The sequence below is a fragment of the Zootoca vivipara genome, chromosome 8 (genome assembly GCF_965207765.1).
Source record: "Zootoca vivipara chromosome 8, rZooViv2.hap1.1, whole genome shotgun sequence".
Classification (NCBI taxonomy): domain Eukaryota; kingdom Metazoa; phylum Chordata; class Lepidosauria; order Squamata; family Lacertidae; genus Zootoca; species Zootoca vivipara.
Window position 1 is genome coordinate 43378102 of NC_142591.1, and position 72089 is coordinate 43450190.

At 40.2% G+C, this 72089-nt stretch overlaps 1 protein-coding gene and 2 long non-coding RNA genes across 12 annotated transcripts; 1 reads left to right on the forward strand and 2 right to left on the reverse strand.

The window, feature by feature from the left end:
* Positions 1-10226: 10226 nt before the first annotated feature.
* LOC118090169 (uncharacterized) lies at positions 10227-17991 on the reverse strand. The gene is made up of 4 exons (XR_015951667.1): positions 17851-17991; positions 13993-14077; positions 12655-12714; positions 10227-10360 (listed from the first exon to the last, which is right to left on the reverse strand). It is a non-coding gene; the product is annotated as an uncharacterized LOC118090169 (long non-coding RNA).
* On the forward strand, positions 15563-57532 carry RBBP8 (RB binding protein 8, endonuclease). Of its 10 annotated transcripts, none has more exons than XM_035125556.3 (20): positions 15563-15729; positions 23456-23679; positions 27775-27817; positions 31728-31823; positions 32529-32641; positions 34324-34399; positions 35524-35675; positions 36159-36260; positions 37435-37523; positions 38324-38403; positions 40480-40625; positions 41133-41314; positions 41577-41703; positions 42155-42246; positions 43024-43138; positions 45089-45265; positions 46239-46308; positions 48165-48261; positions 51477-51618; positions 56993-57532. In XM_035125556.3, the coding sequence occupies exons 2-20, from the start codon at positions 23568-23570 to the stop codon at positions 57088-57090; spliced, it is 2109 nt and encodes a 702-aa protein (XP_034981447.2). In that variant the 5' UTR covers positions 15563-15729; positions 23456-23567; the 3' UTR covers positions 57091-57532. The 10 variants fall into 10 exon arrangements, with proteins under 10 accessions (XP_034981447.2, XP_034981442.2, XP_088532403.1 ...); XM_088676280.1 differs by adding an exon at positions 31442-31570 and having other exon boundaries at positions 15592-15729; positions 40480-41314; positions 56993-57524; XM_088676278.1 differs by lacking the exon at positions 15563-15729 and adding an exon at positions 21234-21388.
* LOC148684830 (uncharacterized) lies at positions 25626-26796 on the reverse strand. The gene is made up of 2 exons (XR_015951668.1): positions 26683-26796; positions 25626-25838 (listed from the first exon to the last, which is right to left on the reverse strand). It is a non-coding gene; the product is annotated as an uncharacterized LOC148684830 (long non-coding RNA).
* Positions 57533-72089: the final 14557 nt, after the last annotated feature.

The following is a 72089-nucleotide window of genomic DNA, read 5'->3' on the forward strand; positions in this document are numbered from 1 at the left end:
CGCAACCCCAGAGTCGGTCACGATTGGACCTAATGGTCAGGGGTCCCTTTACCTTTACCTATGCCCACCTATGTTCTGGGGGGGTGACACCTTTCTGACAAGCATGCCGCAAAGCAGGGGTGTGCCGGAGGTAGATCTCTGGATGGTTTGCAGTAGATCAGCAAGGATCCTGACTCCCAGTAACAGCAACAAAATGATCCCTGCCCCACATTCTAAATTACACTGCTCAAATGAAGAAAACGTAGGGTGTCAAGGAGCTGATTTTTGTGTGGAAGAAGTGTGTGTTTAGTTCAAAGTACATAATCCTGTTGCTCTAATATTAAATGGGTGACTTTTGCACTAGGTTGTGTACTAAAAACAACAACCCAGGACAGATTATCCCACTAGCTATCAGAAACACCTGCCAGGGTGCACCTGGTCTTCTTTTAGAGGGGAGAGGACCAAAGCTGTCCAGGTGTACTGGTGGAGACAACCTGGCACTTCCACATAGGCCCACATCGGTCCAATCTCTCCACACCTCCACACCTCCCTGCTGATGCGCAGCAGTGACGCTGTTGCCAGGATACCTGCTGAGCAGTGGCACCTCTCCCTCCCTGACAGTGGCTCCTGTTGTCCACCTCATCCTAAGGTGTCTTCTGCTAACACCAAGAATGGCAAACAAAGACAATTGTGTAAAACAAAAAACCCTCACAGGCAGGCATTGTTTTGATCCCCTACTCATCTCACACTTGAAATATGCCGCCAACCGAGAGCATTCTCTTTACGTTTCTCACACAGGATAGGCTACCATTATGACAAAACCATCAAAACCGAGAATGTACCCATTGTTCTCCTATCATGTGAAAGACACTAGCCAGCATATCCTGAACTCCAGAACACTTTAAAGGAGCTCAGAGACATGAGTAGGAAAAATTCTCCCATACAAATTACAGAGGAGGTCCCAGTTAATTGCATTACAAGAAGAACTTAGCTGGGGCCCCACGGTGCAGCATACTTAGTGTGCTAGGTAATCCAGCATCTCTGATACAACATCGGAACTATTTATGCATTTCAAAACCTCGCAGTCACAGTTGCAAAACAATGAACAAAGGACCATGAGAAAGAGCAAAGAACTCTGAGCCAAGCTCTTTCAGGTCACACACCAGATGGGATGACAATAGTACTGAGTATTCGCTTGTCCAAGTCAAACCTTCCTCGCGTCTGCCCACACATTTCCTTTTTCCAGTGCTGATGCCACAGCAAGCCCTTTTCTCTTTCAGCTAACAATGGACCACCTGAACTGGTGTATGTGTTTCATTTGGGCTAATTGGCTGCCTATTGGATTCTCTAACCTCACAGAGAGTACACTGTTTGCCAGGTTGTGATTATCTACAATATCATGTGTCCAAGACTCAGACACTGCCGAGTATGAGAAAAAGAATAAGATATTAACTACTGAGCACTGTGACTGATATCACTGGAGCTCAGTGGGCCATGGATAAAATTTGATTCACAAGTTTGACTGAAATGGTATTAAATCAGCTAATTCAATGATTTTTCTCTGCAACGAGGCAAACTGTAATTGCTTTTTTTAACAAAAGAAAACAACGCTTATCAGTTTTTCAGATTTATAATTTGTCTGGATGATGTTTGCACTAGGAGATGATTAACAAGAAATTAGACATTGTTTTTCTGCTGCTGTTATTTTTATTTTAAAATTGTGGATGCTGTTTTTAAAATGTTTTTAATGCTGCTCCTAAGCTGCCTTAAAGGAAAAGTTGGTTTTCGAAAGTAACATATAAATCATTTTAAAAACGCACACACAGGAAGAGTTGATTATTTAAAGTGTTATGGGAATGTTTTATCCAAAGGTGGGGAAAACATTATACTAAACTCTCAAAACCTAACTCAGGAGTAGACAACTTGCTCAGCTGTACCACAGTGAAAGGGAGGGAGATATATAGTTTAAAAGTCGTTAAAATAATAGCTTTATCAGAACCAACTGACTGGAGCTTGACAGTTGGATTTTATTTACATTTGCCATGAGTTTAAATGTCATTCTGTCATTGAGTCACACCCAAAACATATCTCTGCATGTGTTTGGACTTCTTCACCCCAGTGTGCAGCATCTGTTTTGTTTCTTACTATAACTACAAGGTCCACTAACTAGATAGTGGTTCAGGAAAGAGGAGTTGTAATTAAAAGAACACGGGGTTCTGTGAGTTCATGCTTAGCTGATGAATCAGGTTTCGGTACCAGAGTCAAACTCACAGTCCTTAAAAAGAATTCTTGGTCCCTCCTCCAAAACCTTCTTTCAGTAGCCTAACTGAAGGGGGGAGCCTTTTAAGGTGTTGCTGTTGTTAAACAGTCACCAGCCTAGTCTACTAGCTGCAGCTGCGCAGCAGCAAACTAGATGTGGTGATGCTAAAGAGTTCTCCAGGTAACCTATCCTTCAATAGGAAGAAGATTTTCTCAGAGCAAGGCACTGTGGGGAAAGTGTCATTGGAGAGTGCCTGTTTTCACTATGAATTGATTCTAGGATTCCTCAGAGCAAGATATGGACAAGATGGCCTCAGAGTACTTGCACTGTGAACAAAAAAACATAAGCAGGTGGAGAAGTTCACTGCATTAAGAGAAAGCAGTTAGTTGGTTGGCCTCACCTCAGATGGTACAATGTCTTATACCAGCCCTCTTCAAAACTGCCCATAAATCTGCTAATGAATCCTGATCTAACTTCTGCCTGCCATGTTGAATAGTCCTCAGCAGGAGACCCCCATGTGGATTGCTGCCATAAACAGGCAAGAAGAAGACTTGCTTTAAAATCCTCCCCACCACTACTATGAGAAAAGATAACCACTCATATTTCATATAAATTACTGCCTAAATTATTTTCCTTATTTCTCACATAGTGGCCTCACAAATGCCTGCATACCAGTAGTAATGGCTGACCTGTCCCAAGTGACACTGTTGCTTTGTGAGTTGTCCTTGGAATTACTCCCTGGAAGTATCTAATGCTTTCTGAGAAATAGATGCTAATGGCTCTTAGGAAAACATAGAGCTGCTTTATTCCACTGGTCCAACTAGCGCACAATTATCTATACCTGGCAGGTATTATCTATACCTGGGGCTCTGAAACAGGAGTTTTAGAAACTAGGACCTTTTGCGTTCAAAACGTATGCTCCACTAGGTTCGCATTAGTCACTCATTTTATTCCTTTCATTTCTCAGTTGTTGTTCCTTTTTACTGGAAAACCCTCCAACATCCTGAATACCTGGAAATCCCCAGTGTAACTCAGACCCTGACATGTGGCACAAGACATTAACCGACTTTTAAAAATGTTCTGAATGGACTGCCTATTCAGAGCTTCATCAGATGGGACGTGTCATGATAATTTAGTGCAATCAGTATTACTCATGTACACTTCTCCATCTTTGTAATCTCAGTGAAGGAGATTGTTATGAGGGAAAAGTTTCAATGATTTCCACAGACCTTAGTGCATAGGATAACTATATTCTACAGCTTCATAATGCTGTAAGATAGGTCTCTCCGGTTCTTTTCTCCTACTAAGAAAAAGGCAACGAACACTCCTTGTTCATTTAAGTAAGTAAATGGATGATGAAGAACAAAAATCCCAAGTCAAGCCAATCTCTAGACTACATGGCAAATGAGTTAGCTGAACAGTCTTGTCCACGGCACACTGCTGGAATGAGAACTCATGCTCATCTGTCCACAGGTTGCTATATTTCTTCCTTCAAAACAGCAAATTATCCTGGGTGGGGTAACATCTCTTATGATTATATGACAGAATTAAAATATTACTAGGCTATGTTAACCTCCTCTTCTGCCCTGGGGGTTTTAAGTGCTTGATGCCTTCTCCAAGCAAGAGATTATTAACAGACACCTTTCTCTTACATTTCATTTCTGGTGTCTTAAATTGTGCGTTAGGAAGTTCCTCTGAAGGCTTCATTAATCAGCTACAGGGTGTTCTCCAAAGGTTTAGTCCATTAGGATACCTAACAGAGTTACAGAAATAAATTACAGGATGACCAAGCAGAGTCACAGTCCTTCATTTATGAAGTAATATTCTGCGCCATTCCCTTTCCCTGGGGAGACTATCACCGTGGAACAGGAAAGGAAAAGAAGGAAACAACAATGGCAGAGCATCAGCTGAGTACCTCAGTGGAAGGAAAACACATGCCTTCCATGCAGAAGGTCCCAGGTTCTAACTCTGACATCTTCACGGACAGCTGGGGGAAACCACTGCTGGTCACTGTAGAGAGGAGCCTCCTGTGTTCCTATGAGTGCAAGAATTTCACCTCCAGTGTGACCAAGAGATTGGCAGGGTTGCAGGTGGCATAGATATGGCAGGGGCTTTTCCTGACTTCACTCAGCTAGCAGTACAGTGGTACTTCGGGTTACAAACGCTTCAGGTTACAAACTCCGCTAACCCAGAAATAGTAATAAAAAAATTCCTTCCGTAGCACCTTAAAGACCAACTTTGGTCTTTAAGGTGCTACTGAAGGAATTTTTTTTTATTTTGTTTCAACTCAGACCAACACGGCTACCTACCTGTAACCAGAAATAGTACCTCAGGTTAAGAACTTTGCTTCAGGGTAAGAACAGAAATCGTGCTCCAGCGGCACGGCGGAAGCAGGAGGCCCCATTAGCTAAAGTGGTGCTTCACGTTAAGAACAGTTTTCAGGTTAAGAACGGATCTCCGGAACGAATTAAGTTCTTAACCCGAGGTACCACTGTAATTGTGGCAGAGCCTTGGATGAAAGGCAAACGGCAGGCAACTTGGACACAGGACTTTTTACCTCAGGAGTCCTTCATCCAAGCTGCTGCTGGAAGGCGAGCAATGGACAAGAACATAGGAAACACCCTTCTTCCTCCCTCAGATCACAACAATGGTGTCAGCATCTTGGATAACAACAGCTCAAATCCAAGTCACCAACACCAATATCACGAGAGTCAGAAAGGGGTGCAGACATCCCTTATGGTAACTAAACCAGTGTTTTGGTGCCTTTTATTTATTTGTTCTGCAAAATCATTTTTCAGACAGCTGTCCTGAATCATTACTAATCTCCTGTCATTTATCAAGGACTAGATTCTTAATCCAAGCATCTGACACTTAACACATTTGCATCTGGAGATATTTGGAGTCCACATCCAATATAAAATGCTTTGGAATTTGTTATTGTGCCTAATTGTTTTAAATGTGCCTTCATGCTTATGAGTCAGAGGTAATTATGTAGAATTCTTCAGTCATTAAATGTTCAAATCTACAGAGAGGAGAAAACATTGGCTTTTATTACCTACATCTGTAAAAGTGACTTAGAAGGCCTCATGGTTTTCATCATGACACAATCACTGACATGTTTTAGACTCTCACTGGCCCTTCTTTGGAAAAGACATGCTATCGAGACTTTAATATGAGTCAGCCCAGCTATGAAAACTGAAAAGTTTTTTTTTGCCAGTTAAGAAGAGTGATAGTTATCAAATTAGTTTTGCCTAAGGACAATAATTTTCTTCTTGTAAAGCAAAATTAATTGTTTTACTATTGGGTGGTCTGTTCTTTGTGTATGAAGGCCAACTATGGGTTTCAATATTTAAACAATTGTTCTTATTCCCAGACAGTTACATAAGAGTCAAACCGAGGTGCAGGTTTGAAATTGAAACTAAAGCATTTTGCTTCTGCTCAGAAGTGTTGCATACTTCATTTCTCTAATGCACCCTTTCCTGACCTGATGCCTCCCAGATATTATTGGACTGCAACCAGTGCTATTTTTCTAGAAAAAGAGGTGCCGGAACTCTCTCTTTCTCTTAGAATGGCAATGGCACCCATCTGAGAGGTGCTGGAACTGAGTTCCCCCTGAAAAAAAAAACTGACTGCAACTGCCATCAGCCTCAAACTACCATAGCCAGGGATGATGGGAGTTGTAGTCCAACAACATCTGAAGGACCCATGTTGGGGAATTCTGAGAATTGCATCTCTGTGAGGCAAATGGGTCTCCTAACAACTCTTAGCACTCTTAAGAAATTACAGTTTCCAAGTTTCTTGTGGGGAAGCCATCCCTGTTTAAAGCGATGTGATACTGCTTTAAATGTATAGTGCAAATGGGGCCTTTGTATGCCTGTTTTGCCCCTGCAAGTCTGTTTTTGCTCCTGGAAATAATATGGCTGGCCCAGTAATTCGAGCACCGTCACTCTGGAGGAAAAAAAAACCCCAAATGGTCGTTTGTAAGTTCATGAACTTATATTCAACAAAGCTAAACTGCTGATCCAACACTAAGTGTCAATCTTTTGCTTTTCATGAAAATCAGTGTTCCACATCCTGTGCACAGATTAGAAACACCCAGATGCACATTTTCTCTCTAGTTTTATTTAATTACACTGCAGGTAAGGGAATCTAATTTCCTATGAAGCTTTATTGCCATGTTTTCCAGCTCGATAGCATTGCAGGTGGTTAATTGGTATGTGAACTTGGCTATGGGAGAAAAATAATTGGAGAACACCAAGTGAAGATGAGAGCTAAGGCTCAGATTATGTTGTGGAACACAGAAAGGATAAAGAAGCTTTACTGTAGATCAGAGATGGAGAAACTGAGGCCCTCCAGATGTTGAACTACAGCTCCCACCATCACTGCCCATTGGTAATGCTGTCTGCGGCTGATGGGAGTCCAAAACATCTGGAAGGCCACAAGTTCTCCCTGTTAATCATTCATTCACCCCACATTTTTAATGTATTTCCTTGTCACTTTCCAAACTGCCCCCCACTTTAAAAAGTGGAATTATTGTGCCAGAGCAAGAGTGTTTTAATACCCTTTAATTGTGCAGATCTAAAGTTCTGGTGTGCACCTGAATCCCTCCCACAAAATAGTGGCAGTCTGGAGCAGGCATAGGCAAACTCAGCCCTCCAGATGTTTTGGGACTACAGTGGTACCTCGACTTACGAAGATGATCCATTCCGCGGCCGTCTTCGTAAGTAGAAGTCTTCAGTTGTTGAAGCAGCCATTCTGCACATGCGCAAAGCGCGATTTCGCACTTCTCCACATGCGCCGACCGCGCATGGGACGAAAAGACTTCCAGGGTTGTTGACCTCGGAAGTTGAAACCTTTGGAAGTTGAGTCGTTCGGATGTCAAGGTATGACTGTACAACTCCCATCATCCCTGACCACTGGTCCTGTTAGCTAGGGATGATAGGAGTTGTAGTCCCAAAACATCTGGAGGGCCAAGTTTGCCCATGCCTGGTCTGGAGGCACCCATTGTGATATAAAAAGTTAAAAAGGATTTTAGCAGGAAGTTACAGGACATGCACTGATAGGAAATGAAGCATTTTTGTCTGCTCTGAAACTTTTTCAGGCACAGAAAGTATTGAAAGCAGGATCGTGCATAACTGTCCCAATACCATCATAAGCACAAATCATAAGGAACGCACAAGAAAAAGGATGTCTAGATGGGCCTTTATCCTTTAATCCACATGCTCACCAATAGGATGCAAGGGCCATTATCTCTACCAGCCATAACCATCCGTGAAATTCTAATTCATCCTAATCCTGTCGGATTACAGTTTTGGTCAAACAACTCAAACCGAAACCGAGGGCTCATTCACACTTCCACATGTGATTTCTTCCATTTGTCCCATGACTTCTAGGCATGAGCCTGAGAGGTTTTTCTTTTGTCTGGCCTCTTTCGCCAGAAAAACCCACTGTTTACCGATGAATCCATCCGCAGAAAACCTGATTGATGTTTGCTCTGATTCAGCAAAAAACAGCGGGTTTTCCCAGGGGAAAGGGGTGGGGCAAAGGAAAACCTCCCAGACCTATGCCAAGAAATCATGGAACAAACAGAAGCATGTATGAGCCCCGAGTTAATATTGACGTCTTTGGTGTTTAGGTTAGAAGCAGAGTGGTAGAACTTAGGGTGGCACACCATTTTTGTTATTTAACAGGTTGGATAATAATTACAGTGCAACACTGAAATTTCAGGTATCAACCCTTTAAAGAACTATTGAAAGACACAAGAAACAAAACCAAAAAAAGGTGGTATTAGTTGGATGAAGTGATACAGTAGATTACATTTTCATCACAGGTGTATGGAAAATGTAGGTGGTTTTCTCAAACTACAAGAGCATCATAGTGTGTGGAATAGGTGAAAGACTCCTATGCGTTATATGGGATTTTTGCTTTCCTATGATGCTTCTCATTCATGGAACCAGAATATTTAGAGAAGGGTCTCATATGTAGTTCATGGAGAAAAAACACTCCCTGAGTTAGATGGGCCCTTCAAAACAGCAGCTTGAATTGTAGCCACAACCTAACAGGCAACTGTTGCTATTTATATTTATTTATTTATTATCTTTGCACTCCACTTTTACTGGCAATTTAATGGCTTATGGTGCGGAATTGCAGCCTGCCATGGCATGGTGAGAGGCAGCTTGTATTTGCACATCAACACAGCTGGAAAGAAAGAGGGGCGTTAAGCTGGATGCCTTATCCTACTACACACCTGAACCATAAGTATGGTGGGGGGGAGAGAGATAGAATTAGATCAATGGCCAGTTCCAAATTAGGGGCACCTTACCCTTTAACTAGGGATGTGGGTGCGTTGTGGTCTAAACCAGTGGTCCTCAACCCCCGGGCCACGGACCGGTAGCGATCCGTGGATCAATTGGTACCGGGCTGCCTAAGGATCATTAAATACAATTAAATTAAAATTATTAAATCAAAACAATCTAAATAAAATATAAACAATAAACGTCCCCCCCCCTTAGCGGGTCGCAGTAAAATTATCGAACGTTGACTGGTCCGCGGCGATAAAAAGGTTGGGGAGCACTGGTCTAAACCACAAAGCCTAGGGCTTGCCAATCAGAAGGTCAGTGGTTCGAATCCCTGCGATGGGGTGAGCTCCCATTGTTCGATCCCAGCTCCTGCCCACCTAGCAGTGTGAAAGCACGTAAAGTGCAAGTAGATAAACAGGTACCACTCCAGCGGGAAGGTAAACAGCGTTTCCGTGCACTGCTCTGGTTCGTCAGAAGCGGATTTGTCATGCTGGCCACATGACCCAAAAGCTGTCTGTGGACAAACAACGGCTCCTTTGGCCTATAGAGCAAGATGAGCACGCAACCCCAGAGTCATCCACAACTGGACCTAACGGTCAGGGGTACCTTTACCTTTTACCCTTTAACTACCAAACTATACTGCAGAGGAAATATATATTTGGTAGTGTTCCTAGGTTTGGATGCTATGCCTTTCAAATTCGTCATAAAAGTATCAGGCATTTTTTTGATGGCTACAGGGAAGTATGTCGTAAACGTTCCATAATGAGTCCTTGTAGATATGAATGTTTGTGCATACCTTTATTATGGGAACAAGTCTGCACCTGTACAATTAACTTATTTTTCCTTAAGAAAGATTGTGAAACTAAACCCTTTCACCTTAAAATAAGTTGCTGTGTTGTGATAACTTCAGAAGCACAGAACTGTATCCATGGATATAAAATGCAGAGAAAGAAATACCTTTACAACTAAGAAAACCTGTTTAAAATTATGCTGTCTGCATTTCTGAAAAGCAGAAATGAAGACTTTATTTTAAATGGATTTATTAGAACTTCCCCTTCCTAACTGCTATCGCTAAAATAACTTCAGAATGTTGCTTATATGAAGATACCACAATATTTGCATTAACAGATGGATTAATAAGATAGACAATGCAGTTATTTGAGTAAAATCTCAAGCAAATTAAATATCCCTGTTATTTTGATAGTATCACCATCTAGACTGAAATGAATGTATTTCATAATTATTTTTATAACATAGCCAGTCATCTGATGAATTTATTTCTTCCTCAGTGACATATTATATCTGTATAGTTGAAAATATCAGTACTCTGCATCTGCAGTGTAATTAATACAAATAAACTGAAACAGAGAACCTCTTAATTAAAATTCTTAGCCTATTATTATTAATAATAATATTATTCCCTGCCCATCTGACTGGTTTGCCCCAGCCATTCTGGGCGGCTTACAACATATATTAAAAAAAGCATAATAAAATAGTAAACATTAAAAAACTTTCCTATACAAGACTGCCATCAGATGTCTTCTAAAGGTTGTATAGTTGCTTATCTCCTTAACATGATGGGAGGGTGTTCCACAGGGCAGGTGCCACTACCAAGAAGGCCCTCTGCTGGTTCCCTGTAACTTCACTTCTCACGGTGAGGGAACTCCCAGAAGTCCCTCAGCGCTGGACCTCAGTGTCCAGGCAGAACAATCGGGGTGGGGACACTCCTTTGGGTATACTGGGACAAGGCCATTTAGGGCTTTCAAGGTCAGCACCAACACTTTGAATTGTGCTCAGAAATGTACTGGGAGCCAATGTAGGTCTTTCAGGACAAATGTTAAATACAGAAAAGCATTTTATTAAAAATAATAATAATATTTATCTCTTATCCCACATGTGCTCACTTGACTGCTTCAATCAGTAGAACTGGCACTATACAGGTTCAACAAAATACCCATTCCACATTTGTTTAGCACCTGCACTTTGGAATTCCCTGCCTATTAAGATCAATCAGGCTCCTTCACTGCACTATTTTTAGTGCCTGCTAGAAAGAGTCTTGTTTAGACAAACCAACCCAGATGCTTAGAAAGTTGAGGTAATTTCAATCTGCTTTGGTATTTTAAGTTTTGTATGTTTTAATGTAGGGTGGTGATTTTCCCTCTCTCAAAGTTCTTATTTTTTGAAAGAAAAAAACTTTGCAGTTTTTTATAATCGAGTGGTGTATAAATAAATATGTTTCATCTGTTCATATATGCAGTTCTCCTTTCATCCATGAACCACACATTTTGGGAGAGTTTAATTAGAAATGCTTTTAAATATGAGCTTAGATATAAATCTAAACATGATATGATAGACTCCTTAAACAAAAGAAATTGTATGTGTGCATTATATTTAATTTTGCTTAACAGTCTTTTTGGATTGAAAGTTCCAGCAAGAATGTTCTAGAAATGGTAGCTTTATTGTTTTTCCACACCAAATTTCCATTCCACCCCACCCCCACCCCCATTTCAAATTGTCCAGACACAGATCTGCAATAATAATCTGTCATCTAGAAACCAGAGGGATGACAGTAAGCAGAAAAGCAATGGGTGGGGAAAGAGTTAAACACATACATTTTCCTCTCCCTTGATATACATATGCTGTTTCCTTCTTCTAAATTGCCTCCTCCTCAAAACTGCTTTTTAATAAACTGAGCAGGATTTTAAATATATATATATATTTGCATGTTATGTCTATCTTAACTCTCTAAATCTTCTCTCTCATCAGAATTACAGCACCTCCGGCAATTAGTGTTCCTCCTTATGACATAAGGTGTGACATTAATCCTACTCATTCTAATCCACTACATCATCAGAACCATTTCATGCTGCACATTTAACTGAAAGTCTTCTATTCAGTTACACTGACCAAGCCCAACCCTGCTTAGCTGTAAGAAACAATAGCCTGAGGTGGTGTGGTTGCAGTGTAAATACTGCACATCTGTACTCCCATCTGAGCTTTATTAGTCTCTGTGGTTTCTTCAAAGTTTGCTCCTTTTTTGAAATCATTTTACAAAGCATAGTTTTGCATACTATTTTTATACATGCATTTGAATACCATTTAATAACCCTTTTCAAACTCTTATTTCTATTACACGTGGAGGGGAAATGTTGCTAGGGCCAATTAAAGTAGTAATGGCTAAATGATACAAGGTTAGCGAAGCATGTACATAATTTATCATGCTCCAACTGCTAATCATTTGGCAACTGTTATCGTCTATATGTACAGCTTGAGATATGAACTACCGGTAGTAGAAGAACTTAATTCACCTTTTTTTTTCTTCAAATGTTTATGGACCAAGGATTTGTAATCCTTAACGCCTGGCACTTAGCTACTTTTGAAGATCTTGCATATTGATTAAACAAACTAATTTAGGTCCGGAACTTGTATAAGAACTTGTATATTGATCACCTCTTGCTACTAGTGTGAGCTTTAGAATGTTACTAGCACTGCACTTGAAATAGTACCAGCACTGTAATATCCTGGCCATGTATAGTAAGTAGTCTCAAGCACATGGAAGATATAAACTCCAGTTCTAGAAATGGGGAATGGCATGTCATTCACAGAAAAAGGTTAACTCAGGTAAGATTTAGTTATGCCACTTTACAGCTGAGGGGGAGGCTGCAGAGAGGCTCCACGCAGCACACCCTGCCCTGGCTCACCCCACCCCCATGGGCGGCTCGCTCCACCCCCGGCTGCAGGACACATGCGGCGCACCAGGCACCCGAGTGGCTAGCTATGCCGCTGCCTTTGCTCTGAACAGGTGTAGCTAATACAGTCACCCTCCGGATGTTGTTGAATTCCAACTCCCATAATCCCTGACCATTGTCTATTTTGGCTGTAGCTCATGGGAGTTGGAATGTCATGTTCCCGGGGATGTCATTAAGGGCTGGAGTTGCTGGAAACCAGGGGTGTGTGGGAAGAATGCTCTTATGCTTGGGTCCTGCCTTTGAGTTTCCTATAGGCACCCAATTGGCCACTGTGAGAACAGGATCCTGGACTAGATGGACTATTGGTCAGATCTTCTAATGCTCAGGTCGCAGTTACAGAATATAGAACTTTCACCAAAATACTCACCAATGGAGCTGGGTTGGAGATGTAGCCCAGTCCCAACCAAGTAAGTCAAGCCAAGAGAGTCTAGGTATCAATGTGATCCAGAGACAAAGTCAGGTAATTGTCCAACATCAACATCACAAAGTTCAGGCAAGATAAAGCACAGCAAGGGTATAGTATATACCTGTGTTGCTTCCAACAAATGGAAGGCACAAGAGCCTTATAGACTCTTAACTTCCTAAACAACTTCCTAACCACAGCTGTTGGCCATGGGGTACCAACTTGAATAAAATATTGGGGTGGGGGGGCAGGTAAACACCATCCTGCATAATCAATTACATGATGTGGTACACACACACCCCATTTTAATGGCAATGCCTATCAACTTGGGGGGGGGCATCACCCTCAAATATTTTAGGGGGGGGGGCGAAAGGACCTTAGCCACTAGGAGCTGGCTCCTATGGCCATGAAGGAGTAGCAGGGATTGGTTACTTATGAGTAGACTGGTGGCTCAGGGTCCTTAGATGCATATTGTGTTGTTGCCCTTTGGTCTGGACCGGAAGCCTTTACCAGCTGCAACCTTCCAACAGTTTGACTTCACCCCCAAAGGTGCACTGCTCCATTGCCTCCCAAGACAGATGCCAACAACAACATGAGCTTTACCTAGCCCCCCCCCCTGTGTACTAAGTGCCTATTGTGGCATCAGTCCTTTAAATCATGCACTATGTTGAAGAAGTATCAACTACTTCATCTTAAGTGACAAACTGAAGCTTAACCTAGAGGCTACCCTTTCTACCTCCAGCCAATTTGGATGGCAGGGGAAAAAAATCTTCCCAGCCCTTTCAAACGTCTATCAGCATATCCCTGGGGTATCAGTTATTATTTTATTAATTTAATAATTATAATTAAATTTATATACTGCCCTTCATTGAAAGACCACGGGGCATAAAAATACAAAGTGAAAACACAAAATACATAAAGTAGCGCCCCCCCCCCAAAGCAAAACACAAATACCAGTAAACCTATTTTAAAAGCCTAGTTGAAGAGGAATGCCTGGTGCCTAGTGCCTAAAGCATGAAGTAACAGTTCATTCAAGCAAAATGGCTGCTCTGTGTGTGTGTGTTTGTTCCCTTCATCTTTCCTCTCATGGTCGTTTTTGTTTTTGTTCCCTCCAGTTCTTCAGTCATGCGTACCAGGTGTTTCTTTGCTTTTGCCTCCCATCTCTCCCTTCATGGGCGCTCCTTCTCCCTCCCTATCTTTCCCTTCATGGTTATTCTGGTTTTTTATTTTTATTTTTTGAAGGGGTGGACCCCTCCCAATCTTTATGGCTTCTCTGTTTTTTTGCTCCCCCTTCCTCCTTACCTTTCTTTCTTCCTCTTCCTTTCTTGGTGTCTGCTGGTGTCCAGTTAGAACACGGTAGGAGGGCCTCAGCGGAAAACATGGTCTGCTAGCAAGGAGAAAGTACAACTGCTTCCACATGCTCTGTCAGTCGAGCACAGTGAGGAATGGAGAGCCTGGCACATGCCTTGGTATAATTTTCTGAGCACCTCAGTACCCCCAAACACTGCACTGGGGATGCCAACCCTCAGGTAGCCTGCTACCCTCACTAAGATGGGGTTACCATCTTGTCCTTTACCTCAGGCAGCAAAATGTCTTGGGCCAGCTTTGGTATACTAGGAAAGATTTTGCCCATGCAAGCCAAAGGTCTGGTTTCTTCAGTGAAGACATCTGGATACTATTTAACAATCAACTACAGTGCATTACTGTAGTTGCTCAGTGAATTAATAGTCTGAAAAGGCCTTATGTAACAATAAAACGTTCTAGGAATCACTGGAAGTCGTGCTGCCACTGTGAAAAATGCTGATCAATAAGAACATAGATCAATATACAGATCAATAAGAACATAGGATTTGGTTAGAGTCCGGTTCTTTACTAACCATGAGTTAAAGGGGAACTCTACAAGGCCATAAACCATATAAAGTGTAACTGTATTATAATGCTATGCACATTCTAATTGTCACACACCTGTTTATTTTCATCTGAAATATTTTCATTATTTTCTTATTTGTTATTCATTTTTTATTTCAGAAAAGAATAAACAAAAATGTAAAAGTATAACTGCTTTTTAAAACCTTCAATAGACTGTAGCCGGATAGGAATTAGGAATATCTCACTGTCAGCAAATGATGTTTCAACAGATTTCGCTACTGCGTTTTACTTGTTTAAACACATATCTCTTCTGACCTGCCTCTCCTGTACACACCTTCCGTACCAAAGCAGATCATACGAAACACAACTCCAAAAAGTACCCTGGTGTTGTGCTACCTACACTTTAATCACATGTGCAACAGAATAACTCCTCTTCCACTACTTAATGGAGTATTCTCTACCCACAACTAAAAAAGAAATAGTTTTGTATTGGGTCCCAGATTTTGTTTTGACCATTTGTAATGTTTAAATCTCATTTAATTGGGGGGGGGCGGCGACAATTTTTATGGTTTGTTTCAAAGTGTATACTTGCCTATCTTCCCGTTCATAAATGAAACGCCAATCTATCAACTACTTCATCTAGATATGCAATAATGAAGACTTTGCAACAATAGGATATTGCTGTATTTGATACGGATACAGCACTCCCCAACCCTCTGGTAAATTGTTTTGCTGGAGGCTACAACATTCTAAGTTGGGAGTTGGTGGAGGCGTGAATAATTCACCACTTATGAAGCTTCAGAGTTAAGTTGAGCCGCAGCATGTTGAGCTGCCCTTTGATGCATACTGGCTGAACAGGTTCCTGTTCTACCAAGGAACTGGTTTGACAGGCCTGTTATGCCAACAAATTCTGGTATGATTCCATGTCCCAGAGAATGCAGAAACCTGCCCAGCCAGTTAAATGAAAGACATATTAGGTTATCCATTGCACATTGTATATATCTTAGGTGCAGCAGAACCTCTCTCAGCATTCTGCACTGTGGTCCACAGTGGCTCTCTCATCCTACATGTGCTTGATGCTTATAAGCTCAGGGAAAAGCTAACAATAAATAATCACCACTCCTGATCAAAAGCAAAGTCACATTAACCTTTCACAATCACCACCGAAAGGTAAGTTTTTAAAATCTCCCTTTATTATGCATTCTGTGTAGTCCTATCACATATTTTAAATTTTCTTATGCAGTGTAAATGCGTATTTTCTGTGTTGTTGTTTTTTAAAGTATTACTGTTTTGCTGTATCATATATGGCTACTGGTGACATAATTTTGCAGTTCCTTTTAGTGATGATTCTTCATTAAGTAGGCATAGTTAGAACTGTAGGTTAGTGAACAAAACAGAGGTGGGGGAAAGGCCTAATAATAGTGTTGCCACTGACCTGCTACATAAATTATGGCAAATCTCTTCTGTCTTAGCTTCTGTGTGCGGAATATGTGGTAAACACAATAATCTCACAATGGAAATATGATACGGTAAATGCTATGCATATGCTAAAATTGTATTTTACTTTCCACTGCCAACCCCCTAAATAATTTAATATTTTTAGCACATAAAATGATCTTTTCAAAGTTTGATATGGCATAGCCATAATTTATATGCTGCATATTAAAAGGTCAAGTCCTCATTTGCTTTAAATAACAAATAGAAGAGGCTATCCAAAATTAGAAGGATTACCAAAACTGTAGACCCACCTTTATGATCTGTTTAAAACCAAGGGATATAGATCTCAGTATATTCCCAGGTACAATGTCAAATAAGAATTAGACTTTGAAAACAAAGGCTATAGAATCTGGTAACTGATTAACTTACTGAACCTAAGTACTGTAGTGTACTGGCTGAGCTGAATAGAAAGGAATGAAGACAGGTTTTGTCATGCCTGTTGGGACAAAATAACTTTTGTTTAAAGTAAATGTGATTTTTTTTTCTATCCCCCTTTTAACTGGATTTTAAAAGGATAGAAATTCCTTTAGTTGTTTCTCTTCTCAAGAAAGCTTGGTTTAAATAGGATTTTTTTACAAAATAAATACCGGTAGGTATTTTTCTAATGACAAGGCAAGTAAAAAGTAAAATATTGGTACCTGGTGGGCTATGTTTTAAAGTACTTTAACAGCTCAGTGCATTATGTGAGATCTAGCATAATCTCACAGAGGAAGTATCAGCTTGGTGTGTGCATATCCAAGTTGATGAACAGTTATCTTTGTTATTTCTTGGAAGAATGCCAAGTGTCTACAACAACTGATATAAAACTGAATGGCAGACTTAACAGGCCTTTAAGTGTACAAAGCACAGCTAGATAGTATCATTGTAATGTTTGGGAAAATATGTTCTCATCAGTATAAAACTAATGAGTTGTATCCAACTTAAACTCAGAGTAGACCCCCTGAAATTTATTGACTTCAGTCCTTTCTTAGAATTTAAGTGAATGGTTTCAATGGGTCTTCATGAATAAGACTTTAATTGGCCATAACAAGTAATTTTTCTATTTGTCTTATTCATAATTAATTTTAGCTGGATTGGAGCCTAAGAACTGTAAAAGAAAACTTGCAGATTTGGGCAGTTTACTTGTTCCACACATACAAATTTTGAGATATTTCATTTTTTAAAAAAAAATCTCTTTACACTATGAGTTTTTAAAATTAATGTATATTTTGGAAAGTAGAACATTTGTATGTATTCCAAATGGTTGCGATCCAGTTCTTAGTGCCCAGGTTTCCTACTGCATAGGAAAAAATTCACAACAGAGGGAAGGATCCTGAGCCAAGATTACCCTGCTCTTATATTGGTCCACTGTGCTGGCTTCAGCATGTGGGGGTAAGACTCACAGTGCTCAAGGCTACATGCTTTGTTTGGCCCTGAATCTATTTAACATGCAATAAAGCCTTGTCTATTATCTACACTTAATAGTTCTTCATATAAAAGTACTATATGACAAAGTAATGGAACTTTGTAGGCAAAGCACATTTGGGGTACCACTAGTAAATGGCAGCAAATTACCAGTTACCTAATGTATTGTTTTATAGTTATGTTTTTAAAATGTGTGTGTTCTTATTTGCTATTTTGCAAAACTTTGATTTTTTTAAAAAAAGAAAACTGATTTTTTTGTATGTAAAGGCTATACACAAACAAATAGTTTGGATTTTCTGCCTCAAATCCAAGATTTCAGCTGAAAGTTGTTTTCAGCATTTCGGCTGTCATGCAAAAATCCATGCTATCAGCTTTGTGTAATTAACATACCTTTTATATAATGGGGACAGGAGCTGCTCCCCAGACTGAATGGCAGATCAGTTTTTCATTTCAGTAGATTATGGATTGTTGTTTCTATGGCATGAGGGAAAGGGCTGTTGTGCTGTTCAAAGAAGAAAGTTAGAAGTCCATCTGGGAACATAAACAATCATGGTTTCAGCTGAAGGATATTTTTCAATATTGACTTATAACTGTATCTTCCTCACAGAAACAAGTGAAATATTTTGGCATGCAGCTCTGCTGTAAAGCAGCAACATGTCCACATTTATTATAAAATATGCTTTCTGCATGAACTGATACAAAAATAATTTAAACCAAAAACTGAGAACCACCACATAAAGCTTTTTAAAAGCCTTCTGCTAAAATAATATTCACTTAGGGAAGAGTAAATGATGGTAACAAAACCAACAAATTAATGTTTATTTAATATCACTGATCATTATAAAATATATTGAGATAACTAACCCTTGATAATTATCCATAGGTATTCTCACACAGTAGTTTCATGTTATATTTGAGTAGTCATCCACGTATTCTCACCAGCCACCATTCTGTTTCCATGAATGCCTTCCACAATAATCTTGGGGATTACTTTTACTACTAAAGCAGTCCTTGGAAGTTTGTTAGGGTTCCTTAATGGGGTTACCTGTCATAGCAAAGTTTCCTGAAAAACAGCTTCTGTCTTACTACCCTGAAACATGCTTTTCACCCAGAGTGAATAACACACCGGGGGGGGGGGGGGTCGGGGTCATCATTGCCTTATGATATCAACAGTTCAAAATAAACCTGTTGCATCATTTGAAATGATTAACTGTGTGCTACATAAACTGTGGTCCACAGACCAGCCGTGGTCTGCAAACGTCATTCAGATAATCCAGTGTGTCTGCAAAAATGCTATTAAAAACCCTACAGTTGCTATAGCATGCACAAAAATCTATTAAGTGGCCTGCCCAGACCCTCAGCAATTTTCAAGGGGTTCATTGGTGGGGCACTTTAGGAACCACTGCACATGATGCCTTAGTATTCATGTTCACTTTCACTAGATGCATCTCCTACATTTTGCTCCAATGATAAATCAGAACATAGAAAGCTGTTTTACATCAGGTTCTATTATTTGTTCATCTGGCCCAGTATTGGCTATTTTGAATGGCAGTATCTTGCCAGGGTCTCTAGTAGAGGTATTCCTCAATGACCTAGTTTGCACATCATAGTAAAACATGGTGAATATGAAGATGCTTAGGAAGATTCTCATAAGAGCCCTATTGGATCATACCAAAGGCCTTTCCAGTGCATCTTTCTTTTCTCACAATGGCGAACCAGATGTCTGATAAGCAGGACTTGAGCACAATAAGTTGTGTCCTGCACATACATAAACCCCAGCCTTTGATTTCAAAGGCATACTGCCTCCGATACTAAAGGTAGTGTATGGCCATCATGACTAGTAGTTGTTAATGTGTTTATATATATATATATATATATTACATTTTATATGTTGTGCTATACTTTACAAAATATTATTTATAAATAATAATCTTTCTTGTGCCTTTCTGGTCTGCTGTGCACCTCCCTGAAGATGTGTGGAGGAGACAAAACATGATCCGTGACTTAACTATATGGGCAAAGCAGAATTAATGGTTTCACTCTGTCATAATTAGCAAGCCATGAACAAATCTTGGAAGATTATGGTATTTTGGATATGCTAAATCAGGGATCATGGTTTGTTTCCTCTGCACACTAATGGGGCTGGTACAAAACAAACAAAGTGTAATTAACTATGGTTTGTGATGCTGTGCAAATGATGCCACTACCTTCTCCTTTTTTACGGAAATGCCAGGGATTGAACCAGGAACTTCAGCATGCAAAGCATGAGCTGTGGCCTCTTCACTAATTGCTAGGGGCTAAATGCTAAAGACTTTGGAAGGATCTTAAACCTAACAAATCACACAAACAAAATTTTAAAAGAATGCCCTATATCCCTCAGTGGCAGTATCTTACAGTTCTTTACCTCGGACAAGTACCCAAAATTACTGTCCCTTTTAAATTGAAATTTACACAAACTTTCTTTGAAATATGACATTGCAGGAAAGAGTGGTATTTAAATAGTTCAGCACTGCCCTAAATTTCTTCTATTACTAGCCAATTTGGCTTCTGATTTTAGAAGTCTAAGCAGAAGATACCGTAGCTTAAGGAGCATTCCTAGGGAGTTCAGCTAGGTTCAAGTGACAATTGCATAATTTCACTTGTAGTTACAGAGAGCATGTTCTGTTAATATTGCAAGCAGATCAGGGTTAACCATTGTGCAGTGCAGAGTTCAGGGTTCATGAAAACAAGCAGAGCAGATTCCAGGAAAGTAGCAAGTTGCATAGTTCATAAGAATGATACTTTATTGAGGAGGGAGAAATGAAGTACTGTATCTAGAGCCCAACCAATATTTATATTATGACACAGCACCTTTGCTCTATGGAGCATCTGTCAATGTCTGTGTGTCTTTCTGCTTAGATAAAGTGCATATCTTTGCAGGAGAGTAGTCTTTTACTAGGAATCATCCGTATAATTGAGTTGTATGCATATCTCACAAAACTTAAATGAGTGCATTGAAAACATTCTTTTCAGTAGTTTTTATCACCTCCAAAGGCGAGCACTTTCCACACACTCAGTTCCACACACCCCTATTTATTGTTTATCCAATGAGGAAGAAGGAAGAAGACCCCCTCCTGGGCCTCTCCTTTTCCCTTCCCCCACTTTGTTGCCCCAAACTGAAGAGTTCAACATGAAAAGGATGAAGAACTTTAAACTAGTGTTTCTAATAAACAGTAATGAATAAATTATTCTATTTGAAGCACCCCGTTTGCAAAATACTGACAGTATTTTGATTTGGCAAAAATGTTCAATAAAAAGAAGTGCAGGTGCTTTAGGTTGCTTTGTGACTCCTAGTTGCTGGGTTCTCTCCTACCCACCCATTCCCCTGTCGTTGCTTCTCTACCAGGGCAAACACTACTCTAGACAAGCATGTTGAGGAAAAAGTGGACCTGCTGCCTTAAGTAGGGAAGGGCAGTAACTCTTGCGGCAAAGCATTCGCCGGGAGTGCAGAAGCCCCCAGCTTCAAACCCCGAGACATATCGCCTGCCTGAAACCCTGAGAGCCGCTGCTGCCAGTCAGTGCAGGCCACGCTGAGCTAGATGGACCTGCGCGGGGGGTAGGTTGGTCCAGAGCTTCCTCCGCTACTTCAGATGGTCTGCCAGCAAATAGCCCACCAGGAAGGAAGCGGGAAGAGGCAAGGAGGGAAGGCGGAGAGCAGGAGAGAGTCGCCAGCGCAGCCTCCGGCCACCAGGGGCAGCTCCGTCCCGCCAAAAGCACCTCGGCCAAGCCGCTACCTCTCCGGTCACAGGCGCCGCCGGGGGAGAACAAACAGAAAACGAAGCGCTTTCCTCGTCGGTCGGAAGGCGGGCGCGGAAGCCAAGTATGATCCCTCCGACTTTCCGTTTCTCTTTCCCGCCGCTTGCCTCCAGCGACTGAGCAGCTGCCTCGGGTAACAAGAGCGCGCCCGGCTGAGGCGGAGCTCCCTCCCGGCCGCTTGACTTTCCTTCGGCGCCTCTTTCTTTCCGACTCTTGTAAGCCTCCTCTTCCTCCACGGCCCGAAGCCGGTCGGCCGCATTCATCCGCCGCCCGGTGTCCCTCCGCAGCCACGGCGAGCCAACCAAACATGCCGCCGCCGCTTCTGCGGTTAAACTTGCCCGACCTCAGCGCGGGAGCAGGGACAAGGAACCCCACCCCATAAACTGGTCCGACTCCTGTTTTGAGGCTGGACCCACAGCCTTCCGTGATAGTCGAGAGCAAGGGGGAGGGGAGAGGCCACTTTGCGCGTGAGCTGGGGAAAAAAAGAACCCTCCTCTTCCCCTTCCTATCATCACCCTTTTGAAAAAGCCGCTCTTTTCAAACTCCGAAGCAGCGCGCGCTGTGCTTTCCGGGGGGCGTGTCCGCGTGTCACGTGGGGACTTTGTTTTTGTTTCCCCCTCCTCTCTTCCTTCTTTCCCCCAGCCGGGTAGCCGGCTAAAAGCTTCAGGCCAGGCCACGTGTTGAAGAACTTTACTTTACTTTATCGCTTTGCCCTCCCTGCATCTTGTTCGATGTTTGCCTCTTGCAATGCTACTAAAGCTGCAAAACTACCCATAGCTTTCTGGGGTGTGTTGAAGGCACAGGAGCTCTGTGAGGTAGATACGGGGCGGGGGGGGGAGGGGAGTTTATTTATTTATTTTACTCTTTAACTGCCGGATGTGAAGAATAAGGAAAGACTTTTAAAGCTCTACTATGATCTGTTTAACTGTTTAAATCGTGTGCTCTGAAATGGAGGCGGAGGAGGAATCTTGTAGTGAAATGAGTGTCTGTAAACGCAGGAGTATGTGGCCTTTCAGACATTGGATAACAGCTGCCTTGGAAACTCCAATTGTTCTAGGCAGTGCTTTTTCGGGGGGGGGGCAGGGGTACTCGTACCCTTAAACATTTTGTGAATCTATGTTTGTCCTCATTGAGGGGCAGTATTTCAATATGAGTAGGAAAATGATTGCACCCCTAAACATTTTTTAGAAAAAAAACACTGGTTCTAGGTGCGTTTTTGCGACTCGGAATTTCATTAGCGTGAACAGTTTCTGAGCTCTGGGTCATAGCTGCCAGTTTCCCCTTTTCTCTCAAGGAAGCCTATTCAGCATAAAGGAATTTCCCTTAAAAAAAGGGAGAACTTGGCAGCTATGCTCTGGGTGCAGTAGTGCACCTACTGGTGAAGATATGGACTATTCCTAAACTATCAGTAAAATGAACTCTTAGAACTTTAAAATAAATGGTCTTAGTCTTGGTCTTTACTTCCACAGACAAATGGCACAAGCGAGGCATGTTCACCAGTGAGGGGATGTACTAATCTCGAACTCAGTCTCTGAACAGTATGAATTGGTACTTATAGAAGGGAATTGCATGTCATGTACTGGAAACAGTCTTTCAACTACCTTGAAAATACCTTGTACCTATTAACAAATGGATGACTGTGCTATTCTGTTGCAGCAAAAGCAACAAGGACCCTTGTGGCACCTTAAAGATGAACACATTTATTATGGCATAAGCTTTTATGGACTAGTGTCTATTTCATGCTTCTGTTGAAGTCTTATGCCTCAGTGATTGTATTAGTTCCAGAGGAAGCAAGTTAGTTCAAGGCCACTTAGCCTGAGCTACCGTAATTACTATTCAGGCTATACAAGGGTATCATAATCATCATCATTCAATTCATTTATGTACTGCTTTTCAGCCCAAAGGCCTCCGCAGCATATTAAAGCAAGCTATGCAGTAGAATACAGTAGCATGCCATAAATCAATCAGCAAGTAAAACAAGGCAATAAAATTGTAGCATAAAGACAAAAGAAAGACTTCCTGAACTAGAAGATTAAAGGATGCTGTTACCAAACACACATACCTATATGTAAGAATAATACATCCCCGTATTGCTTCCCCTGCTAGAAGAAAAGGAGCTTAAGGAAACAAGAAAGCAACCATGTGTTTCCCCAACTGTTGCAAGTCATACACTGTAAATGTTTTCAACCTGTCATTGCAGGCATCTCATTTTCTATTTAAAATAAATCAACGGTGTGATGTAAAACTAAAAGAGTGGCAAACAGCAAAAACTGCATAAAGACAAGTGAAATACTCAAAACAGAAAACACAAGATGAGCGCCTCTGGAGGAACTTGTGGAAGTCCAAACTCCACAGAACCTGCTCCTGATTACTTCAAGGAATTGTGGTCCAAACTGAAGGAATGCCATGATAAAGAAGTAAAAGGTAATATTATGGTTGCTGATCTATAATAGGCCAGTGTGTTTACCAAATAAATATATCATAATTAGCTCCTGATCAGCTGGTATTTCTGCCTTGTTCAGAAAACATTTGGTGAAAACATAGCAAGATGTTAATCATGTGGTAGGGTGTGTATGATAATTGCAGATGAATGTGGGTTGATGTTGAGTTGATATTGTTTGACTAGACTTGGTCTTTTCAATGTTCCATTACTTAAGCAGGATGTTTTGTTGAAGTATTGAACATTCTAGTAATGGAATAATCTTAAATTAAGATTTTCTGGTTTATCAGTCTTTCTCCTGCTGGATTTTTTACAATGAACTGTGAAATAGAGTTAATATTTTGCAGAATGCTGTAGTTTCCAGTCTAAATCATCACCAGAGTACTTGTGATGCAGAAATTGAGTAATGGTGTATGGTGTACAATGTACATGATAAGTATTTTCTAGATGTTGTTCTTGGAATGTAGAAGTGACAGTGAAACCACAAGAGAATCTTATGGAGACTCTGATGGAGCTAATCATGCAGAGCAAAGCTATGTATTTTAAGTGAGAACTTAGTCCCTTTCAACTGGAGATAGACTCTTGTGTCTTATAAGATTGCAGCCCCCAGTCTCATAACTGGAGATGTATCTTACACACACGCACACAAGTAGCAGCTATGAGTCTTCATGCATTTGCATTCTGTATGCAGACAGAATCATGCAACTCATTCCCAGGAATGTCAGCAATATTAACAGGCAACATCAGAGTGGTTATTTTTATTATTATTACAATTAATTTATTAATTGCTTTCCAAACCTCCATCTCAAGGCAGTTTACACATAAGATAATTAAAAACAGGTAAAAACAACAAATATATTTAAAGGGCAGGACGAAAACCAACAGCTGATTTCACCTAGCAAACTAGCCTATATTGGGGAACAGATACACCCAAATAACAGGTGCTGTTTTGCCTGTTGCAGAAAACACTGTCCAAGCTACTAGGGATACCAACGATAGTATCAGGCCAAATTAAAATCCAAGAGAGAAAGTGATATCTGGGAATGTTGCACATAGAATAATTAAAACAGCCCAGGTTAGTGCATTCAACAATATAGCAGAAGTCTACACTTCCTTGCTGTAGTGACCCCCACCCTCTCACTCGGATTAAGGGATCCTGATAAAAGATGGGGTGTGCGAGGCATAGTACCGTAATTTCCTCAATATATTTTACCTTCTATAGGCCACAAATCATTTCCTGAACTTACTAGGTTTATTAGCTTTAATCCTTTTGGCTCAGTTCATTCTTCAGCTGAGTTTTTACATTGGGTGGAATGTCGTCAGTGAGGCACATGCTGAGACATCATCAACTCAGGATTTTGCAATCATAAGGAGTGCCTGTATGTCATGAAGCCGAATAACAGAAAACTTAAGTTAAAAAACAATTCTGTCTAATGTTTTTTTTTTGGAGTTTGGAATAATAAAAACTTGGGGATGACCTTTCAAAAATACATAGGCCTGTATATTCTTGGAAATAGGTCCCTCTGAAATAAATGACACTGAATAAATTTAGTTAGATTGACTATGGGTGTGTCAGTGCAGCCTTGCCATGAGGCAGATTTTTTCATGCCTAAACCTTTGTTTCTGTGTTCTACACAATGATTAGTACAGTTAGATGCTGTAGGAGTACATCAAAGACATGCCTGAAGGATAGTTAATTTTTGCAAAAGGTGGGGTGCCTCCTATAGAACTGGGTATAGTGATATTTAAGACACATCAAACACAGACTTGCCTGGACTTTGCTTGTTTCTGAAGTCTATAAATATGAATTAAAGCTGACTCATGAATTTTGAATTCTAAATGTCAGCAAAATTGACAGTAACCAGAGAAATAAGTGCCTGATGCTCATTTTGTTGTATTTCCATGTGCAAACTTCATTCTTGTGCTACCAACAAAAGCAATCAAATGATGATGTTAAGTTTCTTTTAATTTTTAACAACATGTTTTGGAGGAAAATACAGTCTAATAAGTTGCATACTACACTTAGTGCTGACTGCCTAGGCTTCAAACGCAACCTTCATTTCATGTCACAACTTTTCTCTCTGCTTTGGTTCATGGCTCCAATTAGACAAATTCATTGTTGGATGATGATGAACTCACAAGCCTGATTATTAGAATAAAAGCACAGGATATTAACATGGTTATGAAAAACTTTCCCAGAAGTTATGCTAAGGATGGAACTACAGTGGTACCTCAGTTTTCAAACATAATCTGTTCTGGAAGACCGTTCGACTTCTGAAATGTTCTAAAACCGAAACTCAATAGCTGACAGCTAGGCTTCAAGGTCTTGCACTCAGCAGAAGCCACATTTCCTGTTCAAGTTCTGAAACGTTCATCAATGGAGACATTCAAAAATTGAGGTACCACTGTACATATATTAGTGTAAGGGAGGATTTTTAAGGGCAGAGTTTATGGGAGGAGGTGGCAAACCTCAAACCTTTCCCTTGTAATCCATCCTGGTGGCTCCCCCCCCCCCACATTCCAAACATGTATTCAACTCTGAAACCTGAAATAAATCAAATTGGGTGACGTGTGTGTGTGTGTGAGAGAGAGAGAGAGAGAGAGAGAAATGTGTGTGTGTGAAGTACTGGGAAGAAGGTTGTGGAGGAGAAGCCACCCTCCAGTTTCCTCCACGAATGTCCAAACATTACTGTTGAACTGCAAGCACTCATTTGAGAAATGCATGTAATGCGAGTTCCACCCTTTGCAGAATTAGGTTATAGTTATAACCTAAAGGTTATAACCTATAGGTTATAACCTATAGGTTATAATTCAGTTTAATCTAACCTAAATGAAAATTTTGTGCACAGTGAGCTGGCAGATAAACAGTAAGTAAGTGGTAAATCTTATTCTTGCCATGCATTTAATGGGTTTTGCTCTGTGTTCTCTTCTCTCATACATTTTCTTGGAAGACAGAAGGGCAACGCTGTTAAGGCAAGTTTACTTACTTTTAAAAAATCTCATTAGGACTAATATGATTTAAGCACAAATACAACATCTTTGATGGGGCAGTCTGTTTTATTGAAGGAGAATAGTGGATAAAAAATAAATGTTCTAGTGATCTGCAAAGCAAACATAATTTTTCAGAATTAATACAATTTCAGACTTCATACCCAAATTCTAATTTATTGATTCAGGATTGCTCCAGAAAGTTTTTTGAAATATTCTGATAATTCCTGAATTCAGGTGAAGTAGTATTACTGTAGTTTTGCCTTTGTAGTATAGCTTATTCAGTAGCAACTGAGGCTGCTAGTGTTAAAATACCAAAAACTGTGCCAAACAGTCTACCTGTTCTTACAGGAGCCTCATTGTTGTGCAGTCTCATTCCTTCTGATGGGTGTGGAGAAGGATTAAAGCAGAGCACTTTATTAGGGGTCTTAATTCTAGATATCTAATTGTCTTGCCAAATTGCAGCCACATTTTAAGAAAAACTATTTCCTAACTGATCTACATGATCAAGCATAATTGAGTGCTTAAAGAGATAAGAGCCCTCTTTTCCTGTCTTCCCTTAATTTTTCCTTTGAAGCCATTTTCATGCATTTTCTATTTTGCCTTTCTTTTGTAATGGGGCATGGCATTAATGTGTGGTATGACTGTTGCTTTCAAAACAATAAATGTTGGCCAGCCTTAGTAACTAGCAAAAAAAAAAGTGCCCAGAACCCTGACCAAGGACAGCTGGTGAAACAGAAGAGTGAAATTGTTCTTGCATTCATGTTGCACTAATTCTTTTTTCCATCTGGAGTGCTAGCAACTTCTTAGCTAAATTTCTATAATGTGCTTTTTTCAGGGCTACCTGTGAAGACAGCATCCTAGGAACCATTGGTTCATTACCTTCTTTTGAGAACTGAAGTATCAGAAAAACAAACTATATTTTTTTGAAATAACTTGTTCAGAACAATAACCCTGTAATTTAGCCCCAAATGTATGCATTTGTTAGTAGTTTCTACATATACATATAAAGACATTATTCTTCATTAATTTGTACCAGTATATGGAAGTTCAAAATATAAATTCTTGTTTTTCTCTTTTTCTTTCATTAGGATTACTGGCAAAGATCACCAAGCTGAAAACAGAAAGGTGTTTGTAAGTATCTCCTCATATGCCTTAATTCTTAATTTGATTGAAATAGTTGCATTTACTAACTGGTCCTCAGAGGCTGGTTTTTCAGACAGAGTCTACTATTTTATTTTCTAGGAATGATAAAGCAAAAGGTTAAGGACAATATTGCAAGGATTGTAATAGAGGCAACATTTCTTATGTTTAGCAATCAGTTACATTAAAACTGCAGTACTATGCACACTTTCTTTGGAACAAGTCTCATGGAACTTGGTTGAATTTACTTCTAAATTCAACAAGTCTTACTGAAGCAGAACCAGCATGATTTCTGCAAGGGTAAGTCCTGTCTCACTAACCTTGTAGTATATTGAGGATCTACAAGGATGTAGATATAGGTGTACTTTGATAAAGTCACTTGTCAAAGCCTTGAATAAGCCTTGGAGTTATGGAATAATAGGAGAGGTTCACTTATGGATCAGTAACTGGTTAAGCAGCAGAGAATAGGAATTGTGAATGTGAGGGCTATCCAGTATGGGTGAATAGGCAGTAATATGGCAAGTTCAATTTTATGTAAAGTGATGCAAATGGAGCCAAACAATTCTAATTTCACATATACACTAATGGGGCCTGAACTGGAAGTGACTGAGTAGGAATGATACCGAAGGTCGTAGTAGATAGCTTGATGAAGGTGTTGACCCACTGTGTGGCTGCTGTGAAAAAGACTGTTTTTAGGAAGGAATTTAAAACCTGCCAGTATCAGAATACCATTAATACAAATTTATGGCAATACCACACTCGGAATATTGCATTTTTGTACTCCAACTTCAATTTAAACTTTGGTGTAGAGTGATTGTGTTTGGAATAATATTGTCATGTATATCTCCTTGTTAAAAAGTTTCCATCCTCAGCTCAGAGTTGGTGGAAGATGGGTATTATTGCTGACTTTCTCTTGAGATTTAATACATACCAAGCTAAATGGCTTAATTATTACTTGCTGGAGTCATCCTACAAGTAGTGCATTGTAGATATAACAGTCTTCTATAGGAGTTCTTGTTCTCCCCAACTCTTTCTGAATACCTGAGGTTTAATATTTCAGCACTGATAACCAGCCAGACAATGAGCTCCTTATGCTGCACCCTGGTTCAGCGGTGAGGCTAATGGTCTTGGAAATGCAGGGTCAAGGACCACTCATTAGGAAGGCTATTTTCATACCCGAAGAGCCTGTCAGTTTTGTCAAGCAGCATCATGACAATCATGCACTATTTTCTCTTTTTTTTTAACACTTTTTGCTCCGATCTTAGAATGTGAGTGTACTTATAACCAAGTGAACCTACCCATGCTTCACTCATAATAAATACTATATGTTCAGTGACATATATTTCCTAGCAAGTGACTTGATTACAACTGAGTAGCCTGAACATGTTTACTCAGAAGTAAGTCTCAATGAGTTTAATCCAATTTGCTCTCAGGTAAGTTTGCTTAGAAATTCTGCTTTAATCTTATGTAATTGCTGCTTAGCTTTAGAATAAATTCTAGCTTTAGACTAATTCCTTCCAGTAGCACCTTAGAGACCGACTAAGTTTGTCATTGGTATGAGCTTTTGTGTGCATGCACACTTCTTCAGATACCACTTCTGAATAATAATAATAATAATAATAATAATAATAATAATAATAATAATAATTTTTTATTATTTATACCCCGCCCATCTGGCTGGGTTTCCCCAGCCACTCTGGGCGGCTTCCAACTGAATATTAAAAACAGTACAGCATCAAACATTAAAAACTTCCCTAAACAGGAAAAAGTGTGCATGCACACGAAAGCTCATACCTATGACAAACTTAGTTGGTCTCTAAGGTGCTATTGGAAGAATTTTATTTTATTTTATTTCGACTACGGCAGACCAACACGGCTACCTACCTGTAACTAGCTTTAGACTAAAACTGGAAGCTTTTTGAGCCACAGGTGAGACTTTTATGCATGATTAGAGGATTGCATTCAGTTGCCTAGGCCACCATGTTGTGCATTTCTTATGCTGTCTTAGGTGGCTACTTTCTTTACTGGCACAATCACTATGCCTATAACAGGTATTCAAATTTTGTGTGTGTGAGAAACTCAAGCTGGAAATCCTATTTAGTGTTTGTTTGATCTGCATGCTATGCATATTTAACTGGAAGCAACCCCCTTTTGGATATACAGTGGTACCTCAGGTTACAGACGCTTCAGGTTACAGACTCCGCTAACCCAGAAATAGTACCTCGGGTTAAGAACTTTGCTTCAGGATGAGAACAGAAATCGTATGGTGGTGGCGCGGCAGCAGCGGGAGGCCCCATTAGCTAAAGTGGTACCTTAGGTTAAGAGCAGTTTCATGTTGATAAAGGACCTCCAGAACGAATTAAGTTCTTAACCTGAGGTACCACTGTAGTGAGAATTTCTTCTTAGTGAACACACATAGGATAGCAGGATAGCACTGTTGTTTAAAGTACTTTCAGTACAGTATCGCTGTAAGGTTCCCTTTGTTTCATGTGAGTAAGAAATACTGGTTTGCCTAATGCCACCCAGTAGTTATTCATAGCTGAGCTGCAAGCTTAAGTCCCTAAAATATAGCAGCTTCTGAGGCACGTCTGGAAAACTACTACACACTCCAGTCAGTTTTGAATAGAAGTGTTTATATTTGGTGTCTGTTGTTCTCAAAGCTTGACTGCCAGCAATTAAAAAGAGGTGCCACATCAGTTGTTGCTACTGTTAATATGGCTTCCGCGTTATCCTCACATAATTGCAGTTATTGTTAGTAAAAATCCTTCTTGCATTAGTTAAATTGTGTTTGTTTTCTTGCCACTGACTAAATCTAACAAAAACCAGCCCTGAACTGCTTGAGTTGCAGAGAGCTAAATGGTGTGCACAAGGGGATTGTACATTTCCCACCTGCACACCTGTTTGTTATTAGATGTGGACCTTCCATCCCACCCCTTTTCAGGCCAGTATCATGTGTAAATGTGCAGTGCTGCCACCACTGCATTTAATTTAGGCTCCCTCAGAAAGACAATATATAAATTGAATAACTAAAACAAATTATAGTTTGGCCAGACTATTACAGTTGTACATTGGAAGTCAAACGGAATCCGTTCTGGAAGTCGGTTCAACTTCCAAAGCGTGGCTCCAGGAAGCTCCTGCAGAAGCCACAGAAGTCAGACGTTCGGCTTCCAAAAATAGTTCGCAAACCGGAACAGTTCGACTTTCAAGGTACGACTGTATTTGTTTATCTTATTCCACCTTGTTCTCCCTGCTCTATAAACCAATCTGGGACATAACTACCACACATTAGATTAAATGTGTAGTGTGCAGCATCAATCTTTCTTCTTCTTTATTTTTAATGCTGAGCATAAGAGACTCTGATTTTCACTGAGACCATGGGAGTGTCTTATCTGAGGGGCATTTCCATGTTGCAGGGGGTTCATGGGGATCCTATCCATGCAAGTAGAACAACTTCACCATTCTGATTCATTAAGGTTTCACAACTGTATGCTCCTACCTGAGAGTAAACTCCACTGAACACACTGAGAAAACCTGCATAGGCTTGCACTGTAATTTGGTTATCCTCATTTAAATAATTCCCTGCAGCCCATTGTAATGCAAAGTTTTCCTTGACAGAAAACACATGCGCAGAATAGCTATAATTTTGTTGTACTATGCTACCACTTTCCTCTTCCATCAAGCACCATCCTTCTCCTCTGTCAAATTCATGTTACTTATAGTGGAAGCCAATGGAATTGGGACCATGTGAGTAATGTGCTTTGTACTGCAGGTGAGTCATTTTGTTAGTCTGGTTAGCACAGTTTTCTTACTTTGTTAACTTTGAGTTAAAATGATTTCTGCTTAATGAAAATACATCTATCACATATACAATTGCTGTAAATGAATTTCCATTTATGTTTAGGGATGCAGAAAGACTTGAAGAGTTTTACACCAAAAACCAGCAGCTTAGAGAGCAACAAAAATCATTGCATGAAACAATTACAGTTTTAGAAGATCGGTAAGTAGAAATTACCTCATTTTGATGGTAAGATTTAGCCATAATTTTTCTTTTGAAAGCCCTGCCGATGAGATTATTGTTTGCTGCTTGTATATAAAACTGAGTAGTAAATAGCTTACTAAATGGAAGAGGTGATAATGGATGCTCTCCCTGACTTATTTTAAGTTTTGAAATCAAAGCCTTTTGATTTGTATTGGACAACATTTTTCAAGGACGTGGAAGTTCATTCAGTGCTATGAAGCATGTAACCTTGTATGGTGTGTGTGTAAAGAAATAAGTTCAAATAGATGTATTCTAACTTGACCATCCAGAACTATTTTGTTGTTCTGCAGGTAGGAAAGATTTAGGAAGGTCTTTGATAGTAAAATCAGAATTGTGCTTCTGATTGCCATGTATCAAAAAAGGTGTTTTGCATAAGAAGAGTGGTTGATAGCCAATATTTTGAAATTCTAGATCATCTATGCCACACTTCAGGTTGTAATCCTAAACACACTTACTAAGGAGTAATTTCCACTGGACATTTATGGCCTCTTGTGCAGTGGTTCCCAATTAAGTAAATACTTTGGGCCCCCTGTTTTTCAAAAGCTAAGCCATGGACTTCCTACTTTTGAAATTTTGATAGACCAGTGGTATGCCCTGAGTTATCTAGTACTTAAAAAAATTATTATGCTAATTTAAGATATCTTTATCTTCTAATTTCTATAGGTTAAGAGCAGGATTATGTGATCGTTGTGCAGTAACTGAAGAGCATATGAAGAAAAAACAGCAGGAATTTGAAAATATTCGGCAACAGAACCTCAAGCTGATTACAGAACTGAGTGAGTTTTATCTTCCTTGAATCATTTCATAATATTGTGACCTCTTTACATGTGATCTGTTATTACACTCTTTTGAGTCAGTAATGGTCAGTTTTTCTATATTTAGATACTAAGTTGTCCACAGAAAATACTCATTATGTCTGATGGACCATTCATTCCCCAAACAAGCTTATACTCATAGGCTCCATTGTACCTAATATGCAGGAGTGTACTGTTAGCCTCTTAAATTTTGGAATGTAATAAAACACTACTTGCTTTCAAAATTGTTAATATAATAAGATAAAATATGGAGAAGTGCTTTTTTCCTGTCTTTAAAATGTCAGGAACTACCACAAGCATAATTTGGGTGAGATTGAGTTGTAGCCCAATAACATTTCACTTGGGCTTGACTCTTTGGATAAGATTTGCTCACACACAAAGTCATGTCCCGCAAAGCTATGGTTTGTTTTTACATACAAACCTATGGAAGCTTACAAACCATGGTTAGGGAAGGTACCACCAAATCAAGGTATCAAATCACAGTTTGAAGATAATTTGCAAAACACAGCTTGTACCAATTGTTGTCTGCCGTGGCATCCGAATTCAAAAACCAGTGACAAACCATCATCTCAACAGAAGCAGAGCAGCAGCACAGAGTTAGGAATTGCTCTGCCTCAAGAAGCTGCTGCACAATAGAAACCAGAGCGAATCATAGTTCTGAGCAGATAGAAAACAATAGGAGACAAATAGTTCTAAGTTATTATTTACCGTATGCTTGACAGCTCAAAAGCGTTGTGGGTAAGTACAAACTGTGGTTTGCTATGGTGTATGAATTGAGCCCAGAGTCTGTTTATTGCTATAGATGCCTAAAAATTCCATCCCAAACCCAGATTATATTTGGTTTATGACTCGTTTGCAGGGTAGAGGGGAAGGAGCCGAACCTTTTCTGTGTTTGACTTGACTTGCTTTGGTCTCCTGGAGGTGTTTGCTCTGCTAGCACAATTATACAATGTTTCTGCTATACAATTGCTATGTTGATTGTTTGAGGAGTGGAGGGTGTTGATGTATTTTCCTCCCATTAATTAGGTACTGCTGGATTCAATGAAATTTTGTAATGTTACCACTTTCCCTTTAATGAGATTGTGCTGCTTTGCTTATAGACAAATGGAGAACTCTTCTACATCTTAGGTTCAGGGGCCTTCTAAAGAGAATCAAAGTTCCTGGATATAAACTATTACTTGACTTTCTTGTGAAGGGAGTACAGCTCACAGATGCCCACTAATTTGAATAGCATCATGACTTTGGTCAAGGATAGGACAGGAATAAAGGCACATCTTTGCAAACATCACACAAGACAGTGGGACCAGTATTTTTTTTTAATGTCCTTTCCTTTACATCAGCAGTCTTATTTTTTTCTATGAAGCAATATTCTCATGTGATGAAAAAGTCAATTAGTAAGTAATTTGTTGCTGGATTTCACAGTTAATCAGTGTGATATAATTAAGTTACAAATTGCATTTACAACATTCAGTTAGTGACTTGGCTGGAACTCTTTATTTAGAATGAAAACAAAATGTATTGGAGTACAGGTTCATGCAAGTGAGTTTTTTAGTCATCTAATGGATTTCCTAAGACTAATAAAGAAATAAAACACAACTGGAAATTGCCATGTTATTTCATTATTATTTTTTTGCATATTTCAGTGAATGAAAGAAACAATTTACAGGATGAAAATAAAAAGATTTCTGAACAGCTTCAGAAGATGCAAGAGAAGATAGAGTAAGTATAATTCCTGTTTGTACCTATGCAAATAGATGTAGGGAAAGGTTTGTCCAGGAAGTGATGGATAATGACGATAACCAAACCACAGTAAATCAGATAAACCCTGTCTCATCTCAGTGTAACACCCTCCCTTTCCTGAGAGGGAAGGAGTTGCTCATGGAGTGCTGAAAAGTTGGATACCAGAGTCGCTCCACATCCCAGCACTTTACAAAAAATGTATTCTACTGTCTTCTAGTTGAGGAAGGTAAGGAGGTAGTGTATCTCATGCCATGCTGCTAAGTTTTGGAGCAGATGGAAACAGTGAAAGAGAGACCTGTGTTTCTACTACTCCAGGACAATATAAGAGTCTCTTCTACCTCTGTACTTTGTTCTCCAGTGGGTGACTGGTGGGAGGGGTCATAGCAAAAGCAGTGATCTCTGGCAACTACAAAATATGCTTGGCTGGTAAGCCAAACCAGAACTTGTGAAAGGTTTGGTAAATGAGCCTGTTGTCATTTCCAGCTATTCCTTTGTAGTCCCACTGACTCCCTGATCTTTTGTTTATAATTTACGTTTTCACTGCCAATGTTTCAGCCACTTATTTTAGCTTCAACCTGCCAAGACATTCTTTGTTCTGTCCACCACTTGCCTTTTTATTAGCACCTTCTGCCAGGTTCCCTCCTTCTAATCCAGGCATAGGCAAACTCTGGCCCTCCAGTTGTTTGGGACCACAGTTCACATCATCCCTGACCACTGGTCCTGTTAGCTAGGGGGGGTGGGAATTGTAGTCCCAAAACAGCTGGAGGGCCGGAGTTTGCCTATGCCTGTTCTAAGCAACAGTGCCACTCTTTTTCCAGAATTTAAAAGGACTATTTCTGCCTTCTCTAAGGCTACATTTCCAGATTCAGGCAGGTAGCCATGTTGGTCTGACGCAGTCAAAATAAATAAATAAATAAATTGTTCAGTAGTACCTTAGAGACCAACTAAGTTTGTTCTGGGTATAAGTTTTTGTGTGCATGCACACTTCTTCAGATACCAATTCCCAGTGACCCTTAATGCACTCTTGACAGATCAACCCTTTCTGTTTTTTATACCGTAGTATTTACAGTAGGCTTCACATTAATTTTGTTTGTTTTTCTTAGGGAACAAGAACAATACACGGAAGAGTTCGTTCCAGATTCACCTGTTCAGTCACTTTCAATGGTTAATCAACTGCGCCGAAAACAGGAGAAAAGACATGTCCAGTACACAGAACAAAAGGGTCCAGATTCGGAACAGGCAGGAAGACCTCATAGTACGCTTTTTCAAAATCTATTTCCCTGCTAAAAATGCTAAGAATAATTACAGTTTGAAGGAGGTCCCCTTTATACAATATAAAAATATACAGTTCGGAATCCTTCCTTTTAGGAAACGGTTCTGAATTTCTTTACTAACTGTCTCAGACTACCACCTAATGGACAATAAAAGTATTTCCATCCTGTTATACCCACAAACAGAGCCAGTTATTTTAAAGGAATAGTCTTAACTCCCATCAGGTCAGTTGTCAGAGGGGAAAACTGTATGAGAGGAGCTGCTCCTGAGCTGGGCACTGTTGCTCGCTCTGTTTCTGGATCTGAATGTGGGGGAGAATACCTCTAGGCAAGGGGAAGCTCTTGGTCAAGCACAAGGCAGAGAATTACCATTGATATTAAGGAGGAATTCCTGTAGGATGCCATAAATAAACTTCATTTTATAAAGATGCTATATCTGATTATGACCTTTATTTTTCTCTTTCTAGAGCTTGGGAAGATCCCTCTTTCATCCACCCAAAGGGATGTCTGTCCTGAAGAAGAAGTTTTGGTGGCTGATACCTGTGACCCACAGCTCTCCCCAGTATCACGTAAATTTAGCAAATTTTGCCATTATATATTTAAATTAGTGATAGTGGAAAGGAGTACAGTCAGTTTTCCTTGGTAATCACTCAGTACTATTGAAGATTTTTCTTTTTTACTGCTTATAGATTTTTTTTAAAAAAAATTAAGCAGTCTATAAATATTTAAAATAAATGAAGCTTTTAGTGGAGATCTTTATCCAAGTTCATATCTGTATTTGATCTGAATTTTGTTCTGTTTTGTTTTTGCATATGGAATTGTTTAATTGTTGATGTTTGATGCTTTGAGGTATTTTATGGGGAGCGATTCATGAATGGAATTGAATAAATAAGAAAAGCCCTCAGTGTGAAAAGTGCTCTGTATGGTCCTTTGCTCTGTTTATTCTTCGTTAGAGGGAACATATGACCCCAGGACTCAGGGACGCAGGTGGACTGTGGGTTAAACCACAGAGCCTAGGGCTTGCCGATCAGAAGGTCGGCGGTTCGATTCCCCACGACGGGGTGAGCTCTCATTGCTTGGTCCCAGCTCCTGCCAATCTAGCAGTTCGAAAGCACGTCAAAGTGCAAGTAGATAAATAGGTACCACTACAGCGGGAAGGTAAACGGCGTTTCCGTGCGCTGCTCTGATTCGCCAGAAGCGGCTTTGTCATGCTGGCCACATGACCTGGAAGCTGTACGCCGGCTCCCTCGGCCAATAACGCGAAATGAGCACCGCAACCCCAGAGTCGGTCACGACTAGACCTAATAGTCAGGGGTCCCTTTACTTTTATGACCCCAGGACTAGCAGCCCTTTCAGGAATCCTGGAGATTGCCCATTTGCCCGAGCATTTTGCCGACTCTTATGAGGAAACCATTCATCCTTCAAAGCTATAGGGAAGAGTTGAATAGAAACCAGGAACCTAAAGAGACGGCTCCTGCAAACTTGCATATTATTAAATACTATTATGTTTGTCTAAATTGTTTCTTAACTTGAGCATTTGAGAAATAGGTTTAAAATTAAAAATCAAGGATTCAGAAATGTTCTGCTGAATTAATTACCTTGGAAGAAATAATACTTCTATTACTGCACAATTCTCAATTTATGGACCTCTTTTTTAAACCTAATCCCATTGTACTAGCAAAAGTGAAATATGTTTTATCATGCATGCTTTGAGTTACTGATTTCTTCTTTCCATCTGTACAGACGAAAAAATAGCAGGACAGCGCACTGCTACAAGATCACCATTTACCTTGGCAGTAGCTGTTGCAGAAACACTTGGACTTGATGAGCCAGTGAGTACTGTTTTCACATTCTGCCACAAAAATCTAGCTGGGAAATAAACTCTCATAGGGAAAACCAATTTTTCTTTTGCTTATATTGGCAAAAAGTACCACCAACCAACTGCTAATGACAGCGGATGAGACAATCAACTGTGTATAAATTGCTGTGTAATCATTGTTATCCAATTATTGTGTCAAAAACTAAATGAAAATGAAAATTACAGTTCGTTTTGTAATTTTTCATTACTGGGAATTAATGTTGGTTTTCAAAAATGTATGTCGCACTTATGTCTTCGGAGGCTGAACATTTTAATTTTATTTTTTGCATGGTAAATTGGAAATAAATTGCATGAAGGTGGTATAGAACCATATCTTTTAGAATTGCTACTCATATTTCTTGGTTGGTGAAATATAACTCGATCATTGCAGGGATTTGATTTAATGGGATCCCTTTGCTATAGCTTCAGAACATAATTGGTTAAATAAAATTTTATCAGATAAACTGAGTGCAATCACACTAATTCAGCTCAAGGAACTATACTCAAAGAAGCAGGCTTTTCTGAGCATATCCAGAATTTGACAGAGAACTACATGCACAACCAGGTGCTTCATTCTCAATTCTCCATTCAGCAAATCTGGGGTTTGCATACAAACCTGCCTCTACTTTTTCTTTAAGCTGATTGTTCTGTCAACATAGGCCTGGCTAATCCATGGCCATGGAATTAAATATGAATGTGTGCATTTTGAGCTTCTTTAAAAAATGTGCCATACCAGAAGTTGCAAATATGTAAAGTGGTGTTATTATTTCATAGGAACCTCGGAATAAAGCACAGGGAGATTTCAGAAAACAGTTGGTTCATGTGTTTCCTAAAAGTAATGGTGACAACGTGGAGTAAGTCTTAGAATTTTCTTTAAAAAAAATAGAAATGAATATTTTACATATGAAGCTAAATGGACTTTCATAGAATAAATTTTGGTAGAAATGTTTATTATAGTAAAATATCATAACATATTTAATATAATAGTGAAGAAAACTTACCACATTTTAGTTTGAAAGAGTATAATCTGTTAGAAAATAGCATACTTAGATTTTCTGACAATATCTGAATTTTTAATACAGTGGTACCTCGGGTTACAAACTTAATTCGTTCCGGAGGTCTGTTCTTAACCCGAAACCGTTCTTAACCTGAGGCACGCTTTCGCTAATGGGGCCTCCCTCCGCGCTACCACGCGATTTCCATTCTCATCCTGGGGCAAAGTTCACAACCCGAGGTACTACTTCCAGGTTAGCGGAGTTTGTAACCCGAAGTGTTTGTAACCCGAAGCGTTTGCAACCCGAGGTACCACTGTATACGCCATGTAATAAGATTAATATGGTTTCCCTGCCAATATTTTGTACTCTGAATAGAAGTACTTGGTAATATGCCAGATGCCACCATAAGGACCAATCCTGGTCTTATTCCTACTTGTGTATTTTTTTAATGCACACACCCTATAATGTTTATATTTGAAGTTTCTAAAATAATAAACCATTTATGGTACCTCTTTAAAAGTTCAGGGCCCCTATTTGATGTACTACAAAAAGGCATAATAAATATGGACAGAAGGTTAAAACTTCATGGCAGCATCTGCTAAAGCAGGGGTTCCCAACAAAATTTTCTCGAGGACCTCTCATCGAGCCGCTATTGTGACAAGGACCCCCATTAATTCCTAATCCTAAAATTAAAAAGTGAGAGCCAAATTAAGAGTCTTTTTATAAGAGTCTAGGGAGGAGGGAGGGGAATGGAGAAGACAGGGTACCTGCACAGTAGTGCACAAATGAAGCCGACGCGCGCAAAGCATCTTGGGGAGGAGAGCGTTATTAGAATGCGTGCGCTGCCTCTTTGCTAAACAGTAGTGTTTGTAAAGCGCCACCTAACAGCATACAGCAGAACTACTGCCTCATCTAATTCTAGTTTTGCGCTAGACTCTGCTCATGCAGGAAGCGGCCAAAACAAAAAATCTGTTATCATACGAAATATATTTAATATATTTTTTATTCTAATAGCATCTTGCGGACCCCTCTGGCATAGCTCGCGGACCCCTGGGGGTCCCCGGACCACCTGTTGGGAACCACTGTGCTAAAGCATGGATGGGGAATCTGTGGACCTCCATTTGTTATTGGACTATATCTCACATCATCCTTTGCCATGCTACCTGGAGCTGATGGGCCCTCCAGTATCTGGAGGGCTAAAGCTTCTCTACCCTTGTGCTAAAGACTCAGAAACCCAAGGATCTTTGAGCAGGATATTGAACAAACCTACTTACCTTTCATCGTTACCTCTATTGACCCTACACTCCAACCTTTGTTCAAAATCAGGGTTTTCTTAGTGTAGAGTGTGTCCAGCTCTGCTTATGTTGATGTTTCTGACAATAAATCCAGTCTTTCAGAAGAGAGTGATAATTTAATCCCTCTCTTAAATATACTCAAGTATAAGCCTACTTTTGCAGCACAAAAAATGTGCTGAAAAAGCCACCCTCGGCTTATACTCGAGTGAGGCAGGTGACGGCGGAGAAAGGCACAGGACCTGGGGTTCGGAGGAGCGCTGCGCTGCAACTCTCCAAACCCCGTCCTATGCCTGCTCTGTGTGAGGCGGCGGGGAGGGAGAAGTGGCGAGGAAGGGATCCTTCCTCGTTGCTTCTCCCCCCACCCCGCCGCCGACAGCTAGGAAAGGCATAGGATGGTATTTATTTTTATTTTTGAAATTTACCAGTAGCTGCTGCATTTCCCACCATCGGCTTATACTCTAGTCAATAGGTTTTCCCAGTTTTTGAGGTAAAATTAGGTGCCTCGGCTTATACTCGAGTATATACAATAACATTTACAGCCTTATGCTGAATGTTACTTTTTTTTCAATGGACTAGTTTGTTTTTTGTACTAGTTCACATTTGCGGAAATTTCCCCCCCCCCCAACTTTTAACTATTCAGGTTTTCAGATCCACCTGAGGATGCTTCTCCACTTATAGACTGGGATTCTAAGGTACCTTCTCCTGTTTTTGGAGCCTCTGCAAATGTGAAGAAGAGCAGCTTGGGCCTCAGTACAAGTCTTTCCTTATCTGTGTCAGCAACAGGACGTAAGTCAAATCTGAAAAACAACTCCATCAACAATTCTTCCTATTCCAGATCTGAGAAAGTGAAATCAGTATCTGAAGATGTTGCTTTTGTTGTACCGCTTAACCCTGGGACTGAAATAACCTCGGTTATCAGCCAGGCTCCAACTGGTAAGCAAGTGGTTCTGAAACAGAATGCAGATGAGCCCATAACATGTGTGACCAACACACATTTAGATAAAGATGAGACAGGCAAGAGTGACTTCCTTCTTCCATCACAGAAACAATTAGGCAGCCGATGCCCTAAAAGGAAGAAACCTGATGAAAGGAGTGGGCATGTGATCAGCTCTGAAAAAGAAAATGCCTTCCCTTCCCATGCAGACAATCCTTCTATCAATAGAGATAATATAACTGATAAGCCTTTAGATTTATCTGATCGCTTTTCGGGTTTTCGCTGTCAAGAAAAAAGTGCTGAGAGCTCCAAAACTAGGCTGAGGCAGGCAACTCTTTGTGATGTTTTTCAACCACCAGTGAAAGATTATTCATCTAAAACCATCGTTGGTTATCTAATGAGCCAAGATTCACCAGAGGATCCCTGTGTACAGGAAGCATCCCTGGAGAGAGAACCTCAAGTACAAATAAAAGAAGAGATCACTGCCTTTTGTAATCCAGCAAATGACGTCCTGGAATCAGACCTCTCTGAAGATATGAAGGTAAGTTTGTGAGCAACACTGTTGCCTAACATAAATAATCACCTTAACTTTTCGGGGAACGGTAGCATTTCTTTTGCTTATTTGCCAAAGAGAGAGTTCACTTGACAATTACGCAACATTTGCCGGAGGAACTTTCTTGCTACTTATTTGTACTTCTAGGGTGGGGGATCAGGAGACTAATACAGCTGGCTAATGTGAATTATGAGCAGCACAGACAAAATATTTGGGCAAAAGGTTTTTAACATTGTAATTGTGTCGGTAGGCTGCTGGTGTCCATAAACCAACAAATAAGAGGATAAGGTTGCAAACTGCAGTAGGTGAGCCAGCATCTGTGCTTCAACCAAATCCTTGCAGAGTGAAAAAAGCTGCAAATCTGCACAAGGAACAAGGTACCTTGTAACTCATCATATTATTGAAATATCAGAACATTGGTGTTCTTTGTCTTACCCTTTTATTGGTGTTACCATCATCTAACAGAGATCCTACATACCCATTAGGGACAGATCTGTAGTGAGTGTCTGCTGCATCCATAATCCTGTCAACTTGCTTCAGCCAGGGCAAAAGGGGTGGATTTCCGCAAGGTTTTTGGCTCAGTCAGCCTTGAAACAAAAAGCCACCCTTCTATTGACAGTAATGAAATGGAAAATAGGGGTGCCAATTCCAGGGCTGGCACACTTTTTCATCGATCTTGAGGATACCTTTGAAAAATTGCCCTTTTATAGCAGTTGAAATCTGGAATAGTCACTATTTGTCTCGTTTTTATGATCTGCATATCCTTAGAATTCTAAGACTTTTAGAACATTTGTTTCTTTTACAAATCAATTCTCTCTTCATTTGAAGATAATTCATCCTTGGAAAATGTACAGTGGAGCATAGACCCAGGAGCTGACCTTTCCCAATACAAAATGGATGTTACTCTGATAGATGCAAAAGTAAGCAATCTTACAGTATGACTATCACTAAGCTCCCGGAACCAAAATATTATTTATGGCTATTAACCTTTTATGCTTTACTCAGAATAAAGAAAGACTAGAATGGTCCCTATTTTCAAGTAATGTTAGTTTCAGAAACAATAGAAAAATGTAAACTTAGTTCCTGGTCTTGCAAATGCTTCAAAAGCTAATTCAGATACGCAGTTTCTGAGTTTCTCTTGTATAATTCTACCAGCTTGGGAAGGCAAGTGAAAATTGTTTATCCATAGAAAGATAATTCATTAAGAAAAAGATATTCAGATTTTCTTGAGTCTTACTCAGGAAAGTTTGCCTGTATCTTACAGAGGGAGTATTATATATTTCACTGAAAAAGAGGCTCATTCAGTTTTGTTTTGTGTTTTTTTTAAATACCTGTAGTTCATCTGCTAACATGAAACTGAGTTAGTACATTTGCTTCTATCATTTATGTGATAGATCCTCGGTATTTGGAAGTTTATAGACTAGTTTTGTAGAATGATTTGAAGAATATTTTCAGGCCTGGTGAATCATGGAAGATTCTGAAGTTTAGATCAGAGATCTTTCAGCTTGCATGTTTCACAGCTCGCAAGTGATGGCGCTACTAAAGGATTCTTGCAGAATCTTAAAATGTGATCCACAGTCTGAACACTTTTTTGTTCCTGGCATTTGCTCTGGTATAGAAGTTTAAAATACGTATTTGACTGCAATATCCTAAACAAATTGATGACATAATTGTTTTGTGACTCTGTTGCCTAAAAGGAAGGGATCCAAACAAGAACCGAAGCAGAGACTGTAGACATGGACTATACATATGTCAGTGATAGTATTCTAGTAAGAATGAAAAATCAAGAACATAAAGAAGCAAACAGTTCAAGTAAGTTATTTTTGTTTGTTTTAATAACAAGTGAAAAACTGAATATAATAATTACAGGCTCCTTTGCATGGCTGGCCCATGTATCAAGATGACTTTCCTGGTTAGCATTTAAGAAGGGATGATGGAAAATGCATGAGCAGTCTATCTGTTCACTGGACAGATAAAAAGAATAAACCCCCCTCCAACAATGCACAGCTTAGAGAATGAGGACAATAGAACAATTGGTTGGGTCCAGGGGCTCAAAATGCTTATCTTTGACTTGAAAATAAGCGTGTGTTCTCCCCCTGCTTTATAGCCTTATAACTCTCCCATAAGGAACCATAGTACTTATTATAGTCTTCTGGACCCAGCAATGTTGTAAGCTATGGCCTGGTATATGTTTCTTGAGCTTTGTCTAACTTGGTAGCTATGTGTCTCTTATGGAGGTGAATTATATGATTAGAGTCCTGTACAGTCTGGTAGCTTCTCAAGTGTACTGCTGTAATGTACTATATGCTCAGCTATCCTGGAAGACAGTTCAAAAACTACAACAGGCCTGGAACGTGGTAGCTTGTCTACTTTTCAGAAGTAATAGCCAGTACATATAACCTTGCTTCTTTTTGATCTTCACTTGTAAATAGTTCATTTCAGGGTGGAATTCAACATGCTAGACTTGACCTATAAAAAGGTAAAGGGACCCCTGACCATTAGGTCCAGTCGTGACCGACTCTGGGGTTGCGCGCTCATCTCGCATTATTGGCCGAGGGAGCCGGCGTACAGCTTCCAGGTCATGTGGCCAGCATGACAAAGCCGCTTCTGGCAAACCAGAGCAGCACATGGAAACACCGTTTACCTTCCCGCTGTAGCGGTTCCTATTTATCTACTTGCATTTTGACATGCTTTCGAACTGCTAGGTTGGCAGGAGCTGGGACCAAGCAACGGGAGCTCACCCCGTCACAGGGATTCAAACCGCCGACCTTCTGATCAGCAAGCCCTCCTAGGCTCAGTGGTTTAACCCACAGAGCCACCTGGGTCCCCAGACTTGACCTATAAAAGCCTTTAAATACTTGTATCTGGGATAATTAAGGTCCACTTAATTATTCAGGTGCCACCACTATCAATGATAACTAAAAACTGGGTCTCCTGTAAAAGTTTTTAGTGAGTTGGGGTTAAGAGAATTCTTAAAATTGTGGCTGCTCTTACCTTTAGAGTTGAGATGCTTTGAGGTATTTCTTATTTATTTAGTTTACAAAAACCAGCAAACCCACACACAACAAAACATATTTACCCTGCTCTGTGCAGCCTTGTGGCATTCTTGAGATGGAATGTCCCAGTCAGAATGTTGCAATGAAGCCTGCCAGGCTGCTGAGGGCAGCAAAGTCACAGCCTAAACTGGCAGCAAAACTTTTTAAAAAATGAAATAAAGAAAAGCCCCCAGCCAGTTCATATTTAAAGGTAAGACCCACCCCACCCCAATTCCCTGCAGGTACTTAAGAAACTATTTTGTTACAGCTATTTATACCTCACTTTTTAGGATACAAATTTGAATAATGCCAAGGAAGAAGATTTAAAATTGTCATTATTCTGTTCCTATATACTAGTATTTACCAGACATTCCCAAGAAGCTTATTTAAGTCATGGGTTGGTCCATCTTTCTAATACAGATAATCAAGATGGCATGCCTTAAGTCAGGCATCCCTAAACTCGGCCCTCCAGATGTTTTGGGGCTACAACTCCCATCATCCCTAGCTAACAGCACCAGTGGTCAGGGATGGTGTGAATTGTAGTCTCAAAACATCTGGAGGGCCAAGTTTGGGGATGCCTGCCTTAAATTAATAAATAACAAAGCTAGTTTTAGAACCTGATTGGTTTTATTCATCTGCTACTAAATATTCAAATAGATCATGCTGCTTTTTAGCTCAAGGTGTCAAGAATAATGCTAGTAATAATTGTTGCTCACATTTGTCAAAGGAGAGAAGAGAAGAAATGACACTTTAGCAGAAATATTTGATCGGACATCATATGAAGAATATGAATCCTATCTAGAAGATGACAATGTCCTACGATGTAGCAACAGGGAGTCTTGTCAAGAGGAAGAGGAAGAGGAAGAAAATAAGGAAATATCAACAGTAAAGAAAAGCCTACAGAGTATGTATTTGTTTTTAGACTTGTAATTCACTGCCAAAATTGGGTGAGGATGAGTTACAGCTTTATTTTCAATGTACATAGGATTTCAACCATGGATGGTCCTGCCAGCAGAACCTTAGTTAGGAGAGCTGTTTGTGAGTGATCCTCCGCGAATGCAGGCATCCCCAAACTTCAGCCCTCCAGATGTTTTGGACTACAATTCCCATCTTCCCCGACCACTGGTCCTGTTAGCTAGGGATCATGGGAGTTGTAGGCCAAAACATCTGGAGGGCCGCAGTTTGGGGATGCCTGCACTAATGGGATGTTCCTGCTGCTAAAAGTAGGTGACAGTTTTCAGCTGTCTCCTCTTCCCTTGAAAATCTGCCCCAGATGTTTGAGGGACCCTCCCAAAGCAGTTTGAGGCAGCATAGGGGGTTGCAGAAGGAAGGGAAGCCTATCAAAAAATCTGCACCTCCCATGTACCCTAGCAGGACTGTCTACTGAATCCCAATCCCCTCTAAGGAGAAGGAGCCCTGCCATTCAAGGAAGACTAATTCGAAACCAAGTCATTATCGTTTAAAAGATCTAGGTGTTTAAGGGAAATTATCATTGTTTTCAAGTACAGTGGGACCTCAACTTACAAATTTAATCCGTTCTGAATGCACACTCATATGTCGAAAACTTTGTAAGTCGAGTTTCCCATAGGAAAAGCGGTTTCCCATAGGAATGCATTGGAAACGGAAACATTTGTAAGTCGAGGAAACCGTATCTAAAAACTCGTAAGTCGAGGAAACTGCATCTAGCCGCGAACAGGTTTTCCGTTCGGATGTCGAAAAAATTGTAAGCGCATGGCCACTTTTTCCGCTCGTAACTCGAAAACGTTGGATGTCGAATAGCTCATAAGTCGAGGTCCCACGGTACTGAGGGATCTATATTGTAGTTGGTTGTGACCAAGGTTGTTTACTTAAATTTATGACGTGTTCTATATTTTCAGGGCATGGAGAGAAACGAGATAAAACCAAACAGAAGGCTTTTGTGGAATCATATTATAAAAGTGATGAAAGGTACATACCATATGCTTGTGAAAATCATCTTTAAGGCGACCAGACCTCTTCTGTATATAAAAAAAGATCATTCGCTTGTTTTTCTTCAAGTGATTACGTGGCAGAACTGGGATGTCATAGTTTGAAAAAGATCAAGTAAACTTTGGGAAGAGTTATAAAGAATGTAATTTGGGTGTAAAAATGCACTGCCTTATTTTAGTTGATTGTAGATTAAACATATATCTGTTTCCAGTTTGTGGAGAATGAAGAAGATGAAAGACATAGGGATATATCTTGCATTACATTCAGTTATATTAACATGGGATCCTTACCGTTCCTTCAAAGCCTCTCTGTCCATTGTCTTGTTCAGCACCTTTTAAAGATGAACAGAGATTAACAGCATTTAGTGCAGGCATCCCCAAACTGCGGCCCTCCAATGTTTTGGACTACAATTCCCATCATCCCTGACCACTGGTCCTGTTAGCTAGGGATCATGGGAGTTGTAGGCCAAAACATTGGAGGGCCGCAGTTTGGGGATGCCCATTATACCTAAAATAATACTGTGGTCAAATCCTTTTGAAGTGAACAGGATTTGAATGACAATTACAGTGGCCATCTGTTCTTAACTTTCATTACCGTAGTTATATAAACATGAAAAAAGCAGTAAACATAAAAAATAGCAAAATATTCAGCTGCACAATATTTAAGTTAGCTGCCACAATGGTTATAGATCCCATTTTTAAGTACCGCTATGTTTTATAATTCATCATAAAGCAACAGCAAAACCAAAATTGCTAAAGCAACTTGATTAAACCAACATTTTGTTGTTGTTGTTGTTGTTTAGTCGTTTAGTCGTGTCCGACTCTTCGTGACCCCATGGACCATAGCACGCCAGGCACTCCTGTCTTCCACTGCCTCCCGCAGTTTGGTCAAACTCATGTTCGTAGCTTCGAGAACACTGTCCAACCATCTTGTCCTCTGTCGTCCCCTTCTCCTAGTGCCCTCAATCTTTCCCAACATCAGGGTCTTTTCCAAGGATTCTTCTCTTCTCATGAGGTGGCCAAAGTATTGGAGCCTCAGCTTCACGATCTGTCCTTCCAGGGAGCACTCAGGGCTGATTTCCTTAAGAATGGATAGGTTTGATCTTCTAGCAGTCCATGGGACTCTCAAGAGTCTCCTCCAGCACCATAATTCAAAAGCATCAATTCTTCGGCGATCAGCCTTCTTTATGGTCCAGCTCTCACTTCCATACATCACTACTGGGAAAACCATAGCTTTAACTATACGGGCCTTTGTCGGCAAGGTGATGTCTCTGCTTTTTAAGATGCTGTCTAGGTTTGTCATTGCTTTTCTCCCAAGAAGCAGGCGTCTTTTAATTTCGTGACTGCTGTCACCATCTGCAGTGATCAAGGAGCCCAAGAAAGTAAAATCTCTCACTGCCTCCATTTCTTCTCCTTCTATTTGCCAGGAGGTGATGGGACCAGTGGCCATGATCTTGGTTTTTTTGATGTTGAGCTTCAGACCATATTTTGCGCTCTCCTCTTTCACCCTCATTAAAAGGTTCTTTAATTCCTCCTCACTTTCTGCCATCAAGGTTGTGTCATCTGCATATCTGAGGTTGTTGATATTTCTTCCGGCAATCTTAATTCCTGCTTGGGATTCATCTAGTCCAGCCTTTCGCATGATGAATTCTAAACCAACATAGTTGTCTTAAATAGTTTTAAGGTGTAAAATTGTATATAATAATGTGCTTTAATGCTGAATTCACCCTGGGACCTTAGGGTAAAAGGCAGGTAATAAGTAAATGATAGTTTTCTTATGCAAAAAATAATATTTGCATCCTTGTTTAGATCTTGCAATTTCTGTTTACTTTCCAGAAGGAACATGGTATTAGATTTTCCTCACATTGAGGTGGTCCGTAAAAAAGAGGAAAGGAAAAAATTACCTGGACACACTTGTAAGGAATGTGAAATAGTAAGTTAATTATTTTCCCTTGATATCATGAACCTCATTCTGTTTTTTCAATAGAATAATTTAGGTATCTCATGAATTTCATATACAGAGACATATATCTGTAGCATAGCTGATGAAATGGTGCAGTGTGCATTTAACCAAGGCATGCATGAGCCTTATTTTTGAATATTTAGCTACCTGCTTGACCAGGGGTCAGCAACCTTTTTCAGCTGTGGGCCAGTCCACCGTCCCTCAGACCATGTGGTGGACCGGACTATATTTTTTTGGGGGGGGATGAATGAATTCCTATGCCCCACAAATAACCCAGAGATGCATTTTAAATAAAAGCACACATTCTACTCATGTAAAAACACTAGGCAGGCCTCACAAATAATGCAGAGATGCATTTTAAATAAAAAGACACATTCTACTCATGTAAAAACATGCTGATTCCTGGACCATCCGCGGGCTGGATTGAGAAGGTGATTGGGCGGCATCCCGCCCACGGGCATTAGGCTGCCTACCCCTGTGCTTGACTATAATATGTATTGGGAAGAAATGGAAATAACAGAGTGCAATAAAGACTCCTGATTTCGAACAGTGCAAAAATAGACTATAGATTAAAACTGAAAATGCCTGTGAAATCTCCTGGACACCTCTATAGGTGCACAGGGTCTCCTGCAACTTGAGATTTACAGTTTTTAACTCATGCTTCCAAGGAGCCCCTGACTTCAGAAGTTGCTATTTGGATGGGGTGGGGGCTGCAGTTGGAAGAGAGCCCTAGACACTCCCTGCATAGTTTTAGTATCCCCCCAAAAAAAAATCCATACTAAGGAATTGACCATTTATCACCACAAGAGAATAATACATATGAATAATTTATACACTGCTTTTCTACTTTAAGCATTTCCCCCAGTCTTACGTTGCATCAAATAACTTGTTACATCTAATTATTCTATAAACAGGGTGGATAAAAATCAATGATTTTTTATTTTATTTTTTATGATTAAAAATCATAAAAATCAGATTTTTAAATTTAAACCAGATCTTTCTACAAAATCTTTCTACAGATAGTTTTCTATTTAAGTTACATTATTGTCCAAAGGCTATTCATCAGGAAATAAGGATTTGTTTAAAGTTTTTCATATGTGCTAAAACTCAGTCTAAGTTGTGTTTTTTTTAATAAAAAAATTGTTTAACCACATTGGTTAACAAACATGAATACATATGCTATAATGTTATTGTTTTACCGGTAGTTAAAAAAATTTGTTTAAGTTGTTATTAAGGACACCTTCCAATAAAGTACAACAGAAAAGTTGTCCAAATATAAATAATAATTTCATAATTATCTGTCTATGTATTTCTGATAGTATAACCAAATCAGTAATTTTTGGTGTAACTGTAAAAACTACTCTGAAAATTTATTATTCCAAAAAATGAAACCTTCCTCTGGTTGTAAATATTAAGAGAATGCCAGCAAGGTTGAACCTTTCAGTAAAAAAATGATTTAAATCAAGCCTTACTGACTAGTAGTTTAAATCGTGATTTAAATCTACTTGATTTAAATCAAATCCACTCTGGCTTTAAGAGCACATGTAATTCATTCATTAATGTATTCTACAATTTATTGGGGAGCATAGATGAGACTTATACTATGTAAGAGATCACTTACTGTTTTTAACTTGTATTTTTAACCATCTTTCTTATCTATTCTTCCTAAAAAAATTTTTTAAAAAAAGCCAACAACTGTATGTTTCTGAAATTAAATATTTAAAAATAAGGAGCTTAATACAAACCTAATAAAAACTTTGCGATACCTTTCTGTATTGCACACAGCTTAATCTATAGCCTACTGTGAAGCTTAATTTTGTTCCAAAATATGTGAAATCCAGAAGCCTAGAATAATAAGAAAGGGACATAAAAGCAGCTCTGTGTCTTGTGCCAAGAGCTGTGTGTGAACAATTTTAATTTCCTGTCTCTGCGCAGTGCAGGACTTCTCTTTAGGAACTTGTTTCTTGTTAGATTTTGGTGAGTTACTCATAGTAGTGAGATTGGAAACACATGGGGAATCTCTTTTATAATGAAGAAATGTTAAGAATAAAGGCAGAATTTTAAAACACTTATAGAAAGAGACTTTTAATATAAGCAATCCAAGTAGACTATTTTCACAAAGGCAGGTGGAATTTCAGCAGTAGCATTGCACCAAAATAATGGGGTGTGAGACAGAATCATAGAATTTGTAGAGTTAGAAGGGACCACGAGGGTCATTTAGTCCACCCCCTGCAATGCTGGAATCTTTTGCCCAACATGAGGCTCAAACCTATGACCCTGAGATTAAGAGTTTCATGCTCTACCAACTGAGCTACCATATGTGAATGTCTTATATGTGAAGTTTGTTTTGCACATGCATTTTATCCTTTCAGTCATCAAATGAAGAACTTGAATGTGTAAACCAGCCTTTAAAATCCCACACATTTTCTAAGCTCTTCAGAAACTGATATTTTCTACTCACTGCCTACATGATATGCCCCTTTTGGCATTATATATTAGACCCTTTTTATGATTCCTCAGTGTTTGGAATTTGCAAGCTGTCAGATTTTTAGTTCAACTGAAGCAAGAATTTAGCTTTAAGAAAGAGATTTCTGAATATAGACAATGTGGTACTGCACAATATCTGTATCATACAGTTCTGACAGGGACCATGGCTTGAAGCACAGCATATTATCTTAGTAAGACACAAAGGGGATTAAATGTACTCCCTCTTGAAGTATTCTGGAGCCTCCTTAGAGAGCCTTTATGTGTGAGTTTGGAGCTGTTATTCAGGTCAGTGGGAAGATACTGCACATTGTTTTCGGAACCTTAGAACTATCAAACTGCAAAGAAGCTAAAGGTTGCCTAGACTCAATACCCTGAAGCAGGAAACTGTTCCAAACTTTTAACACCTGTTTTAAAATCCTGAAATAAATAATACACGAATAAGGATAAGAATCTGGCAACAGGCATCCCATTCTAAGGGAACATTAATATATTATCCTGTTAGAATCAGTATAGACATGAGGTCTCTCTTCTGACAGAAGTAATCAACCAACGCCGTTTCTGTGCCAAACCCTGGCCTAAACCTTGATTGAAAACCACTTTCTTCCAAGAGTGCCTGGGGGGATAAGTGAAGGCACCTTTTTGGGTATTCTGGTTCAGGAGTTATTTCTTAATACTGATATTCTGCAATATCTCTTTAGTACTATGCAGATTTTCCAGAAGAGGAGAGGGAAAAGAAGTTAGGTGCCTGTTCAAGGCATCGGTCTCGCTATGTTCCTCCTGATACACCAGAAAATTTCTGGGAAGTCGGATTCCCATCCACCCAGATGTGTGTTGAAAGAGGCAAGTATATGAAATAGTGGCTAAAAAGGTGGTACAGTCAACCAATAGACACAGATCTGTCTTCTTCATATTCAGACTTGATCGTTGAGATCTTCTGATGGGGCTGTTTTTGTGGTCGCCTAGACCCCTGAGGTTCAGCTGGCCTTTACCGGGGGCCGAGTCTTTAGTGTGGCAGACACTGCCCCGTGGAACTCCTTGCCACAAGTTTGCTAATCCTTGCTGATACAGGTTCAGCAGGCATGATCATTTTTAGACACATTTTTAAAACGGTATGATTATGACAGGACTTTAAAATCTGAGATTCTTTGCCAACCAGCTCTAACTGCTGCGTTTGATGTTTTTATTGTTATACTGTGTTTGATGTTTTTATTGTTATACTGTGTTTTTAGTCTGTATACTGCCTTGAGATAGTTTATATGAAAGTGCATTCACAAATATAATAATAATAATAATTATTATTATTATTATTATTATTATTATTATTTATTTATACCCCGCCCATCTGGCTGGGTTTCCCCAGCCACTCTGGGCGGCTTACAAGAGAAACATTTAAATACACTAATTTCTTAAACATTAAAAGCCTACCTAAACAGGGCTGCCTTCAGATGTCTTCTAAAAATCTGGTAGCTGTTTTCCTTTTTGACATCTGATGGGAGGGCGTTCCAAAGGGCAGGCGCCACCACCGAGAAGGCCCTCTTCCTGGTTCCCTGCAACTTGGCTTCTCGCAATGAGGGAACCGCAAGAAGGCCCTTAGAGCTGGACCTCAGTGTCCGGGCAGAACGATGGGGGTGGAGACGCTCCTTTAGGTATATTTATTTATTTATTTATTTATACCCCGCCTATCTGTCTGGGTTTACCCCACCACTCTGGGCGGCTTCCAGCAAATACCAAAATACATTAAAATATCACAGATTAAAAACTTCCCTAAACAGGGCTGCCTTTAGGTGTTTTCTAAATGTCAGGTAGTTGTTTATCTCCTTGACCTCCGATGGGAGGGCGTTCCACAGGGCGGGCGCCACTACCGAAAAGGCCCTCTGCCTGGTTTCCTGTAGCGATGCTTCTCACAGTGAGGGAACCGCCAGAAGGCCCTCGGCGCTGGATCTCTGTGTCCGGGCTAAGCTGTTTTATCAGCCAATTGGGTTGTATTGAATATTACAGGAATCTACAGTACCAGCCTACAGAACTGGGGGGAAACTGGGCAAGATTCAACTAGTAGGAGCCCATACGATTCTGCGGTTTTTATTTGATTTGTTTTGTTGTGTTGTGTTTTATGATGGGCGTACAGCCGAATAAACATCTTTGCTTTGCTTTGCCCATACAAGGGCTCCTGTTAGCACAGAGGGGCTTTCCCCCTCCCCTGCCTATGTATGTCAAAATTGGCTTTGAGAGGGTTGGGAGAAAAACCAGAACAGCACCTGAGAGGGAGGAGAGAGGTCATTCCACTGGACAAGCACAAATGCTTGCATTGGTGGAACATGTTTTAGTGTGAGGTTGAATTCCTCCCACTATGTTTACATTTCTTAAAGTACAGTAGTACCTCGACATACAAATGCTTCGACTTCCGAAGGTTTCGACTTACGAAGTCGACAACCCCGGAAGTCTTTTCGCCATGCGTGGTCCGTGCATGCGCAGAAGCGCAAAATCGTGTTTCGTGCATGCGCAGAATGGGCGCTTCGACATCCGAAAACCTCGACTTACGAAGAGCGCCGCGGAACGGATCGTCTTCGTAAGTCGAGGTACCACTGTATTTCAAATACTTAACCTAGTGGTCCCTTACTTAGCTACCCACCTGCCTGATAACAGAACTTATGATTGTTGATGTTTCAGAATGAGAAACAATGGCTGCATTGCACTTCACGGTAAACCAGTTACTAGTTTGCTATGAACACATAGACAACACCTGCTTGGCTCCTTCCTGGCACTAAATAATGATGCCTGGCTTAGTGTTAAATCTGAACTGGAGATCATGGTTTGATTTGTTTCAGTCAAACAACAGTGTGAAGGAAGGGTTTGTTCTTTGCTTCCTGCTTTCTGTTTGGTTTGCATAAGCCAAATAGTTCAAATGTAATGCTAAGTCAGGGATTTTGTAGTTTTTTGTTCACACTATGGGGGCAATGAAACAGGAGCCATCTGTGCATCTGTCGTAAACAATCATGGTTTACCATGATGTGCAAATGTGACCAATGTGAAATAGTTTGGTGGGGGAAAGAAAAAGAAACTCAGCACATAAATATTCAAGAAAAAATATGTTTTGTATAGTTTACCACTGTATATGTAATCAGAAGTAGTAGTCATTGGTGGAATCCTCCTTAAATCAGTTTCTACTTGCTGCAATACATGCATTCTTTATCTGAATGCAATCCAGGCATTAAATGATCTCCCAGTAGATTAGTGCTATACTGCTTTCATATGCAGGAAGCCATGAAAAAAACTATAGCAATCCCATTTCCTTTTAAAGAGTATCTACAGATCATCAACTTCCTCATAAACTACCTCTTGTTTAGTTTAGAATTTTCATGGCGGAAGCCTTTCAAGCACAAAGTTACTCTTAGTTATTTAGAATGCCATTATCTAAGTGGGTGTACTGTACTTAAGAACAGCGCCTAACTTTTTTCACTCTGCACTGCCAGTGGCGCTTCACAACAAGGAACAACTTATTAAACTAACATTTTTATGCGAGGAGATGGAACAGCAGGGAGCCAAATCGTCCTGTATCTGGAGCTCAGGTCACCTGTTTTACTAGTAGGAAGACTAGACAAGACTCAGGCGATACTTGTTTGGGACAGGTAGAGTCTTTCCTGTTGTGTACAAGGGATGTCCAACATAGGGACCTGGCAAAGCCCAAACCTCCCACAAACTTTCTGCAGAGAACTGCCAGTACCAGTTGGCTCACTTGGATTTTGCTAGTAGGGGAAACTGAATCCATGTTCAGTATACCCCATGTTCAAACCCTAAGCCAAGCAACATTTCATCATCAGGTGCATAACAAGCATTGTGCCCAGTGTGTCAAACTATTGCTCAAAAGAAACATTTCTTATAAATAAAGCTAGGACAGCTTGTGTGACATAGGTATGTACCAGATAATTGCCTTGGCTAGGGTGCTATGGAAACTTAAACTAGGACTGCTAAAATAAATTGGAATTTGGCCATTTATTTCAGTGGATTGTGCTGGTAGTCTTGGGGGTTTTTTGCAATATCATTAATGTCTCATCAGAGTTAATCAGTATTTTAAATGTATTAGTTGTGCATCCTATTAAATATTAATACATACATTCATTAATCTTTATAATAATAGCAAGTGATAATATTTATTTAGCACTTTTCCTAAGTGCTGGAAGTACTGGCACATCACAAACATACTTTCAGAAATATTTACTTGGTAGACCCAATATTATTATCTCCCTATTGCAGGCACAGGCCTGAGTTGAAGTGATAGTAACTTGTGTCGCTCAATCAGTCCATTACTGTGGTGAAAAATGAACCAGGAACACCTCCACTTTAAGCTTATTTTTGTAACCACTCTAGTATACTAGCAAATTGTTTCCCTCTTTCAACATAGAAAGTTACCCTTACATCTAGAACTATAAGCTGTGCCACAATAGCGGTTAAGAAGCTTAAAATGCCAAATAACACTGTTTCCTGCTTGTTTGGTATGTTGACCACAATAGTTTGGTTGCGGTAGTTCCACAGGCATACACTTCCTAATCACTCCTGGCTGAAATCCAATACAGTCATACCTCGGTTTAAGTACGCTTCGGTTTGAGTACATTCAGTTTAAGTACTCCGCGGATCTGTCTGGAACGGATTAATCCACTTTCCATTACTTTCAGTAGGAAAGTTCACTTCAGGTTAAGTACGCTTCAGGTTAAGTATGGACTTCCAGAAACAATTACACTCATACTTCGGGTTAAGTACGCTTCAGGTTGAGTACTCCGCGGACCCGTCTGGAACAGATTAATCCACTTTCCATTACTTTCAATGGGAAAGTTCACTTCATGTTAAGTACAGACTTCCGGAACCAATTGTGTACTTAAACCGAGGTACCACTGTATACTTATTTGTAATCCTGGATCAGAAGCTTATTTCAAGTACAAACTTTTAAAAGAAATGTATTATAACCAAATAAATTGTTAAGAGCGCAAATAATTTCACAAATTTGTGAGTCGAGGCCCCGCTCCCTGCTTTGTGATGAAATAAGACACATGGACACAAGCATTTTAGGTTAATGGGCTAAAAAAGGCCATAACTTTATTGGTTCCAGAATGTGAGTGGTATTGGCTTAGGCATCGGATCCGAACCAACTATACTTGACTCCTGCCCACTCTGCAGGGAGTCACACGAGGGTTAACAACCTGTAGGGGGAACTTGTTGATGCAAATCAATGGGAAGCTTTCCCCTAGAGTCACTGGAGCGTCATGCCATGGCCCTATCTTCAGACAGGAACCATGACCGCCGGATTCCTTTAACGGAATACCCTTCAAGGGCAGGGGTAGGTGATGGCCACAACCTCCCCTCCAACACACAACGCATTTTCCAATGCCTAACCGCCAAACCTTACAAAGTTGTGACGATTTATTCCGAGGTAGGCGAAAAACCAAGTGGCTGGTGCCAGTCTGCTAAGTGGAAAAAATTCCTGCCAGACCCCTTGGACAACCAAGGCAACCAACTGAGGTCCATAGTAAGGTCAGGTGCAGAAGCAAAACCTAGAGGGCGGGAGGGCGGGTGATCCGAGGAAGCTGGAACAACAAGGCAGCAATTGTGTGCCTGTGGCCGTTTTTAACAGCTAAACCACGCCCCCCCCCGGCAGCCAGATTGGCTGGCTAGGGTGCGTGACACGGGCACAGGACTCCAGTGATTCCTGCTCACAACACCTCCCCTCGGGGAAGAGGAAAGGCTTTATCATAGACAATGGACAGATTCTTTCCGTTTTATGTGTAGGACTCCTGAAATGAGAAACCAGTAACATTTAACTTATTTTCAAAATAGTCCTTAAACTTAAAAAAATAAAATCAACAGAATTATATAATCATAGAATTGTAAAGTTGGAAGCGACCACAAGGGTCATCTAGTCCAACCCCCTGCAGTACAGGAATCTTTTACCCAACATGTGGCTTGAACACACAACCTTGAGATTAAGAGTCTTAGGCTACCGACCAAGCTAATATTTCTCCACTATTTTTTAGGAAATGGTAATGATTATATTGCTTCTAACATTAAACTTTTTGTATGGACACTTTTTTTAAACAATTTTTAATATAAAAATTTTAAAAGCCACTTAACACTAAAATAAGCAGGAATTTCTCCCAGCACTGTTTGATAGTGCTTTCTCTTGCCCAAATCATGTGTTGAAATTTCGTTGTGTCTTTTTTTTTAGGTTACATAAAAGAGGACCTTGCTCCCTGCCAGCGTCCTAAAAGAAGACAGCCTTATAATGTGATGTTTTCTCCAAAAGGCAAGGAACAAAAAACATAACTTGAGGAATAACATTTTACAAATTGAGAAATCCTTTTGTTTCCATAAATATTTAAAGTCAGTGAAAAAATAAATCCATCTGAAAATCATGGTACCTAAACACAACTATTTAATGTATATATATTTTGGGTTTTGTATATATGTTTGTGTCTTGTCCTGATTTTGCACCTTGTAGTTTGGAGGACCTGTTTTCTGTTCCTTTGGAGTCTGCAGCTCATCTCCCTACTGGCTACATTTACATGGTGTAAGTTGGTGTCACTTTGGGGGGCCAAGCACATTGCAGCTGCTAACTTCAGGTCTAGGAGATTCCTGTGAACTTTAGTTGGAACTTTAGAGGGTGCTTCCATGTTGCACTGGATAACTTAAATAATTTGTAACCACTTTCCTTTTGTAATAATTTTTGGGGAAAAAATCTAATAAAAATGGATTTTCTTAACTATGACTCTTCCTACCTGCTCTTTCCCAAATCTTTTATTTTGGATTTAAATACTTATTTGTCCAACAGATGTGTTAACACTCATAATTTAGCAGTGGTATTACTAATCCTACACCACCATTGCAAAGCCCCCCCTAACAAATAGAGCAAAAATTCAAGACAAAAATCTGGCTTGCCGGCCACTGCCTATGGCTTACCACTGGGATGCGGAACCTGTGGCTCTGCAGATGTCCCTGAACTACAGCTTCAAACATCCCTGACCATTGGCCACTGCCTGGAGCTGATGTAAGTTGATATCCAACAACATCTGAGGACAAGAGATTTCCTACGTCTGATTTAACTGGGCCTGCAGACCAAGGAGAAGGGGACGACAGAGGACAAGATGGCTGGACAGTGTTCTTGAAGCTACAAACATGAGTTTGACCAAACTGCGGGAGGCAGTGGAAGACAGGAGTGCCTGGCGTGCTCTGGTCCATGGGGTCACGAAGAGTCGGACACGACTAAACGACTAAACAACAACAAGCAGACCAATAGGAGACACCTGGCAAACCAATTTTGGGCCAAAGGTTCCCCACCCTTGTGTGGCATGGGCATAAAAGGGAGGAGCAAAGGAAGCTGAGAGCCTTCCCACTTGTGCAGTGAGAACAAGCCATAGTTTGGCTTCCCAGGATGTGCAGACCACACCAAGCCACTTAAGAAAAAGCATCACTTAAATAGGAAAAAACTCAACTACTGGGAACTTTAAAATGAATACAGTAATTTTTCATGCTGTTCAAAGCTATTAAATGCAGTGTTCCCCTTATCAACACGAGAATAAAATGCAAAATCAGGCTGCTAACATAATTATTAAATCATTACCACTATGACTAAAAAAGTATTCTAACTTACTATCCATACTATCTATCCAATAATTTTGTGCTAAAGGTGGAAGATTCATTTAAAATACACCTCCATCTATATTTTCGTGTTCCAACCTTTGGCTCCTTTGTTAATTTTTTAAGTGTAGCATGTGCTACACTTATGCTATCCTCTGCAGGTTGTTCTTCCTACACCGTATTGCTAGATGCTTCTTAAAGCTGCAACCTTCTGCCTAAACTAACAAAGTGGCCATTGCCTTCAAGTAAACATGCATGAGGTCTCCTGCTCAGGTAGCATATAAATTAGAATAGAAAGACTATGACGAGTTGAGCCTGAAAACATTTTCAATGGGTATTTGCAGTAACAGAAATGAATCACAGGACTGTAAATTGGTGCACCAAGATAATCATAATCTCATCAAGATTGCTCCCTCCCCTCAGTGTTTTATCAATGACCATGATCAGTGGTTACACAGGGGAGGGGAAAGATGCTGGAACTGCATGATTTCAGCCGTTTATTTTCTCAGGGGGGAGGAAATCGCTTTAGACAATCTGGCTGTAAAAGTGCCACTATTGTTTTTGGACCACAGATTTGCTCCTTCGAAATCCCCCAGCTTACACCAGAACTCAGAAGAAATGGGGTGCAGTGCAGAACAAACTCATGAAATAATGAAGAAATGAGGCTGGGGAAATTGGGGAGAGAGAGCAAACTAATGAAGCCATTTCTACATGTATAGTGTAGCATGGTGGACATCTTTGAAAGTGGCAGCCATAGGGTTGTTTTTTAAAAAAAATGATAATGCTGATACCATGTGCTCCAAGATAGTGAGGAAAGTTCTAGAATCCCTCTCCTATAGGAGGAGAGCAAAGAGTCAGTAATAAAAACTACTCTAAGAATGACTTGACCCTCTGTCCTAAACTAAACCACTAAATTATTTACATTAGTTTACTGTACAAGTAACCTGAACTAGATAACCGACACCATGGATTACATAAGAGGTGTAATTACTCTGGAAGTTCTCTTTCCACTCTGGAAAGAAAAGAACAAATTGAACTTTCAAAGCTTTGTCTGATTCTGAAGGGCGGGAGTTCATTTGAATGCTCACCCCAGAATATTCTGGGGGAAATACTTTTACAGCAGACAGAAATTAAAAGGTGAACTCACTTCCTTCAGAATCACACAAAGTATCCACATCATACCTTTAAAGTGTTTAAAGCATTGTCATACCACTCTTTACTGTTACAGCTTCCCCCCCCCTGAAATATTTACAGCACCCTTAACAAACTAAAGTTCCCAGTATTCTTTGGGGAAAGTCGTAGCAGTTAAAATAGTACAGTCATACCTTGGTTTAAGTACGCTTTGGTTTGAGTACTTTCAGTTTAAGTACTCCGTGGACCCGTCTGGAATGGAGTAATCCACTTTCCATTACTTTCAATGGGAAAGTTCACTTCTAGTTAAGTACGCTTCAGGTTAAGTACGGACTTCCAGAACCAATTACACTCATACTTTGGGTTAAGTACGCCTAAGGTTGAGTACTCCACGGACCGTCTGGAATGGATTAATCCACTTTCCATTACTTTCAATGGGAAAGTTCGCTTCAGGTTAAGTACGCTTCAGGTTAAGTACAGACTTCCGGAACCAATTGTGTACTTACACCGAGGTACCACTGTATAAGAGCGCTTTAAATATATGTGTGGGTATGAAATATAGCTCTGCTTGCTGTTAACTGCTCCCCTCCTTTTTTTGTCTGACACTGCATGAAACTCACAAAGAAGCACTTCTTTTCTTGGTGTGGTATTAAGTAGTATACCTAGTTATACAGCACTTCCTTGTGAGGGTTGAGAACTGGCTATAGTATATGTGGGGGAAATCCCATTGAGAGAACTGCAGTAAATATGGTAGCCTGAGATTGTTTTGCAAATATAGCCTTCTTTATTGAAAGATTTGTTTGAAATTATTATTATTATTATTATTATTATTATTATTATTATTATTATTATTTATTTGTACCCATCCACTCTGGGCGGCTCCCAATCGAGTGTTAAAACAATACAGCAATAAATATTAAAAGCTTCCCCAAACAGGGCTGCCTACAGATGTCTTTTAAAAATAGGATAGCTGCTTATTTCCTTGACATCTGATGGAAGGGCGTTCAGGAACTAGACAGCTAGTAATCCCTTGTTCCTTTTGCCTATGTTGCTGACATCTGTTTGGCTTCAGAGAGGTCTAGATGCACCCTTGCTACAGTATTGTTTTCTCCAAGGCAAGTTTTCTAAAGGAGGGTGACCTTGGTGGTGTGGGGACTGACAGGGACAACAGTGAGGTACCGAAGAAAAGGGCTGGGTGTGACACACAGGCTGTCCTGCGTTCTGTGCTAACTTCCTCCCCTCAGATGTGCTGTCCCACTGCCAGAGTCAAAGGAATATTCCCCTGTGCTAGCAGAAGTGGCTAAAGCAGACTGAATTCAGAATGTGAAAAGCCTGGCAAACTTCACTGAGTTATCAAAAGGTGGGCTGAACAGTAAAACTGCTGAAAATAACACTGACAGGAGACAGCCCCTTGGGTTAAGCAGCCAGAGAGCAGGTCAAATCAGGCTTTCAACAGAATGAAACTACTACTGCAACTAGAGCATAATGAACCTGCTTTTTTATTTTATTTCTTTTTTAAAAAAACAGCCTGAAGGAAATAAATTTTGCTCTGCCAAGTTGCTAAGCAACAGCCACCAGAGGGTGCAACCAGAGGTTAGCAGTTCTTGGTATTACAGCACCTAGTGGCTTTAAAACACTGGACCAGTTAACCCTTAACTTACACTTGTTGGGAAATTGCTATTCCAACAAACCACTTATTACACCTTTTGATATCCCTTTGTTCACTGCATCCTGAACATCCTTTTTTTTAATGAAACAAATAAATATGCCAGTGATCTAATTCTTGGTGTTCATATTAAATTTTGTGTAAACTTGACGTTACGTAGCCCATTATGTAAGTTAACATACTCTCTGCATGGAGGAGTGTCTTCCTCTTCTCCTGGCCTGGCCCTCACATCCTCTCCACCAGTGAGTGGCAAGGAGATTGGCTGATGCTATTCCCCTTGCTCCCAAAATGCTGCACTTAGAAATGCAGCTGCTTCGCATAACCAAGGGTGTGGCTGGCTACAGGGCTGATTGAGCTATCATGTGGATATATTCAGAATATGATTCTGTGTTTTAAATTCGTACCTCAATTCCCTGCACCTGTTTGCAAGGAGCGAGAAGGAAAATGTATTATTATGCAACATTTCAAATGTAGAATAAGATGCCAGAATTCAAACTGGTGTGTATATTTAGGATACTCTTCTACATTCAAGCCTGAACTCCACATTAAGGGAACCCAAAGAAGGTAACATACTGCAACGTCGTATCTCCCTCAAACTTTGAAGATTGAAATAAAAGTTGGTATTTATGTTCAGCACCCCAGATAAATTGTGAGACAACCTGGTCTCTTAAGCACTATACTAACCGGTATCTCTGCTTACACTGAATATTGGTTGGATGTGGCAGACATGCATTGATGAATATTCATGCCCAATAGGAGACAACTATTGGACAATATTCATTCTCCAATAGGAGACAACTAAAAAGGTAAAGGTACCCCTGACCAGTCGCGGACAATGGGGTTGTGGCGCTCACCTCGCTCTATAGGCCAAAGGAGCCGGCGTTTGTCCGCAGACAGCTTCCGGGTCATGTGGCCAGCATGACTAAGCCACTTCCTCCAAACCAGAGCAGTGCACAGAAACGCCGTTTACCTTCCTGCCGGAGCGGTACCTATTTATCTACTTGCACTTTGACGTGCTTTCGAACTGCTAAGGTGGGCAGGAGCTGGGACCGAGCAATGGAAGCTCACCCTATCGCGGGGATTTGAACTGCCGACCTTCTGATCAGCAAGCCCTAGGCTCTGTGGTTTAGACCACAGCGCCACCCGCTGTGTAACAACTAATGTAAGTTAAATACAGGTTGCACATTCCAATAGCTTTTGCGGTTACTAACAATGTACAGCTTTCAGGTTGACTTCAATGTTTCATTTGACCCAATTGTCTTTGGGCCTGTGCAAAACCAATCTGTTCTTCAAAACTTGCTCTACACATGTAGTGTAGTTGTGCTTAAATGTACAGCTATGAACAAGCCCCATGCAAGAAATAAAACCAAGAAACATTTAATTGTAAAAAGGGAAGGAGATACCAGGAATGTACCTAAACCAGAGCTTTCCAAACTGTGTGTCACAACACGTCAGTATGTCAGTTGCAGTGTGTAGGTGTGTCGGGTGAACACTCCCCACGCTCTTCCCAGGGCTGGAAAGGGGTTAGTTTAACCTCCAGTTTGCTAGTAAAATTGAATTACTGTATCACAAAATGATGCATGTCTAAAAAGTGTGTCACCAACATGAAAAGTTTGGAAAGCTCTGGTCTAAACATATACCTAGACTTAAGCATTCTATGACATGGCTTCTCTACATGTTTGTCCATTTTGGAGTATTTGAAAACTTCTAGTTACACTGACCTGAAATTTGTGTTTCCTTTAGTGTTCATTCCGTACAGACAAACTTGCTGTTTGGTTTTTCAATTTGTTTCAGTGCTATAATCATAATCTTGGGCATTTAAAAAAAAAGTTGAGGATGCCTGTACAATCATTAAAATTATACTGTCTACATCAGGATCTTTTCCACCCAGGAACACAACACTAACAATTAGAATAATTTGGCCACTAAAGTTGAAATCCTATGTACTTTGAATAAGTTCCACCAAACTCAGTAAAACTGGTTTACAAATGAATGCACATAGAATTCGGCTGAATGACAAGTGATAATCTCTGAATTGGTAACCTTAATTGTCTATATCCTATAGCAACAGCAAATTCAATTATGCATCCTTCTGTAGCCAAAACAACAGTAACAACAATAGCCCAGTGAGGACTGAGCATGCTAAATGACTGGAAAGAGATGGAAAATTGGGGGGGAGGGGCAAATAATAGAATGGCGGATTCTAGAGGAATGCATGGCTGGCTGGCTGCCCCCACCCCTGAATTGAACTTCACACTATAACATTTTGTTGCAGGTCCAATTTGTACTTATTAGTATGTTCCAACCCCTTGTCTCAAGGGTTGGGTTTCTTCAACAAATATACTGCATAAACTTTGGCTATGCTCTGTTATAGCCATTTGTACTATTTGCTAATCCTCTGCATGCCAGATAAGTAAGTTTTGATCAGAGAAATCCCATCAAAATAAGCTAAGCAGAGGAAGAGGTAAGTTACATTGGTGTGCCAAGGCTGCCACTTTTTTCAATTTAAAAAAAATCCCTTTATTATGGCCAATCAAAATGTCACAGAATAGTGAGACAGCTTTTGAGTCTGTTCTGGTGAACACAGAGAATGATGCTGAGAAGCCCTTACGGATGTCTCCCTAGGGAGTTGTGTTGGGACCACACACACATAAGTGAAATAGTGTAAAGTGGGGAGCATCCTATAAAAAGCTTCTAAATGCCTATTTCCCCCTGTTCTCCAACTCTTCCTCTCCAGTCCAGACCAAAATATCTAAAGCTGAAGTTTTGAGCTGGCTGGAGGCATAGCTGTCAACTTTCGGGTTTGAAAATAAGGGATCAGCAGCAGCCTCACCTGTCCCAGGGACAGTCTATGGTATATCTAACAGTCCTGGATAGCAGTGGGAAACAGCGCTGGAATAAGGGAATTTCTAGTAAAAAAAAAAGGTAAGGTTGACAGCTGTGGCTTGGAATAAGGGAGTTTCCTGCAAAAAAAAAGGGAGGGTTGACAGCCATAGCTGCCAAGTTTTCCCTTTTCTCGTGAGGAAACCTATTCAGCATAAGGGAATTTCCCTTAAAAAAAGGAAAAACTTGGCAGCTATGTTGACAGCTATGGCTGGAGGTCATGTGGGAAAGCGATATTTTCATATACTATAACAAGGTTACAAAAAATGCCATCTAAATTATCTTTAAAAAATGAATTGCTATGTATCATTGGCAAAAAAAAAAAATTGTTTGCTTTGCCTGGTCCAGCCACTTAGTCTGGAAACTAAATGTAATCTATCTAAAGGAATATAATCTGCATTTTGTTTCTTATGTTCTCCAGCTTCAGATGTAACTAAATAAGCACTGAGGACACCAGCTACTTAACACTGCTGCTTGAATGTGATGGGAGGGGTAGAGGAGGTGGATTAAAAAAGAAACAAACACCTTCACAAAATTTCAGTAGCTATCATTTCTTCGCAATTGATAGGAACATTTCCAATATACCACCATTCAGATCATCAAGAAAGCTGATATGAAAAGTAGAATTGCACTTATTGCTATGCTATAACAAACCATGGAAGATGATTATATAGTGAGTAGTTGTTCAATCTAAGTGTAATCTAAGTAAGGAATTGTTCAATCTAAGTGGGATGCAGTGAACTGGCATCATTCTCAATGAATGCACTTGAGAAGGCAAAGTGGTCAACCTGGGATGGGTCTTTTTTCTCTCTTGTGTCTTTGTTTCACACATAGCCCAACAAAATTAGAAAGCAGAAAACAACAAAAGTTACCACTTGTCCCAGTAAGACCCCTTACCCATTAATATTTTCAGAATTTATCTTCCACCTCCACTGCCTGTTTCTTAACCGGCAGCTGCCCCTCTCAGTCGAAAAGTAATGTTGTCCCTGTTCTCCCCACCATAAATCTATGCACCACTGCATAAATTCTGGAACAACCTTTACAGGAAGGCTGCCTGCTGGCATCTTCAGGCTTGATCAGCCTTGATCAGAGGTGTGTGCAATGACAATGTGGTCAGGGCCTCTCAGCCATGAGCAGTTTGGCTGAGAACATGAAAATGATCCTATTATTATTTGATTTTATGTTAGGCAACATAGGCATTGGACCACACCAAATATCTGATGTTGTGCATGCCAGGGATCCTCTCTTTCTGGTGCCCATGCTTGCAACTTGAACTTGCAAAGAGGTGGGCCTTCGTGCATATAGCTGAAGGCTTAATTGTTTGTTGGAATCCAGATTGCATAGGTTCCAGGTTGTATCTTGACATCAGAGGTGTTGCCTTGCATGGGAGCTAGAATTCCTGAAGAGGACTAAGGTGTTGAAAAATCTGCATTTTACTTCATCTATTCTAAATCACCATATTTATTTAGCAAGGCAATTATTCATTGGAGTGGGGGGTTCTTACAAGGGCAGCTTTATGTCATTTTTCTTCTTCTTTATAACTCAGTAGCTCCATCGCTTGAATTGGTAGCCTGGTAGGCCACCATGCCTTAGTTAGAACGATGCTATCATGATGCAACAGAATTCTGAATGAAATGGGGGTGGGGAGATGGGAGCAAATTAAAGAGAGCAACAACAACAAAAAGTTTCTGGCAACACTTGTCCCGGTAAAATGCTAATTCACAATTGTTTCAAATAACATCTTGGATTTTCTTCCAGCCTCCCTACCCCCCAATATATTGGATAAATTTTGACTCAGCGCTAAAATTTATATATGCATCACTGTCTCCCTATCTACAATCTGACAATGATGTACAAGCATAGATGGGGAGAGCATAGGTGATTTATTTTTATGTTTTTAAATAATGCACAAAACTGTAAGGAACTCTGCTGAGATGCTAATTAAAAGGTACAGGAGATACTTAATCAGCTAATTAGGATGTCTAATGCACAAAACGCAGAGGTGACCAGATGTTATGGCTCACAGGTAGTAATAAATTTTAAACAAGAGTCTAGAGGATACAGGAGATGCATTTCAATGCCGATTCAGGAGGTCTCTGCTTTTGAAAACTTGGAGATGGATGCAATTAGAACTGGTTTTATATTATTATTCAGCCCCTCACCTCAACACACAAAGCTGCCCAGTTCAAGGAAGACAGTGCATGGAGGGATTCGTGAAGCCTAACCTTAAACATTTGCTGTTTTCAAAACAAAACATGCTCGCGCTTTAAATTCCCCCCTCTTATGTCACCGAGTGATATGCTGCTCTGATTCAATCAGACCATAGTACACTACTGAGACAGTAACAGTAGGATGAGGTAAGTAGCAGGAATGCTACTTATAGTATGCATATTTATCTTTTTACATTATAAACTGCCCAGTGATCCTTGGATGAAGGGCAGTATAGAAATTTAATAAATAAATAATGCTAGAACACACTCAAATAGTGGGAACATACTCAGGTGCATTGGTCCAGTGCTGCCAGGCAATTAGATGTGGATTCCAAATCAAAGACAGCACAGGCACTTCTGCTAATGCAAGGTGTGCAAGCACATATCTGCAGAATACCAGATGTCTCAACATGTGGGTACATGGGGAGAATTAGATAGAAAAGTAGTATGTAGTCTCTATCTGGTATTCACCTCAAATGAACAGACAGGATTCTGGAAGTCTGGGAAGAACTGCTAACAAATCTCACCAAGATCTCCATAACAATTCACTCAGCCTTGAAACCCTAGCTGACATTGCCCTCAGCAATGAATGGGATTCTGTAAGGCATGCAGACCTTACAGGACTGGGCAAAAAAGGATATGCCCTTTCCCAAGCAAGATTGTTAGAAGAACGACCTACTGGAAAATTCCCAATTTACTATATCTGACCCTGACCTGCAAGCAAGAGGCTTCGGAGGGGAAACAGATGAGCCTGATTAAGTAAGAGACCAAAGCGGACCAGTTTTAAGGGTAAAAACAGTGACCCGGTTTTAAATAGTTCTACTCCAAAAGAGACTTTTCAGTCTAACCTTTATTACTATATCTCTATATATCTCTGCATGTAGATAACTCTTGGAAGGAAAGTTCAGAGGTGTTAGCTGAAATAATATCAATAGCTGGGAATGGAAAGAAGGGTCTGGGGATTTGATGTGTTCATATTTATAACCCTTGGGGGCAGGGAAATAAGAGGTGTTATTGAATTGTCCTTCTCTTCCTTGGAGTATTGCAAAACTTTTTGGTCTTTGCTCCCTAATTTTGCAAAATATGATGTGTGTAACATTATGTTGTTGGGGATGGGAGTTACCCCTATAAAAGCACATGACCCCAACTAACTTCCACTCCACCCTTTTCAAACACCATCTAAACTGTTTCCCCCCCTTGAGCTGGTTGTGTTCACGAACAAGGCAGAACAATTGTGTCACACCAGCACATAATCCTTATGCTAGCATATCTTTGACCAGGAATAAATTGACAGTCAGGAGTGATCTTATCACTGCTTAGTAGACATAAGTATTGAATAGGATTGAGCTGCAAAGTGCTCTCACTTCTTCCGTCCCCAGATTGTTCACTCTGTGCACATATATTGTTTAATGTTTACATAAGGTGCCACAAGACTCTGTTGATTGAGATACCAAAAAAGATATATTTATTTAACCAAACATGCATGCAACTTCATGTAAGATCAGCATAAACACTGCAGTAGGATAAGTACATGCCTGACAGACACACAAAGGATAGGATTATTTCTTCCCTGTTTACCATTAAACATAAAGATTTTTTAAAATGGATCATTCCATTGCAAGGCAGCTTGAGGTTTAATTTCATGTTTGCATAACACAAGCTGACCAGATTTGCTCATTCCAACTCTAGAGAAAGAAGTAATGTGAGAAGCATGCATGGCAATATTTAGCCATACTGTATACATAAATATATGGAAGAGGGCATTATTATTTCAATAACAAACTTACTCCAACAATCCATACATGTTCTACTTTTCCAAAAGTAGCCTAACAAACATAAACATGTGAATTCAAATCACACTAAAATAAAGCAAGACATTCCATCTCAAATTGTGATACTGTACTGTGCTTTGCAATTTGACTTTGCACACAGTGTATGTTTTTGTTCAAGATTTTATCAATTAGTTACATAAGGGCTGGATGATGTAACAGGGTGTGTTTGCACAGCTGCATTCCTTGAAAGGGAGAAGTGAACCACCTGATTATACTCGACAAGCATTGCTTCCAGGTTACATGGGTTAATTGTGCACTGAAGGTGAGACCTCAGTTCATTTTTTGTGGTAGGGATGTGGTGTCATGGACTGTCTGGATGCAGAGGAGTGGTGGGAGGCAGTAGCTGGAGAACATCCAAGAGAAGAAAGCTCAAAGCCAGGGGAATGATAGTTGAATGACAATGAGTGGTCAGGGGGAGAAGAGGGAACAGACTGGGAGAAGGAGGTGTTCAAAGCTGAAGAGGTAACAGGGTTTAGTGAGCAGGAAGAGGCTGTGGCAGAGGGCAGTTCGGAATCAGAGGCCGAAGCAGAGGCTGGAGAGGAGGAGGAGGGCCAAGAGGCAGAGATCAGGCAGGTTGCTTAAGAAGCCAGGGAGTTTCCTCCTCATGCTGTGACCAGCTCCCCACCCCAACCCCCGGTCTCCCAGAACCCACAGAGGTATGAAGAGGGCAGAACAGAGGCAGACAGGATGAAGGAGCCTCGGATTGATTGGGAAGGAACCAGGGGAGGAGGAGCCTTCAAGAGCAGGGGGAAGGCAGGGACTTTCAGTCCTCGCAACTGCCTCATCGGGGCAAGACGTACTGGGAAGAGCTGTGCTCACTAGGCCTGACCTGCTTTGTTTCTTTGAATAAAGTGTTACTTCACTTATACCTTCTGAGTTACAGCTGACCTTGCGAGTTATAGCATACACACGTGTAAATATGCGTGTATAACAGAATTGTTGACTAAGTTCAAACAGCATGGTTATTTGACAGCAAAAAATAAAAAAACAGAATTATAGCTTGTCAATTGTGGACAGAATATTTTACAAGTGCATTTAAGGTTTCCTAATATTCCAGAGCAGTTAATCCTGCAGTTAAGAGAAAATCACAGGCATGCTTGAGTGAGTTGCTTCTGCTGTGTAATTGTTCCATGAGAGAATGATTCCTTCCTTGTCAGCGCACACAGGAACCTGCCTTAAACTGAGTCAGAACATTGGTTCATCTAGTTCTATACCGCCTATGGGTCTGCCCATACCGCAGCTTAATGTGGACTTGAAAATCCAAATAGGAGAGTAAGAATCACATTGTCTGCATAGGAAATCTTCGGATTCAGGGAAGAAAAAATGTGGGACAGCCATAGTTGGAAGAATGAATAGACAAGGGAGAATTAAAGAGAGTACAAGGGGTTCACAATGTATGTACAGACTGTGTGTGGACATTGATGGGTCTTTTTCAACCTACCTGGATTGGTCTTTTTCAACCTACCTGGAGATGCTGGTGGCTAAACGTTCAGCCTTTAGCATGTAAAGTCTGTGCTCCACCACTAAGCGAAGTCTGGCATCTAAGGAGTTATTTCATTTGTAGTTATCAGCATGTTCCACATATTGTCAACCTGTTTTCTCAGGCCAGTTTAGTAACAATGGGAATCAAACTGCAGACTCTTAACATGCTAAGATTTTAGAAGAAAGCTTAGTGAGTTGCCTCACTTTGGATTTTGATGTTAAATTTTAATCAACCTAAAACATTGAATTATAAGCTTCTTAGACCTTTATGTAGGCAACGAATTTTTAGTGTGTCAATGGCCCTGGAGAGAATTTACTTGCTTCTGAGGCCATGACTAAAGGAACAGTAGATTAAAAATGTTATTGACATATTTGTGAGATTGTGATGACAAGTAGAATATTAAATGAATGGAATATCTAGTTCAAAAAAATGACATGATGATATAACAACACTAGAAGAGTCCTGCTGCACAACACCAAAGGCCCATTTAGTCCAGCAGTCATTTCTCACAGGGGCCAACTGGTCCATGAGAAGCCCACAAGAAGCAGAACTTGGATATAATAGCACTCAAGGGGTGTAAAAATATGATTACAAAGGTTTACGTTTTGTATCCAGAAGGTATCACAGCTTCACAGAGATAACAAAAACTGGAAGCTAGAAAAAGTTAAGGCTCTATATATCTGTGGTAACAGAAACATGTGAGAGAAACATGTGTTGGTTGTCAGACGGAGCTGGAAATTGGCGGAATGATAGCATGTGGGTGAGGGTTACACATCCTTGTTAACAATTCCTTTTGGAATGTGGGAACTGCTGAGTGAAAGGAGGTAAGGGGATAAGGGAGTGAGACAGTGCAAATCAATTACTGCAGAACACCCATTTTGTCACCTGTCCTCTTTTCCAATGCACCAAATCTACTCTACAATTTTGACACCATACAGTGTAGATCCAGTGCTATTTTTGTAGAAAAAGAGGTGCCAGAATTCACCAGAAACAGCTCTTAGAATGGCAATGGTGCCCACCTGAGAGGTGCCAGAACTGAGTTCTGGTGAGTTCCAGCTGCAAAAAAAAAAGAAGTATTTGTAGACCAAAACGAAGATTAGAAGTCAGAGCAGAATATTTATAACTTTTGCTATCACTTATCAAAAGCGCTTGCCAAGCACAACAGAATTGTCATCCTTGGCATGCTCTTCATGCTAGACATCTGGGGTATGTGATAAGACCAAAGTATTACACTTTAAAAGAATAAAGCTAATCCATTAAAGTGTATCATTAAAAGCTGTCTGCTGGAAGGTGTGGGAGGCTGCAGAGAGACAAGCAGGAATATTCAAAATACAGCATACATTCCCACACAAATGACAGCTTGCCTGGAGTTCTCAACAACCTCCCTCATACTGTGAGAAATGGAAGCATGGATGGTCTGTCCACGAGACAAGTGATATTAAGATTGTGTTTTGGTGATATGGTAAGGAGTACAATTTTCTTATATTAATATTAATAATTATTTATTATTTATACCCCGCCCATCTGGCTGGGTTTCCCCAGCCACTCTGGGCGGCTTCCAACAAAATTTTAAAATACAGTAGTCCATCAAACATTAAAAACTTCCCCAAACAGAAATAAATAGATATTACCTCACTCAATACTGCTAAGTGGGTAAATGCTGTTGACTGTGTGGCAACTTCCGATGTATTTCAAATATCAACCAATTGCCAAAGTACCAATTGGTAGCTGTGACCATCCCAGAATGTGCCAACCAGCCAAAATGTTGCAGATTTGCACTGAGGAGTCAATGAGGCCACAAGAGAGTTTCATTATGCCTACAAATCATTTCCTTCCTCTAAGAACACATGGAAAAACAAACACAAAAAGCTGCTATTAATGAGTCAGACCAATAGTCCACCTAGATTTCTACATGTAAAGCACACACTCTTGCCACTGAACTACAATCGATATCACAGAGAGGGATTTGGCAAAGATTCTGACACACAGCCAATTGTCTGTTTTTTCTAATAGTAGACTGGCAAGTTGTGGATTTCACATACTACTGAAAAAAGCAATCTAAACAGTCTAAATTTGCTTAGGGTAGTTTCACTATCAGATGTTCTGGGGATGGTGGCCTAAAAGAGCATTTTCTGTAGCAGCTGCTAAACTGCAGAATTCCCTCCACACAGAGATGTGTCTGCCACCTCCATTATATACCGTAGCTTTTGTGATTTGCTAAAGACATAAGGCTTTTTCCTGGCCTTTGGCACTCGAGATATATTTTTATAACCCACCTATTCATTTGATTGTAAATTGTTAACTGTGTTTCTTGTTGTTTTTTACACTGCTGTAATTTGTCCTGTGACCTTATGGTGAAGGGTGAGTAAGAAATATAAATAATAATGATAACATTGTGCAGTTAGAGAATGTGGCATATTTAGTCATTTTCTTCTCACTCCCAGGGACACAGAAAGCAGCAGGGTAAGGAAGCCCATCAAAAT

Excerpts from the sequence above, each read along its gene's own strand:
- RBBP8 (XM_088676280.1), top strand. The coding sequence starts at position 23,568 with ATGAGCGCCTCTGGAGGAACTTGTGGAAGTCCAAACTCCACAGAACCT. Across the intron at positions 41,315-41,576 it reads ACCTCTCTGAAGATATGAAG|GCTGCTGGTGTCCATAAACC; the intron begins GTAAGTTTGTGA and ends TTGTGTCGGTAG. Across the intron at positions 51,619-56,992 it reads CCAGATGTGTGTTGAAAGAG|GTTACATAAAAGAGGACCTT; the intron begins GCAAGTATATGA and ends CTTTTTTTTTAG.